The sequence below is a fragment of the Meriones unguiculatus genome, chromosome 2, assembly GCF_030254825.1.
Source record: "Meriones unguiculatus strain TT.TT164.6M chromosome 2, Bangor_MerUng_6.1, whole genome shotgun sequence".
Taxonomy (NCBI): Eukaryota; Metazoa; Chordata; class Mammalia; order Rodentia; family Muridae; genus Meriones; species Meriones unguiculatus.
Window position 1 is genome coordinate 161157124 of NC_083350.1, and position 72089 is coordinate 161229212.

Here is a 72089-nt window from a genome sequence, read left to right on the forward strand (position 1 = left end):
ACTGGCTGCTCTTGCAAAGGAACTCCCCTGGTTCACGGCAGCCACGCAGCTGCTCACAACCATCTCTAACTCCAGTTCCAGAGGATATGGCGCCCTCTTTGGCCCTCCAGGGACTCTGCAGGCATAGGATGCTCAGGCATAAATCTATTTTTTATTAACAACTGCCTCCGTGGTTCATTGGGATATCATGCAACGCAGCAAAATTTTTGCTCTGGATATACTAGTGTCCTGGTTTCTGAAACTAACCAAGGCTGATTTACTCTGATTTATTTATGCAAAGGATTTTACTCTTTTATACTCCTAATGTAATGAGACTCCAGTCTATAGCTTACATGCTGTTTTGAACTTATTTAGTGAGAAAATGTTGGTCGTTTGATCAACTTTACATATGTTAGATGAAGATATGTGCGTGGTCATTGCAGCACAACATGATAAAGACAAAACATGGGGCACTGTAGTTAGCTCCTGGGAGATACAGAAATTTGTTTATTGAATTGGATTTTGAGACCTAGCATCAACTAAAGAAGAAATAATTTACAGGTCTATTACTCAGTAGTTTAAACTGATAACAAAAGTAACACATGCTCAAAGCTCATCTTAAAAAAAACAAAAAGACATCTTTAGTTTTCTATAACATCTGCTCAGGAGTTTGGGCAGGCCCTTCGTAGGTGCAAGAGGAAGGAAGGACCACAATGGAAGATGAGCCTTTCTCACCTCCTTCCTGAAGCCTTCTCTCAGACACCACCAGCACTAACGCTGCTGGGGATTCCCAGCCCTTAGAGACTGTAATTTGCTAAGGAACAAGTGGCGTCTCCTGCCCTGCAGGGAGCCTGCAGCAGCCATTCTCGGAGCTGCTGCGCATGCGCCATAGAAGGTGTATTTCTCATACATTCTATGACCATTGTGAGCCCCAAAGCCTAACTTCCCAAATCTTCATCTTAGGGGCTGCTCACCACCATCATTTCTGGGATATAGCTTCTGCATGATCTGGGGCTTCCTGAGTACTCTGAGGTCACAGGGCCAAGTGTGGAGAATCAAGAAATACATTCTAAAATGCACATATGCCTCTAGACACAGCATTTAGAAGTCATCAGGGACCACAGATTTCAACCAAAGAAAAACTGCGAAGGGCACTGGTCATTCAGGAACCTCTTCTGTCTTTCCCAGAGCTGAAGCAGATGCCTGAGGTTACCCTTATCTTATTTATAGTGACACATGAGATACTCTTCGCCTTGGACCCTTTTTTATCTGTGATCTCATAACCAAACTTATCTTCTGTGGTCAGGGATGCCTCTCCAGGGGTTTCCCCGGCTTCTCTTCAGAGCTTTCTAGAAGCACACACAGGCCCCTGTTTGAATTGGCCTGGAATCTGGGTAATCTTTCTAAACCCTCCTGCTCATCACAGAATTAACTGGAAAAGCTGAAATCACTGTCCACTAAGCTGATTAAAATATACTGCGTTTAAATTGGCTTAGAAGAAAGAAGTCATGGCAGGAAAGCTTCTTTCTTTCTTTCTTTCTTTCTTTCTTTCTTTCTTTCTTTCTTTCTCTGTCTCTCTTTCTCTTCCATTTCTACCTCATCCCCCCAGTCTCCTCCCTTCTCCTTCCTTCCTTCACTCTGTTATTCCCTTCTCTTTCTTTCTTTCCTTCCTTCTTTCCCTCCCTCCCTCCCTCCCTCTCACCCTCTCTCCTTTTCCTTTCTACTTTCCCTCATGGTATAGGAGATTGAACCCAGAGCCTCATACATTGTAATCTCTACCACTGACCTACACCCTAGCCTTACATCTAATTTTACCAAGGAACTTTTAAAGTATTTAATATTTAAGAGCCTGTTTTGAAGTTTCAATGGGGACTTTCTCTCAGTTAGTGGACTGTGGGAATCTTTGCATGTCCTAGAAGTGTGGGAAATATGCTTTTTGTGTTCTAGGACATATCCATTACCAGTCTCTAAACAAGGTGAGAGAAATGTGGTAGTTTCTATACGTAAATTATTATCATTATCATCATCATCATCATTTCTCCTCCTTTTTTCCTTGTTATTTTACCTGGAATTCCAGGTAATTACCTGGAATTTTCAGATATTTAATTATTGAAAACCCAAGTGCTATTGTGAATGCTTCTATAATAACTTCAGTATAAAAATGATTTGAATTTTGAAAGAGAAAACAAAATTCACAATGAGCAAGGCGAAAAACAATCATGTTCTGTCTGAGTACACTATCCCCAAGGAAGAAGAGAAAAAGCAGTGGGTAAACATTAAGAGCAATTTTGCTCTTAAGAGATAAACAGTAATCCCTGTGGAATGAGCTCCGTGGGGAATTTGGCCTTATGTAGCTTTGCCGTGTTCTGAGCTAGCAAGTAAAACTGCTAGCTTTTTTTTTAAACTGTGAACATTAACATTTCTCCTTTTATTCTGTAGACAGGCTGACATCCAGAAAGAAATGCTTTTATTGGTCATGTTTGTTTCTCGGAGATCTGAGAGATACTCATCAATTTAGTTATTAAAAGTTTCCAGAGATATGTGATATAGGAGGAATTTCCTTACATGGTTTAAATTGATGAAAACAATAACAGTTCAACTACTCTACTTTGTTTTGAGCTAAGTCAGTTTGATGGATGAGAGAGGAAAAAATATCACCAATTAAACAAGATGTCCTCTCTAGGTAAATGAACAAAAGGAGAACATTGTGATAAGTATTAGGGCAATAATACATTAGCCAGACACTTTGTGGATGGCTTGGAAATGTGGAAATGCATGCCAGATACACAATTAGGAGAAAAGCAAAAGCCTTATATGTCCTGGATGTCAGAGCCATGCCTGAACAACAGGGTAGCAGGAGGGTGTGTGCTAATTCTGTTACTGGCACAGCAGACAATAGAGACACAACATCAGATACGGAATGATCCACTGTGACTCTAACAAACTGCAAATGGACTAGCCATTATCTGTTTTCTCCCACTTTCACAGATGATCTGAGACCGAGTAATGTGATGGAAAAAAATCTCCCCAGGTTCAACAGGGCAAAAAAGCCATCAATTAAGCAACTGGCAAAAGAAATCAAGAGATGGTTTTTGGAGGAAGACTAAACAAGTAACAAGCATGTAAAAGAAATTCAGAGAGTAGGTTGGTAATCAGGGAATAGGTTTGCGGACCCCAGTGAGGAGATTTGTTCAAAGAATGTATTTTCCGTTAGAGAGAGAAAAAATTCTCAAGAGAGTTGTTGTACATGAGTGTGGTTTATCACAATGAATATGTGCCCGAGACTCACTGAGAAAATAGATTGTAAGTGTTCTAATGTGGGAGAACCAATGTGTCTCTGAGATGATGCATTGATTAGCCCAGCCAGGCCACAATAGAGCACATCTATTGTGTATGGAAACATCATTCTGTGCATGGTTACTTTGTGTAGTGCCATTTGTCAGTTAAATAATGTAAGTTAAAAATAATGCCCACTTGGACTTTAGTGCAAAGTGATAAACATGGATCTATTTGCATTTTTCTCCATGTTGGCATCCAGTTAGACCAGCACTATTTGTTGACGGTGCTACCTTTTTTTTTTTTTTCCATAAAATCAAGTGTCCATCAGTGTGTGGGTTTATTTCTGGGTCTTCAGTTCTATTCCCCTGACCCATCAGTTCGTTTCTATGCCAGTACCATGCAGTTTTTATTACTTTTGCTCTATTGTACAGCTTGAGATAAGGGATGGAGATACCTCCAAAAGATCTTTTATTGTAGAGGATTGTTTTAGCTATTATGGTTTTGTTTTGTTTTGTTTTCCATATGAAGTTGAGAATTGTTCTTTCAAGGTCTGTAAAGAATTGTGTTGGTATTTTGATGGGGATTGCATTGAATCTGTAGATTGCTTTTTTGTAAGCTGGCCATTTTTACCATGCTGATTCTACAGATCCACAAGCATGGGAGATATTTCCATCATCTGATAATATCTTCTTCAACTTCTTTCTTCAGAGACTTGAAGTTCTTTTGTTTTGTTTTTGGTTTGTTTTTTTTTTTTCATACAAGTCTTTCACTTGCTTGGGTAGTGTTATACCTAGATACTTAATGTTTCTTGTGGCTATTGTGAAGGGTGTTGTTTCCCTAGTTTCTTTCTCAGACTGTTTGTGTTTTTATACAGAAGGGCTAGTGGTTCGTTGTTTTTTTTTTTTTTTTAGTTAATTTTGTATCCGGCCATTTTGCTGAAGGTGTTTATCAGCTGTAGAGTTCTGTGGTAGAATTTTTGGGGTCACATATGTATACTATCATATCATCTGTGAATAGTGATACCTCAACATAAAACCAGGCACACTAAATCTGTTAGAAGAAAAAGTGGGGAAGACCCTTGATCTCACTGGCAGAGAAGATAACTTTCTGAACAGAACACTAACAGCTCAGATTCTAAGATCAATAATTCATAAATAGAACCACATGAAACTAAAAAGCTTCTGTAAAACACTATCAACAGAAAAAAAATGACAGCCTACAGACTGGGAAAACATCTTCACCAACCCAACATTTGACAAAGGGCTAATACCCAAAATATATAAAGAACTCAAGAAATTAAACCCCAACAAACCAAATAGCCCAATTAAAAAATGGGTTACAAAATTAAACAGAATTCTCAATAAAGGAATATTGAAAGGCAGAGAAACACTTAAAGAAGTTCTCAACATCCTTAGTCATTAGGGAAATGCAAATTAAAACAACTCAGAGATTCAGTCTTATACCCATTAGAATGGCTGAGATCAAAAACTCATTTGTCACCACATGCTAGTGAGGATGTGGAGAAAGAGGGAAAACCCCTCCATTGAAGGTGTGAGTGCAAACTTGTACAGCCACTTTGGAAATCAGTCTGACACTTTCTCAAATGATTGGGAATAATTGGATATCATGACTCAGCTATACCACTCCCAGGCATATACCCAAAAGATGCTCCACCATGCAACAAGTACATTTGCTTAACTATGTTCGAAGCAGCTTTATTCATAATAGACAGAATCTGGAAACAACCCAGATGTCCCTCAATGGAAGAATGAATACAGAAACTGTGATACATTTACACAATAGAATACTGCTCAGCAATTAAAAACAAGAAAAGAAATGAAATTTGCACGCAAATAGATGGAAATAGAAAGCATCATCCTGAGTGAGGTAATCCAGAACCAGAAAGACACATGGAATATAGTCACTTATAAGCAGGTATTGGCCATATAATACAGGATAACCAAACTACAAACCACAGACCTAAAGAAGCTAAATAACAAGGAGAACTGTAGGGAGGATGCTTAATTCTCATTCAGAAGGGCAAATAGAATAGACACTGAAGCAGTTAAAGAGAGGGAACAGGATGAGAGCCTACCGTAAATGTCCTCTGACAGACTCCACTCAGCTGGAGATCAAAGCAAATGCTAAGACTCACAGCCAAACTTTGAGCAAAGCACAGGGAATTCTAGGAAAGAGTGGGGATGGGGGAGGGCGTGGAGGGACCCAGAGGGAACAGGAACTCCACAAGAAGGCCAACAAAGTCAACAAATCTGGGCTCACGGGGGGTGGGGGTGGGGTGTCCTGCAGAGACTGAGGCACCAAACAAGAACCACACATGATGGGGACCTAGACCCCCTGCTCAGATGTAGCCCATAGGCAATTCAGTCTCCAGGAGGATCTCCTAGAAAGGGGAGCAGGGGCTGTCTCTGACATGGACTCTGTTGAGGGCTCTTTGATCACTTCTCCCCGCATTGCCCGGGTTTGGTTGGGGGGAAGGGGCGTGCCTTGCTAGACCTCAGAGGAAGAGGAAGTGAACAGCAGGCTGACAAAGCTCTCTTTGAATTAAGAAGACAACATGTTTATTTGATCATGCCTTTCTGCTCTGTTTATCAAGTAACCTATAAGGCAGGCATTTACATCTCATTTGGGCGTGGAGCGCATAGTGTATAGAGATATGTAAGTAACAGGTGTATATGAGAGAGCTGGGGGAGTTTTTAAATGGATACCCAGTCGTAGCTGGTGTTTTGCTACTTTGTGTGTTCTTCTTCTCCAAACCTTTCTTCCACCCTTTCAACCCCCTAACACTAGATAGGTAAGAAAAAAATGTATAGAGGGGAAAGAGGGCAACGTTAACATTAGACTACTTCCTGCTAATTAGCAGCGTCAAGCTCCTTGGGGCAAGGTTGATCTTCACCATCAGGGTATTGAATTTCTTCTCCTTTCTTTACGCTCAGCTACTTAATGAAAGGTGACCAGCAGCATCCAACTATCAACCAGGAACCAGCATCGCTCCTATCCATGCTCTAGCATTCATATAGCCTCTGAAAAATCCCCCAGAATCCCAAATGTCACACAATTGCAGAAACTATCTACAACTGGCAAAATCATGCCTCTGCTAGGGCACGAGGCAAATTATAGTCAGCTGCTTCAAAGTAGCCCCACTTGTGGGATTAAAGTGAAAACATATTCTTGTATTATTTCTGTGCTTTTTAAGAAACCAAAATTCCAGAATTGTCACTATGTTGGATAATGTACAGTAGACACGTATGTTGTCTAGTAGTCAGGTATAATGCATAGTGGATAGGTACAGCATATAGCTTTTGGCACATTTTAATAGGAAAAGATGTAACACATTCCCCAACACTCTGAAATAAAATCTTGCTTCTTTTTACTTATAGATACTATATTCTTATAGATCTTATACTTACAGATACTATATTCTTTTAAAATTGTGTGCCACATACAGCATGTACAGGCACTTCTTTTTACGTATGTGTGGGGGGTTGTAGGTGAGAGTGTGTGTGTTTGTTGTGTACATGTGCCTATGTGTTTGCGTGAGCATACATCTACACATGTGCTTGTGCATCTGTATGCAAGTATGTGTATACGTGGGAGGTAGTACGCCCATGTGAGCAGACCACCGCAAGCATGTAGAGACTCTAAGAAAACTTTGGGATATGGGCATGCTTCTCCATGGTTTCTGGGAATCAAACTCAGGTTGCTGTGCCTACACATCAGGCACTTCCACCTGCTCAGCCATCTCACCTGCCCAGCGCTCAGAAATATTCACATCTCAACACTGAGGTGATTTGTATGAACAAGAGCATAGTAGATGAGCAGAGACTGGGGATGGTGACCTTAGGGACATCTAACAGCAAGGAAAAGTAAATGCAGGGGGCTGTGGAGATGGTTCAGCTGTTCAGAGTACTCACTGTCTGACATGAGGGCTGAAGCTCAGATTCCAGCTCCTGCACAAAGTAGGGGTCCAGCATATGCTTGGAACCCCAGCTCCCATGGGGCCAGAGATAGGAGTACTCCTGGGGTTTGCTGGCAGTCAGCCTATCTGAGAAAAAAAAAAGCCTCAAGTGCACTGAGAGACCCTGACTCAAAGGAATGGGTGGAAAATGGTAGAGGAGGGCATCCATTGCCCTCTTCTGGCCACCACAAACACACAAAGGTATACCTGTGGGCACACATAAGCAAATACTCAAATAAATTAACTGATAAACAAATCTTTTAAGAAGTGGACCAGGATCAATGAGAAAATGGTAACAGGACATTGTCAGAAGCTATGAGCAAGTGGTTTATGAGGAAAAAACTCAGATTGTCAGTAATATGAGCTCTGGGTTAAAAATTGACATTCAATATTCAGTTATTTTGTGAAATCGTGTAATTAATTAAAGTTGGCTTTCTGTTTACTGTCTAATATTTACTATCTAATTTCATATGCTAATTCAAAAATGAAACTTAATGCTATAAAGGGTTAAACCAATCCTAAGTCAAAAGTCCCTATTCTTCCCCTACTTGAACTCTAATCTCATCATTAATGATGAAAATAACTTTGATAAACGAAGAGTGTTAGATGACAATCAGCATTGCCAGCATCTAGTGTGTATCAATATTTATGTATATATTTATATATATATATATACATATATGTATATATTTAATATATGTATATTATATGTATATATAATATATGTATATATTTAATATATACATATATTTATGTATATATTTATATATACATAAATATATATATATACATATACACATATATGTACGTATGGTTTTTTTGAGGCAGGCTTGCTCTGTGTAACAGCCTTCACTGTCTGGTATTGCTTTATAGATCAGGCTGGTCTGGAACTCACAGAGATCCACCTGCTTCTGCCTCCTGAGTGCTGGAATTAAAGGCTTGTACCAACATGCCTGGCTAATTAATATAATTTTAAAAGCAATCTTTGAAGCACACTGTGTCCGAGATCAGGTGAGATTTAAAGCACAGTATTGAGATTGATGGTGCATGGTCTTAACAATGATTATTTATCTCTAATTTACAAATTATTCCTAGCTTAATCAGAACCTGAACTATTTAATCATTTGTCTCTCTGTCATTTGAATAGCACCAATGTTAGTTCAAGAACACTGAAAAATCCAGGGTCTCTGGAAGTAATCAAACATGGACGAACTTAACATGAAAGCCCTGAAAGGGTTTGGTAGGTGGATTTATTTCATGGTGCAATGCCAGCCACTTCAGAGCCAACATTCCCTCCATCTTCCAGTTTCCTAATTGTCTGGAGAAAGATGCCTAAGAGCCGATGTCCATGGGAGAGGGAATTCCAAGTCTGAAACATAGCCTGTGTCCAGGAACCTATTTAAAGACATAAGCAACTCACAGGTCACCCAGAGAAATAAGCCAGCAAGCCAAATGAAGAATATCAATAGAGCATCCAGACTCTAGATCCTGGTTGACTTGTGAGCACATGTCAGCAGCAACCAGGACCACAGGAATGTATGTGGTGACTGCTGCCTCCGGATGACGGATAGTTAAGCCTTAAATCTTCCTTCTTCCCTCTTAAAATAAAAAACACACTGTATTAAAATCGGCAAAAGAAAAAATTATGAAGAGAAGAAAGATATAAAACTTAGATTAAAATGGTTTTAATGTGTTTGATAATTCTGTAATAAAAATGGAGGAAGTCCTCCAGGGACATGCTAATCCCGAGAAAACTTCATGAGTCCTGTCCTGTGTCCTGACCTGTGTTTATACCTGTGACAGAGCCTGCCATAAAAATACTCTCAACATTTGCTTAATTGATTGATTAGTCGACTGATAAAGGAACTTGTGTGGTCAGACCAGGAGCCTCAGCCTCCTTCTGTTTTGTTTCTTATACATAAATATACTCTCAACGGTGGCTCTAAGTATTGGGATCACATGGGTGAAGGTGATGTTTTAAGTTTCATGTTCAGTCCAATTTTGGCTGATGGCTTCCACAATACTAGCTTTCATTTTTTTTCTCTGCAACATTTAAAATGTTTTCTCTTAAGTGAATGCTAGAATGATCTCTCTCTCTTGCATTCTCTCTCTTCTTTCCTCTCTCCTTTTCTCCATCCCCTCCCTCTTCCTCCTCATCAGCTAGTAATTAACCAACTCCCGCACTCTATCACTCCAGAGACAAAAAATGGTAACACATTCACACATGTTCTTGCTCGTTTGTCTAGGTGTCTGCTTCCTCATGTCAAGCTGAAAGTCCCACTGTATCAAACAGCTCGTTCACCTCCCCCACTTAGAAAAGCCTTCAAAAGCCAACACACATCTAAGAGTCTTGCCATGAAACCCAAAGCATGCAGAGGGTTTGTCAGGTGCCTCAGAAGGAACACAGACATGTGAAATGATCATCTCACCACCTATAAAGGCTCTGGCATAAACAAAAGTCACAAACCAGGATGTGCAGATAGTTTTGTAATAGTGAGTCAGATGTTCCCATTATCTCCTTAGAGGCCTTGTCAATCATGACCAATCAAGGTAGAGGTAGGTACCACACACAGGGATGCCTTTGCATAAGACAGTGAGTCCTGTTAGGCCACAGAGGAGGACTTTGCAGTCAGTCCTGAAGATACCTGATAAAACAGGATCAGATGAATGGGGAGGAGGTCCCCCCCCCATCAGTGGACTTGGAAAGGGGAAGGGTGGGATTGGGAGGGAATGAGGGAGCGGGATACAGCTGGGATACAGAGTTAATAAAATGTAACTGATAAGAAAAAAAATAAAATAAAATAAAATAAAAAGACAGGGAGTGGGTTAGCCTGGGCCTGGTAACTGGTACCTTGTACAGAGCTCTGCTCCAAGAGTAAGCGCTGTGTTTCTTCCTCCTCTCATATCCTCCTGTAAAGAAAACTCGGCATCCTCTACAGAATCACAGAATCTAAGGTCTTGGTCCTTTGTGATTTGAACTCTGACAGATGTCTCTCTCTCTCTCTCTCTCTCTCTCTCTCTCTGTCACTTCTAGTAGAAACACATAGGAAGCTGAGGCTTGCCTCATTCCCCCACAATAATACAATAATGTACCAGCCCTCTTCTGGTGGCTGTACTAAATAAACCTGTCTTATTTAACAATACTTAGATATTCTATTGATTCTTTCACTGATCTATAGAGCTAAAAATATAGCTGAATAAGTCTCCAAGCACCAATCTTGAAATGAGTATCAGACCAAAAATTATAAAAAGTCTCCAGGAAGATATTTTAACAGCATGGAAACTAGACTGTGGCTACTTGAATGACTTTAGCATTATACAATAGGACACTATGAGACTTAAAAAAATCTAGCTGATGTCTCTGTTGTTTGATCTTGATGTCTGTATACTAGATGTCTAAATCATCAAACTCCAACCCATGTTTCCCCAAGGAAAAGAGACTAGGATGTAATGTCTGCAGAAAGATTTGGAAAAGCTTAACACAAAACTAAAGTCCCAAGGGAGTAAGTTGAAAACCATGAGAAGCAGTCTTTTCCTCTTCCTACAGTCAGTGATCTTTGAGGCTGTCTGCCTATTAAGACATCACACGCCCTCAGCTTAGGTCAATGCCCTCTGAAGGCAATCACTCCCTCACAGGAGTCCTTGCCAATTCATTGTTTCTTCCTCGTTTTTGTAGAGAGAATGATTGTGTTTAAAAGTCTTCAGCAGACAGTGTCTAAAGTAGAACTTGGTCAGATTTTATATTTAACCCTTACACTTACAGTTTTGGATAAAAGTTTGCCAAATAATAAGCAGGTCTAGAGTGAGTCCCAGGTCCTGGTTTTTTTTTTTTTTTGAATGAGCTTCTGTAACCATCTCAACTATAGAATTTCATAATGTGACTGAAGAAACTATAACATGATGAAAATAAAAAATAAAATTCTTTCCAGATAAAGAATTTTGTCTATAAGAGAGTGTTACACAAAAATAATAATGCAATTGTAATAAAAAGAACTGCCTACTCCACCAAAGGCTGTGAAGAAAGTGCTCTGTGAGAGTGATGGATCCTGAGCACTAGACCACCAGGGACACAGACACAGTGCTTATGAGTGAAGTCATCAAAAACATTATTTTTTTTAAAAGGAGAGGGAGAAAGATTGGAGATTCTAAGAGAAAGTCAACAAAACTAAGAGAATAAGCAAGAGAGTTACAGGGACCCAGAGGAGAAAGAAGTTGTACCATGACAGTAGTGACAATATGGAGAAAACAAGGGTATTCAAAACAAGAGGGGAGTTTACGTAGATGATAATGTCAATTTATTGTTATTTTTACATCACGTCTTAAAGGAAAGGTTCCTTTTCACACATGGTTTCAAAGGTCAGTGGGATTTCAGTCCATCATGGAGGGGAAGGTTGGGGAACAGCAGCCATCCATATCACAGCTAATCAGGAGGCAGAAAGCTGCCGAAAATGGGTCAAGTGCTCTCTTTACAGAAGTGGGTGGATGGATGGATGGATGGATGGATGGATGGATGGATGAATAAACAATGAAACAACAAAGCAAAGAATGGAATAATAGACATATAGATGATTGATAGATAGATGATAGATAATTGATTATAGATGATTTATAGTAGAGACAGACAGACAGACAGACAGACAGACAGACAGACAGACAGACAGATAGATAGATAGATAGATAGATAGATAGATAGATAGATAGATAGATAGATAGATAGATGATAGAAGCACTAAAATGTGAGCCTCAGAGGAATGTTGCAGATTCCAACTAGAGGCATGACTTTCTCTCTTCCCTACAGGATCTTTATTTAAATTTACACCACTTTCAGTCTGGAGTCCTGTCTGAGCAGATCTGAAGTGAGGAAACATGAAGATGTCCCTATACAGTCATGGAAAGAAGGAAAGCTGATCCCAGGAGTGGAGAGCAAGTAACTGAGGGCAACAAGCTTTACTGAGGTTAAAATGTAGCTTGTTGGTCATCATAGCATCCTCTTTCCTTTAGTAAATCAACTTTCCCTTGGTAAATTAACTAAATTACATGATTTACCTATAAGCACTTAAACTTTTCGTAGGCCACACAAATCATTAAAATTCTTAAAGTACTTAGCGGTACCTTTGTTACAAAGTTGTGGTTACACTCCACGCCATACTCTATCCACTGAATCTTTAGACAGTGGGTATAGAAACATTTAGTGGCTGGGCTCATAAATGCATAATAACAAAATTATAACATTTACTAACATAGCCCCACATTGGATTAATAGTACTGTGGATGCCACATGTACTTCATTAACCCAAATCCTAGAAGTACTTTATGTCCCATAATAATACTTAAAAAAAAAAATCATCCTTGGGGCTGGAGAAAGGGCTCAGGAGTTAAGAGCAATGGCTGCTCTTGTGGAGGACTTTGGTTGGGTTCCCAAAACCCACACAGCAGCTCAGAACATTGTGTAACTCCAGTTCCAGGGGATCCAATGTACACTCTGGATTCTGCAGACACTATATATATAATATACATACATGCAGGCAAGCATTCATACACATAAAATAAAACAAAACTTTGACAATTAATGCACTTTGACAAATTGAGGCATTAACACCCACCAAGTCTATATTTTACAGTCAGCAAATGTACAGATGACATTTGTTTATTTAAAACTTTATATTTATACTTTTTGAATGGACTGTCCTCAAAATTTATATCTAGTAAATTAACTATTACTGGAAAGTTGTGACTTTAAGAAATAAGTCTATTCAGTCACTTTTATAGAATTATTATTCACATATGCTTTCTAACTATACTTACTGATAGAATTAAACTGTATTTAAGAGGCCAGGCATGGTAATCCCAGCACTCTGGAAGGCAGAGGCAGGTATATCCCTATGAATCCAAGGCCAGCCTGGTCTACAAAGCAAGTACAGGACAGCCAAGGCTACAAAAAGAAACTGCATTTCAAAAACAACAACAACAACAATTGTACTTAAGAAAATAACTTGGATTTCTTTGCACCATGATGCCACCGGAAACCATGCTGATGTGAGTGGCCTGTGCAGCCTGAGGCCATGCTGATGTCCATGCTGCTGCCAAAGGCCATGCCAGGGTCTGTGGTCCTGCTGCAGCCAGGGGCTATGTTGCTGTCTGTGGCCCATGTTACCACCGAAGGCCATGTGGATGTTGGTGGTCTTTGCTACCACCTGAGGCCATGTTGATGTCTGTGGGCTGTGCTACCACTGGGGGCTATGTTGGTGTCCATGTTCCGTGTTGCCCTGGAGGCCATATTGATGTCCATGGCCTGTGCTACTGTCAAGGGCCATGAGGGTATCCAGATGTCCAAGGTCTGAGCTGCCAGCTGATGCCGTGTAGATATCCATGGGCTGGACCATATTTAGTGGCCAGTGTTCCAGAGAGACCATGTTGATGTCCTTGGCCTGTGCTGCTGCCAAAGAACCACAACAATCTCTGTGGCCTGGAATGCAGCAAAGGTCCTCATTGATGTCCCTGAACTGTACTGTCGCCAGACGCCATGCTGAGGTTCGTGGCACTTGCTGATGTGGGCCACGTGGATGTCCGTGGCTCATGCTCCCACTCCCTGTAAAGGGCAAGGAAGCTACTTTCATGGTGGTATTGATAACGGCAGACTCAGCCGAGAAAGATAGTCAGGGAAGGCTTCTATGATGACCCCTACCTCCCCCACGCCCTCCAAAGAACTAATAGCTCAGACGGGAAGCTATCAAGAGATCTCTTAACAACTGTGATCAAGATTCTGAAGGGCAGATGACACCTAAATGAACATCAGTACAAAGTCCCAATTTATTTCTAATAACAGAGATCAGACCTCTACTCTTGCTTGATGCGTCTAAAAAAAAAAGGGGGAACTGTAGAGAGCTGCGGAATGCTATGCCTTAAAGATGGAGCTGGTTTCCGCCTTCCACCTTCCCGATGGTGAGTGCTCTCTGTCACGAACAACTCCACATTTGGCTAAGGCCGAGGATCTGGCTTGCTTCCATGTATGTGGACCTATCTGCATTGCCCCCGTGGCACGCCTGGGTTGGCTACCCAGAGGCTATTTAAGCTGTGGGCTGGCTTTCCCCGGGGTCCGAGGATTGTTCAATGTTCCTGAATAAACTGCATTGAAAAAAAAAAAAAAAAAAAAAAAGATTCTGAAGGGCAGCACTCCACAACCGATGGCTTCTGGCGGAAGTGCGGGTGGGGAAAGACTCAGTTTTCTTTAAGGAGATGGTCACTGGGAGTGGGACCGTGCTCCCATGAGAATATGGTAAACACAAATTGGATTGTGAGGTTTTTGGTTTTCTTTTTTTGTTTTTTGTTTTTTCTTTTTTCTTCTTTTTTCTTGGAGGGGATGGAGAGGTTCCAAATTACAGAGGCAGACCTGGGTGGACTGGGAAGTGAGTATGACAGGGGTAAATTATGGGAAATTCCCAAATAATCAACAAAATTTTGGTGTTGGAAAAAATTTTTAAAGAAAATGACTTGGTAAAACTTAATTGCAGGACAATGATTTCTTCAGAAATAGTTATTGTAATAATGTAAGGCTACGACAAAAACAAGGAATTCATATCATGACTCTAACCAAGTGTACATCTTAAAATGACATCTCAAGACTCAAGACTCATCACCAAGCCAGCCCGCCTCAATTAAGACAAGCCCTGCCCCTGTGGAGAGTCACAGGATGTACAGGGGACATAAAGACCCAGCAGAGCCACTAGGGCGCTGACCTGGCCTTCCTTCATTTCCTGGGGGGATGCTGCTGTGGAAGTGCCCCCTTTTCGGCATCAATTGCTTATTTATGAAGTCCCAGTGAGCCTTCTCTCACACCTACTACGGGAAAATGTAAAGTAGCCCTGGAGGACACTTGGCTTGGCAAGGGAAACAAAGAAGCCATTGTGCCTTGTTTTTCCAGGGACCAGACAGATCTAGAGACACATTCTTCATAATCACAGTCATAGAGCTTCACCACAACGAGATGGAGGAAAGGAAAATATCCACTAATAAATACATCACCCATTCGTACATTCATTTAAGGAAACTATCGGGCCGGGTGTAGCGACACAGGCCTGTGATCTCAGCCCATGTGAGGGACCAGGAGTTCAGGCTCGTCACTGGCTACATAGGAAATTCAAGGCCAATAAGAGCTACATAAATCTCTGTCTCATAAAGCCCGAGAAGTAGGAAAAGAGGTAAAAAGGAAAGGAGAGAAGGAAGGAGAAAGGGAAAGAGGGGGAAAAATATTACATCATTAAATACTATCTTATACATCTATCATTTCATGACAGGTATTTTGGATTTCCTTAATAATACCAGGTCTAAACCAAACCTATGAAAGCAGAGAACAATTAAACAGAGTATTCAACTTCCGTCAGGTGCAAAGTGCTTATCAGTGAGTGAGGAGTTATCATGAGTGGATCTGAGTTTGAAACAAATGTAAATTGTTTCATTTAAAAAAAACACATATTTTGGGGACTGGGGACTTAGCTCAGTGATAGAGCACTTGCCTAGCAAGCACTAAGGCCCTACGTTCGGTCCTCAGCTCTGGAAAAAAAAAAAAAAAAAAAAAAAAAAAACAACTATATTTTATTTTTTATAGTGAAAATTTTCTTTTATACAATATATTCTGATTATGGTTCTCCTCCCCTAACTCCTTTCAGATTATCCCCACCAACCCAAATCCATATACTTTCTTGTTCTCTCTCATTAGAAAGCAAGCAGGCATCTAAATAATAGTAATAATAATAATAATAATAATAATAATAATAATAATAATATAAAAACAAACAAACCTGAATAAGACAAAACAAATAATCAAACTGAATGACAAGGAGCCAAAAGCAGAACAAAAAGCACATGAAAAACACATTTAGACACAGAGACACACACTTTGGAAACACAGAAGTTCCATAAAAATATAAAATCAGAAACCATAAAGTATTTTTGTCTTTAAATAGCGTGGAAGAGCTACTTCATTATCAACATGCTTCCAACTTGGGAGTTTGGATGTCTGACATATCTGAGCTAGAGACTTTAAAAGAAAGAAAAAAAAATCACAAATGGGACCTTCACAAGCAGAGACAGAGCACAATTTAGGACGGAAAGACAGTACCACCTCATTTCTTCAGATTAAGACAACCAAAGGTAAGGGGACTGTGCTGAAATGCTAAGATGGCACAGGACAGTGGAATGTGAAAAGAAGGATTTAGGCACAGACTCTGAAGACAGGACCTAAGCAAGCACCCAGGCAAAGAGACTAGCTTTCTTCGAGTGTTAGCTTCGTTACATGGCAGAAAACTCAGGATTGCTCTACTTGTGATAAAAGAAAACCGTATTCCAAGAAGGGGAGCATGGAAAAGCTGGAGCTGTGTCAGCTGGCGATGGCTGGTCATGTAGTCAGGTCCCTTTTGCTTACAAATGGAAAGACGATGGAAGAAATACCCACTCAGCAGAGGAGTGAAGCCGGCTTTGGGCATTGTGGACTTAGAAGTTTGGATAGCTGCCATCTGTCTGCATGTTTGCCTTTTGGTCTCACTGGCTTTGCCAGGCTGGAGAGGACATCTGTCAAAAAGACACTTATCCCACTGTCCTTAGCTATCGGATTCCTGAAACACCAGAGCTCAAATAATTAAAATTTCCCCAGGAATCCCATGAGGGCTGAAATCCAGTGCCAGCCGGAGAAGGAAGCTGCCTCCAACAAAGAGATTTCATATGGTCAGAGCTCAGACAATGCTGGGTCAGTGATAGGCAAGTGCCACACCTTATCCAGGACTGCTCGTTATTCATAACTCTTGCTGTGTGTTTAAACCTAAAGCTCATGTCAGTGCCTTGAAGATGGCACCTCGGGATCTCTAGATTCACTTATTTGTTCCTCTTCCCAGTGTTGCCTCCCTGAATAAATGCATTTTCTCTGATTTTCATCATTGTCTCTTTAATTGGAATAGTGGGAGTGGATGGCTGAGCCTATCTTGTCAGGATTTCCAGGACCCAGCCTGTACCCTAAAAACTCTGAAAGCACTTGATACATGACAGGCAGGAGGCCCATCAAAAGCCCTGAGTTTATCTGAAGTTGCCATCACAGAGCAGCCATTTCTCCAGCCCATACAGCATGATGTTTTGAAGCACATGTATATTACAGAATGGTTAAACCTAGACAGATTAAAGTTTTTAATTATATGTAATATATAAGATTATATATATATACATACAAATGTATATATGTATATTTATATATGTATCTCAATATATATGTGTATATATGTGTGTGTATATGTGAGGTGAGGTACTCACGCTATGATGAGGCTATGGAGAGCAGTTGAAAAATTTGTGGAATCTGTTCTCTTCTCCGGTTTTTTGTGGATTCTAGGGACTAATGTCATCATTAACATTCTTTAGCCAGTATGTTATACATGTTATCTTTGAGCCATATTGGTCTGAGCAGCTGTACCAGGTGCCTGCTGTGCAGGGCCACAACTTTTGTTTTGTGTGCAACTCTGGTTCCAGAAATATGAAAAGGGGCAGAGCCCTTCTTAAGATGGCTGCTCTTTTGAAGCTTGTTTATATAAATGAAGAATGCAATACTGAAAATGATTGTCTCAGTGACTAGGAGCTGAACAACAACAACAAAAGTATCTCTTCCCAAAGCATTCAGGACATTACATTGTCAGCATCTTCTCTAGGAGAATGCCATTCACCTTGTTTTGTTTTGTTTTGTTTTGTTTTGTTTTGTTTTGTTTTTCCAGGCCCAAAGCTCAAAAATAAGCTTGTGCTTTCTCAGGCTATTCTTCCTTTCTGTCCCTTTCTCCCTCATCCTCAATCTCCGGCCACACAAGGCTCAAGATTTCAACTGATTTCCTGCTCTCCATCACATCCTCTTTGCTAGCAGACTCTTATTTCAAAGCTGATTTTTTTTTTAGGGGCTTAAAGATTTGTGGAAGTTCTCAGTTGAATGTTTCTAAAAATGACTTTCCAATTACTTGGTTTCATTGTTTCCCTGAGGGGGAAGATGCCCTCTTATTTTGAAGATGCTGGTCGAAACTTGGCATTGCACTCACTTGTTTAGGTCCAGCTTGGTGCTTCTAGAAGAGAGGCTATAAAACACAGAACCCTCACACCCCTCTGTTTTAAAATTAATGTTGTCCCATCTCCATCCCTCCCAAAATTCTTAGCCACAATTATAAAATTCTGACTAAAAGATATATAGTAATTTGATAGCAATAGAAAATACTTCTATTTTATATAATTTGCCAAGCAAACATGTCAGAGCGCACATGCACACAGTGTGAGAGAAACAGGACTGTGGTGAACGGATTCTGTCATCGCTTAAGGAAGAAGAAAATCTTAGGGGGGGTTGAAAAAATATCTTCAAAATATTTACTTAACAGATGATTAGAAATGCACCTGTGAGTATAAACAAACATGGCTCCCACCCCAGCTCTCCGCTGTAGGGATGGAGACTTTTCAGAAGAAAATGGTGCTGTTTTTCTTCAAGTGCTTAAGTGGGCTCAGTTGTTCCTATAATTCAAACAAAATAACAAGACACAACAATTTCAAAAACATCACTTTTGTACGTATTCTGCAGAGCTTCTGTACAACCATCACTGAAAAATTAGGTAGATTTCCCTCTAGTGCACCTACATAGACACACACATGAAACCTGTACCTGTAGGTGTGTGTGGAGCGAAAGGCATCTTTGTGTATTCATGAGGTCTCTTTATAGTGAATCCAAGTTTGAAGACATGCCATCTGCACGGAGATATTTGTAAAGGCCCATATAAAATTTCAAATAATTTTGTTTTTTCAGCTGCTTCCAGAGACAAGAAAAATAAATGTCCCTCTCTAAATGTTCAGAGATCTAAAAATAACACCAAGAGCCTGAAAATCCCCGAGTTGTGGTGGTGCTGTGATATAATGTACCTGTGGTGTTTTGAATAAGAATGGCCCATATAGGCTCATATAGCTGAATGCTAAGTCATCAGAGAGTGGCACTGCTTGAGAGCATTGGGAGTGTGGCCTTGGTGAAATAGGTGTGGCCTTGTTGGAGAAAGTGTCACTGAAGGTGAGCTTTAGGGTTTTAAAAGCCCAAGCCAGGATCCGTGGCCCTCTCTTCCCTCTGCCTGCAGATTTAAATAAATGTAGGACTTTCAGCTACTTCTTCAGCACCGTGCCACCCTGCATGCCACCATGCTCTCCCCCCACATGATGACAATAGACTAAATCTCTGAAACTGCAAGCCAGCTCCAGTTAAATGCCTTCTCTTGTAAGAGTTGCCATGTCTGTTGTGTCTCTTCTCAGCAACGGAATACCTACTAAAACAGAAGTCGGTGCCAGGGAGTGGGCTATTGCTGTGACAGGTGTTCTTTATTGGAAGACTGTGGGCTGTGTGGGGCTTTGGGTTAGGAAAGCAGCTGAATGCTTTAAGTGATGCTTAATGGGAAGACATGGTGCTGAGAGCAATGTAGATTACCACAGCCTGGCTCAAGTGGTTTCAGGCAGGAAGAATATTAGAAGGTGGCCTAGAGACTGTTCTTGAGATATTTTGTTGAAGAATGTGGCTGCTTTCTTTCCTTGCTCAAAAAAAAAAAAAAAAAAAAAAATCTGCCTGGGCTAAAGTGAAGAGTTTTGGGATTAATGGTATTGGTAGAGATTTCTAGACAGCTTAGCATTGATTGTATTGTTTGGTGATTACTGGCCATGTTTACCCAGATCTGTAATGAAAAGGAACAAGCTGAGCAAGGAAATGCACAAAATGTAGAGTTTGAGGATAAAAAAGATAAAAGGAACCCCAGGAAATGTAATTATGGGAGGCAAGTCCAGTGTTCAGGGCAATAAAAAGTTTAAAGAAAAGCATAAACCTAGATGGAATAAAGGAAGTGGTAACGTCAGAGCAAGACCCCATCCAGCTAAACTTCCAGCTTATAAGGAGGAATTAAAGAAAAGCTGAAGTGCCAACCTGGCTCTTTCTCAGAAAACTGGGAATAGTGCTACCTTAAGATCCAGTTATACCACTCCTGGGCATATACCCAAAAGATGCCCCACCATTCAACAAGGACATTTCCTCAACTATGTTCATAAGAGCTTTGTTCGTAATAGCCTGAATCTGGAAACAACCCAGATGTCCCTCAGTGGAGGAATGGATACAGAAAGTGTGGTACATTTACACAATGAAATACTACTCAGCAATTAAAAACAAGGAAATGGTGGGAGCTAGATAATCCTGAGAGAGGTAACCCAGACTCAGAAAGACACTCATGGTATACATTCACTTATAAGCAGATATTAGCTGTATAATATAGGATAGCCATACTAAAATCTACAGACTTAAAGAAGCTAAACAACAAGGAGGACCCTAGAGAGGATACTTAAATGTCATTCAGAATATCAAACAAGATAGACACCAGAAGTGGTGGAAGAGAAGGAACAGGATGAAAACCTACTATAGAGGGTTCTCTGAAAGGTTCCACCCAACAAGGGATTGAAGCAGATACTGAGACTCAGCCAAACTTTGGGGAGAGTGCAGGGATTCTTATGGAAGAAAGCGAGGATAGAAGGGCACAGAGGGGACAGGAGCCTTCCCAAGGATACCAACAAAGCTAAAAAACCTGAGCCCAGGGGGTCCTGCAGAGACTGATGCACCAACCAAGGGCGGTGCATGGAGAAGACCCAGACCCCCTGCTCAGATGAATCTGATTGGCAGCTCAGTCTCCATGTGGGATCCCTAGTAAAGGGAACAGAGGAATAAGAGCTTCCTGTGTTATGAACTTGGTTGTCTGTTCTTGATCACTTCCCCTGGTGATAAAGCCTTGCCAGGCCACGGAGGAAGAGGATCCAGGCAGTCCTGATGAGACTTGATAAGCTATGGGCAGATGGCAGAGGAGGAAAACACCCCCCCCCCCAGTGGCCTTAGGGGAAGGAGATGGAGGAAGAGGCAGGGACGGTGAGACTGAGAGGAATTGAGGGAGAAGGTGTCAATCTTGATATATAATGAATAAGTTGTAAAAAAACATTAAAAAGAAAAAAATCAAAACAAAAAAAGGAAGAAAAAGAAAAGCTTAAGCTATGAAGGAAACCATGGAAAACAGAAAGCTGATGCAGTTGTAATTGAACAAGGAGCCAAGTTCTAGCCCCAGAAAGCAGCAGAACTTGGCACCTTCAGCCACATGGCTCTAGGCTTTAGAGTCAAGGATTTAAGAAAGGGGTGTGGAATCTTATTCCTCAGTTCAGGGAAGCCACTGAGGCCAGGTGAGTCACAGATGTCTCACAATGGAGGACTAGAGAGGCTAGAATGTGAAACTGTGAAGATGAAGCCTGCCCTGTATTAGAGACCCCAAGATGTTGGAGATGCCAGAGCCATGGAAGATAAGCCATACGTGATCAGGAGAACCTGCCAAGGGTATAGAACAAAGCCTAAGCGAGAAAAGTGTGTTTTGCTGTCAACAAAGCTGAAAGGAGTTGGAGATCTGAAGAGCACTTTGACATCAACATGGAAATACAAAGTCTGGAGTTTGCACTGCTGGTTTTTTATCTTGTTTTGGTCCAATGTTATCTCACTATGCTCTCTTTCGTCCTTCTTGGAACGGTATTGTATGTTCTGTGCAATTGTATTGGAACATGCGATATGCTTTTTGCTTTTGATTTTATGAGGGTTACAGTTAAGAGAACATCATAAGTCTCTTTAGAGACATTGAACTTTGGACTTTTAAACAGCATTGAGACTGATAGACTATGGGGAATTTTGAAGTTATAGTGAATGCATATTTTGCATTATAATATGACTACAAGCCTCTGGGGCCCTGGGAATGGAATGTGGTGGTTTGAATAGGAATGTTCCCCAGAGGCTCATGTATTTGAATGTTAGGTCTTTAGGAAGTGACATTATTTGACAGATATTAGCAGGTTTGACCTTGTTGGAGGAAGTGTGTCAATGGGGTAGACTTTGGGATTCAAATGCTTAAGCCAGGCTCAGTGATGCTCCTCCTGCTGCCTATGCATCTGGATGTAGAACTTTCAGCTACTTCTCCAGCATCATGTCTGCTTGCAGGCTGCCATGCTCTCCAACATGATGATAATGCACCCTGAACTGTAAGCAGCCCCCAACTAAATGATTCCTTTTATAAGAGTTGCCTTGGTCATGGTGTCTCTTCATGGCAATAGCACACTGACAAAGATAGTAGCCCTCACCTAAAAACACTGCAGAAGAGAATTGCTAAAACCTGAGTCCACACAAAATAAACTGTGGTCAAATTTCAAGTGAGTCAAGTTACTAAAGTTGAAAGAAGAGAACAGGACACTTCTGTGAAATGCATGAGCTGGGTAAATAGCTCATCATTGGCCCTATCAGGTTGATCCTTCTGCAAAACATTGGGCATTCTTGCTGCCCTTGGATTCTACAGTGAAACACTTTTACTACTGTCATGATTGGCAGGTTTTTGTTTTCTCTTAATCCCAGTGTTAGGTATTGCTTCTAGTGTTCTTATGTCTTTTCTTCCATGTCTTATAATAATTCTTCAATTGGTCATAGTGTGGTCAGCGATTGCCAACAGAGAAAGTAGACTCATCCATAGGAGACCAGGTTTCCAAAGACTCACTCGTTTATTATTTTTACTCCTTCCTTCCATTTAGAGTCATAGACATTTTATCTGGATCATGTGGCCATTCACACACACACACACACACACACACACACACACACACACACTCTTTCTGTATTACTTAGAGATAGATGTGTCTTGAGGCCATGGTTTGAAACCCACCCCCCTTTTTGTCCATTTGAAAGGATTCTTCAAAATGTGTAACATTTTATCAGTTCCGTAATTAGACCACCGACCCGCTTCCCTCAAACAGTATACTATTTAATGCACTCTCAGTTTTTAACATCGCCCTTTCATTGTACAGACGTTTCCTTTGTGGAAAAAGGCTGCAGGGGCTGAGAAGAGCTGTTAAGAGCCCTGCTGCTCTTGCAGAGGACCAGGATCTGGTCCCCAGCACTCACATGGTGGCTCACAACATCCTCTAACTTCAATTTGATCATTGACAGAACCCAGTACCCTCCATGGCTTCCATTCGAACTGCACACATGTCGTACACAGACACATGTAGGTAAAACATTCAAACACGTTAGGTAAAAATAAATACATTTTTAAAGAAAATCTGCTTATCCATAGCTAAGCATATCATGTAGCCTTTAATAGATTGGCCAGATTAAACACTGAGATGTGTACATGGTAAGAACATCAACACATACTTTTCAGTAAATGACTAGAGTGTGGTTTCACTGAAAATTACAGTGTAAAAAGGAAACAAATACACAGAGACAGTAGACTCATCCATAGGAGGCCATGTTTCCACGGACTCACTCATTTACTACTTTAACCCCTTCTTAGAGTCATAGATAGTTTGTCTGGATCACATGCTCACTTACAATAAAGACTCTTTCTGTTTCCCTTAGAGATGCATGTGTCATGTGACCATTGACTGATGGTAAGTCTGAGACTCAAAGTGGAAAAGCAAAGCTTCTCATTGCCTCTTTCTCTACTCCACTTCCTGGAAAACAAATGCAGTTCGGAAACTCAGAAAAACGAGGTAAGTCTGGAAAATACCATGGCCTCTGGATAAAATGGCCCAAGGCCTAAGGCCCTGACAAACACCAGGAATTGTTCTCAAATTTGGCATGAAAACAGACAAAGCTAGGTGTTCTTTAGGTGCCTTTTGGGGCTGTTTTAAAGGGCTGTAGCAATGGCCTCATTCCTCGGTCACAGCACACATACTGAGTTCTAATAACTCTGTGATGTCATGCACTTTTTTGACCAAATCATCTGGATCTCAAAGCTAAAGGCTCTGAAATCTGGGCTTTGGTGCCACCCATTGGATCCGTGGATAGAAATGGCCTTAGGTAACCAGTCTCAGGTCACAGACATACTCCCAGAATCTATTTTTTACTAAACCTTCAAGTAAACATCTTTTCTACTTAAACTTAATCTGAGGGTTTGACTGTGACCCTCAAGTAAATCTTTGCCTGCTAATACCTCATATTTTAGGAAATGAGATGTGATGGTTATAAATTCATTCCTATTAATTCTTTTATACTACAGCTGTCCCCATCTCTTGCTAATGGAGGCCAGTATGTAACTATCAATAGTGTCCTGTTTGTTAGACCCCTGTTTGATATTTAGACTCAGGCCTCATGAGGCATTCGATAGCCTCAATGTCTTAGTATTGAAAATCCAAAGTCACACTCATGTTATCAGGGACATCATCTAAGCAAGTTAGACGCCATCACTCCAGGTGTTTGCTCTCATTGGTAAAAGGTCTAGACAAACACTGAAGGACAGTGCTGAGCCATAGATTTACTTGGAAAAGGAAATGCTTGAGAAAGTAGAAGCAAATCTCCTGGGATAGCTCAAGGGCAACTGGGGTATTGCTTTTAAGGGTTATAGATGTTGATGAGATGGACATGTTTAGTTGGGGTCATTTGGCTAGTTCCAGCTTTTATAGTAATTAAGTGTAATGGGGCTGGAGTGGTGGCTTGGAAGTAAAGAACATCAGCTGCTTTTTCGGAGGGCCTGGGTCAATCCCCTGTGCCCACATGATGGCTCACCACAGTCTGGAACTTCAGCTCTATGGGATACGACACCTTCCTCTGTCCTCTGTGAGCTGTTAGGAGGTAGTTTCCTGAGTCCAGCCATCTCAGGAAGAAGTTCCACCCTGCTGGCAGGGTCAAAACGGAATTCATTTTCGCAGGCCCAGGAATCCATCTCCTATCCTGCTTCTTCATGTCTGTCTGTTAACCAGTAAAGGAGGTAAAGAGGGAAGTTGCCATTATCCATTGTCTAAACTAAGGCGCATGCGTTGTAAATGTGCTGCCTGTCTTGACTTAAAGCTTGCCCACTCCTTTTTCCCCTTATCATCTTAAAACCCCAGGCCAAAGTGCAAGAGAGGCTATGACAGCAAAAAGCTGATACTAGGGTCCTGAAACCAGGTGACCTGGAAAGACCCAGTCACTCACGTTTACTTCCTTGCTCAACCCCTTGTGTCAAAATATGATTGGTCAATACAACAGCCCACCCCGATCTTGTTCTCATCCTTTGAAAATATTGTACAATCTCCCTTCGGGGATGCAGTTCAGATCCAGAACTGGCTGCCTCCCTGTGCGTGCAGAAAATAAAGCTTGCATTTTAAGCTTCTGTCTCTGGAGTGAGTTTTCTCAGCTACCACCCAACAATGGACAGACACACATGCAGGCAAAACACCTGTACAATAACAGAAAAATAATTAAGTGTTATAGCAAATTATATAACAAGTATAAGTGTGTGTATTGATCTGAAGCTGAAGGATATATATACACAACAGGAACAATTTTCCCTTTAATGTAGGTCAAGTACCAGCCATGGATGTCATGTACCAGTCACCTTATGTGGCTTTTAGGGAACTGCATGATTTGGAACTTTTTATTTGGGGAAGACTTTAAATGTCTGGGACAACATCTTCTAACTGGATGAAAGAGGTGGCTGGTTTGTCTCTGTGCATGTAAAAACAGAGGGAATGTAGCCTCATCACTGACCCCTGACCCCTAACCCCCTGTCTACCAACGCTTCTCAAAGACAAACAACTTTTCCAGTTACTTGCTAGGTATTTAAGCAAATTATGTAACATCTTTCAGCCTCACTTCAATAGTAAACACAAAATCCACAGTGGCATTCCTTCCTACTGTAGCTGTTTAGTGGGGGTCTAACCTTCTCTCACGACCTAATACTAAAATGTTTACATTTGAGAAGTTCAAATACCTTAGCTACGCTTTGGTTTGAAGTAAGAGTGCATGCCCTAGAGTGTTCATCCATGAGTCCTGAACTTTCCTGGAAGAAAATCTGTCCACATGATTCTGGTTCTTTAAAACAATTTGTTTCTGTTCCTCCTCAGGCTGGACATTCCCAGTGCCTCTAGCACTTCCAGATGTGATAGATTCAAGTAATTTAAAAAGATTGCTCCTCTCCTCTGTATGGTCTCCAATATTCTGTGCTCATGACATAGGACCCAAACCAAATCCACAATCCAAACCCACAAACTCAAGTGGTGGCCTAATGTCCATTGATGATGGAAATGAACTATGACATCTAGGTACATCATGAACAAATCCCTTTAGCCTCTCAAAATGAACCTGGCCCAGAGGCAAGATTTTACATGTATTTGGATGCTTTGTCTAGAAATTCTACAAAATATGGTTTTTGTTTGTTTAGAATTTTTTTGGGGGGCTACTATTGAAGTACTGTCTTACCAAGTAACTCAGACTATCCTTAAATCAGCAATTCTCTCATGTCAGCCTCCTAAGTGCAAGGATTATAGGTGTATGCCACCACACCCAAATAGCCAACTAATTTTTATTTCATATCTGAGACAGGGCACTTGTAGCCCTTGCTAGCCTACAACTTGCTTTGTAGCCAAAAATGGCCTTGAACTTCTGATCCTCCCAACCTCCCACGTGCTGGAATACAGGCACATCCCACCATGGTGAGCCATGTGTTTTCATCTCCTGATCCCTCAGATGAGTTTACTCATGACATGTGGCTGAAATGTGTGGATGTTGCTGGGATGTCACCCCAACCTTCCCTCAACTCTCCGGTCCTTGGGAATCTCCATTGAAAGAATTAAAAGGAGACCCACAGAATCTAGTGTAGAAAACAGAAATTATTGCAGAGTAAAGTGGGACACCCTCAAGGGGTTTTAGGAGACAATGAGCCAAGGGACAGTTATGCAGGAAAACATTTTCACAGGATGAAAATGAAAGAAGGTCTGAGAGACACTGTGCCAACTAAAACGCTTTGGTAAATTTTATAGTTTCTTAAGGTGTGTAGAAGAGATGGCTTTCCTGAGGGTGTTTTCCTGCCCAGGTGATTGACAGGCCCATTTGATCTAACTCTTTATGGGGAAGAGGATAGCTTATGTTTGTTCTTTGTCAGAAAGCATCCAAACAGACTGTAATCTTCTGATTTGGGGGCCATCTCAGAATGTCACGTTCCTACCCAAGACTATAGCTATCACTCAGATCCCATTGTTTTGACCAGTAATCAAGGCTGCTGGTTACAAGAAAGGGGTCTATCCTTATACACCTTTCTAAGTGCTAATATCTGGCCAGCTGCATAAATGACTAAAATACCTGTATTTGTTGCAGGTTCATTCAAATACCCACTTGGATGAACTTGGGCCATGCACTAATATCTCTAATTTTCCTGGTTTACAAAACTCCTGTGCTATCCATCCTTCAGATAAAACCGTACTGAATGAAAACAGGAATGTGGAGGCATCATCTAAATGGCATACCGTATTGTTATGTACACAGAATTGCTCTAGACTGGTGATTTACCATCTCTTTCGAGTTTCTTTGCTTATAAAATGGGAATTAAACAGTTGACTCATGGGGAGATCGGCAGAGTTAGTAAGACACATTGGTCAAATAGGTAATTATAGTGGGCTGTGGCCTCAAAATATGAGAGCCGTGCCACTTGCATGAATGCAACCCCTCCCCCCCAATCCTTTGAGATGTTTTAAAGGAAGTCAAACACTAAATGCTTGTTTATTTATAAAGGCCACTGGGAAGCTACTCAGTTTTATAACATGAGGGTTAGGATCACCAGCCTGTCTCCTAGAGACGAATGAGCAATGCAGTCCCCCTATTCTTTTAGCCACTGCTGCCCTTAAGTAAATGCGCACAAATTCATATCAGAAGCCAACTCAAATGTGACGTGTTGTGTCTAGAAAGAAATGGTGAGACACAAATTATCTAACAACAACTTAGCTCTACAAGTGAACCAATTCACTTCCTCTGTCTCAGGACTATGTCCTGTACTGACACTAAATTAACTGGTTGCTGCTGGATCTAACTGAACAACTCACCACACATCATGAGTCCCTCTAAGCACATAGAGAAGACATTGAGATTCCCACTTTGCCAAATTTAGCATCCATTGTATGTTGATGATTGTGAAGAAAAAAAATTACAGTAATGATTCATATTATTTTATTTTATTTATCTTATTTTATTTTCAATCTTCATAGAGACCTTTTTTCTGGTAAGGCAAACATATTTTTAATGAAGCTTGTAAATTTCTTTGTCCTTCCACTGCATCAGATTCAGAGCCTAAAAGAGCAAAACATTGTTGAGAAAAAAAAATCTTAAAACCAACTAAACGTAGCCCAGTCCAATTTCCAGCTCTTTCCTAACCACATGGGAAGGCTGAATTTTCTGTTGTTCTCTTGTTAAATATGATGTGGTCACATGCTGCATCTGTTCTTACCAAAGGCAAGTCTTGCCTAAAATTCCCTTCCCTGGTCCCATTCTTCTTTCCCAGCTCTGATGATCTCATAACTGCTTTAGAGAGAAAACAGGCCTGTCCCTTCAAAACAGCCTCAAACTCTCGTTTAAGAACTGTCTCCATTTGTTTAAACCTTCAACATCTCAAAGTGCAGCCCAGCCATTTCCCATCTGTCTGTTGAGTAAGAGGTGCTTTGGAATAAAACAAAACAAGTATTTCTCAATAACCTAAAGGAGTCGTGTTTATATCCAAGGTGCTACAGTCGTTGTGCGATGTCTTTGATACAGAATACAGAAACTCCTGAGTGTCATTCAGGGGGTCCCTTGTTAGGGCCACCATTGACAGAACTGAGTGCCAGGCTCACTGCTGGAAATCATGTAAAATCTGCCCGCAACTGGAGTCATCACTTGGGGAAAAAGACATGCGAAAAGAGAAGTTTCTCAAAGGAAGGAAAGACCTTGAACAGAAAGATGGAAGCAGAAAAGTTTTAAATATTGTAATTAGTATAGCTAATTCAGCTTTTCTAATTCGGGGGGTGGGATCTGAAGGAGACACATGGGAGGGCTCAAGAGAAGAGCCAGGTTTCATCTGTAATGTTGACCCCAAGTTAGACAGATTTACAATATATGTAGTGAGCCATTAATGAGTTTCCTTTAGTTGGAAGTATTGAGTGATGTGTATATGGCAGCCGCATCTAGAATAAATTGAAGTGGGAAAAGCTAGTCTTATCTTAGATATTTGCTGCCTGACCCAAATGATAGATACAAGGAATCATAAAGAAAACTGTGGGAGAAAAATAGAGCAGACACAGAAACACAGGAAATGTAGATGATGTCAGAATTGGCATCTTCCTTCACAAGAGTAAGAGCTGTACAGATTCACAGAGAGGGAGGAGAGAGATATTTAAATTCTCGATACAAGGTAGCCTTTAAAAATTTATTTCATGGATATCTCTGATATGGATTATGTCACAATCTCATTACTAAATGGAAGGAAATTTTCAGAAAAATAGCAAAGAGGAAATTGATTCAAAACTAATACATGACTGGCCATGATGATGCACACTGTAATTCTAGCAAGCAGGATGTTGAAGCATGCAGGAGTAGAGTTCAAGGGCAGCCTAGTTGCTCATTAGCATAGAATATAGTCCCTGCAAAAGGCCACTATATCTACCTAATAAACATGTGACATGTTCATGACCGCTGACAAACAAATGAATCAGCACAGATTCTGTTCTTTGAGTCTTGAGTTCAACAATGGATTCAAATATGATGTTAAGACGTGTAACCCTGAGCAAGAATGATAACAAACTTCTTTATTTGAAAGAACTAAAAAGTGATGTGGACTATTCCTTGCAAATGCTACACTTCAGAAGTGGAGAAAGAAATTAAGGGCAAGGTTGAAATACATAGGGAAGGATAAATAAAACAAACTCAAAAACCCAGAGTGCTGGAGAGGATGGCTCAGCAGTTAAGAGTACTTGCTCTCTAATCCTGGGGACCAGCTTATGGATCCTAGTACCCAAGTAACAAGCTGGACATCCCCACAAATGCCTGTAAACACAGCTCCAAGGAGATCAGACGCAGGAGGAGTATGGGGGCCTCGCTGGCTTCCAGCCTAACTGAGAAAATGTGAGTCCTGTTTTCAGGAAGAAGAACAAACACATGGGAAGGGACAGAGGACACCTGGCATCCTCTCTCTCACACACACATGTACATACACAAGAAAACATACAGGCAGAAAAATGAATACATCTTTTTATCAGAGTTCATAGTCTAGATTTGCAAACCTTCAAATACAACCTTGTATATACGTTAACATTGCTGTGCTTATGTACTTAAAGAATTGTGACTCCTGAACACCAAAACTGTGTTACAGCTGCTCCATCCCTTTGTCATGTGGACAGGAAAGTTGAAGCTGGAAAAGTCAAGATTTTTAGCTATGTTGGCCTCTTTATTCAGTTACCAAAATCATTCTAATAAGCTTCACTTCTAAAGTGAAATTCTCTCTATATGTGTGTAAGTGTATGTGTGCATACATGTGTGCGTGTTTACCTGTGTGTATATGTGTGTTTCTCTTTTCTTGAGACAGGTCTCGAGTAGCCCTGGGTGGCCTTGAACTCAGTGTGTAGAAGGATAGCCAAAGATGACCTTGAACTTCTAGTCCTCCTGCCTCTGTGCTGGGATTACAGATGTTCGCTGCCATATCCAGTTAATGTAATACTGGGATCAGCCTTACGACTTCCTGCACGTTGGGCAAGCTATGTCCCCTGTCCAAGCTCATTCCTGTTTTAACCCAACAAATTAAAACCACAAACAAGCCTTGACTAGATGTACTTAGCTGGTTTCTAGATACACTTAGCTAGTCCTCGAGATGTGAAGTTCAGTCCCCTGTGGCCACTGTCCTTTGTACGTGTCTAAACCGCTGAGATGTGCCCAATTTTTCTATCCCCTCTGCAGCTTCCATGTGCTTCCCAGCCCACCGTTTCCTGCCCCTGCTCATGTGCTGCTCATGTGCTGCTCATACGGGCCTGGAAAGCTGAGGGCTCTTCAGCCAGGGCCTTTACCACAGCTGATGAGTATGTAAGCTGTTCATTTACTACATCAAAGAACGGAAAGAGCCACAGGCCATACCCTAATGTTCTGTATGGAAAGCAAGTCCAGTAGACTCCAGTCAGATGACTCAGAGACACTGTACGCTGCAATCATCTCATTAGAGCACTGTAAGCTAACCAAACAGATGAGGTAGAGAGTTTCCTCCCACGGATAAACAAGGATTTGTTTAAGTACCCACACCTAAGACAGAAACAATGTGAGATTTGGTTTAGAAATAAATAGAAATGACATTTTTAAAAATAACCTGACGGTTTCTAGATGTCCTTACTTTTTAAAATGATGATGTCCAGAATCTGTGTCCTCCGTCATCACTGAAATTATGTGAAAACAAGTATAGATGTCAGACGGGTTTGTATGGTTGATGACACAGGACACCATTAGCAAAGGCACATTTGAGAACCGACAACCATGTGTGGCTAGGCTATCCACATGAAGCACCGCGGCGGCATGAGTTAGACTTGGCACGTGATTATTGCAAGGATCATTTTCCCCGAATTTTGCTCCCACTTAAATAACCATAGACAGACTAGAGAAAAACACATAAACTGTTTATTCTGGGGCATTTGTAGGCAATCTTTCTGAGTGCTGGCTGCACCATTTCTCATCTGTCTCATGAAATACAATAGTGAAGTCATTTGAAGAGCCAAGTCCAGCAGGCTAGCTTATGCCATTGTGCCTGTAGGTACAATTAGATCCTCTCATTTGAAATGCATGCTATTGTGAGAGTTTGTAGCATGCACTGCTGAAAGCAATCATCATTGAGTGCCTAGGAGTGGCTTATAATGAGACGCATATTGATGTCAGCTGAATATTTTTCCAGTTGAAGTCACCACCCCACTCTTCTGTTCTGCAGTTGAAAAACTGCAGCAGCCAACATGATCCTCAGCACATCCTCAGTGCGTATGACCTAAAGTGAATTGACCTGCTGTGGCACATTTGAGCACTAACTGGGTTCAAGTACTGCCTTCTCTGCTTGGTGATAATGCAATCTAAGAGTCTTAATCTTCCCCAAACTCAGTTGTTCTGCCTGTTTTTGTTTTTTGCTTTTTTTGTTTGTTTGTTTTTCTTTTAAGATAAAATACAACCAAACATGTCCTGAAAAAGATCCAGGTTCAGGTTTAAGGCAGCTGTTTAACCCATATGCCTCCTTCTTGTTCATCCAAAACCACTATCCGATTCTCTGGCTTTATTTTACTCAGGTTTCTTCCTCACCATAGACCCCAACTTGCATACCTCTAAACAGCATAATTTCCTGAGTCTGTGAAACTCTGGTAGAACCCAATTTACCTTTAGCTGTTAGTGCCAAGGGATACCAACACCACCCCCTCCTTTGACCTGAGCCAACGCAGCTATGGCTAGGACAGTGCTCACAGATAACATTGTCAGTCAACTACACTAAGCTCTCCCCTGCGCCAAGCAGAGATCTGCACCCTAGTGTGAAATGAAATTGAGTTTGTGTCGGAATCATGGCCAGTTAGGACGCAGACATACGCCAAGCTACTCCTGAGACTCTGAAGGCCCCTGTGACTATAAGCATCATGCACACCCACCTTAATATCTGCCCTAGTGAGCAAGACACCGACAATACCCACCAAAATAGTCTATTTACAGAGGGTGAGTTAAGAGAGTTCACACAGAAGTATACCTCCAAACTCAGTTAGTCTGGTGAAACCTGACACTACAAAAACCCGGTGCTGATGACAGAATCCTGCATCAGGAAGTGACATGTGGCCTCTGTGTTTTGAGCTTCTTGTCCACTTAGCTTTGCTTTATCTTTGCCTCAGGCAGCAAGTTTTCTCAGCAGGAGGCAGCCCACTGCAGTATGGATCTTGGTCCTATTCCAGAGCTTGTCTGGTCTAACATGTAGAGATTTGAACTCAAACTATGGCACATTATTGGAGTTTATGACCATGGCAGGAGTCTGAGGTGAAGATGTCCATGATGATTCTACCCAGAACAATGCCTCACTGTGGAGGAATGACTGTGAAGAGGAGTCTGGGTATGACCTATGACCCTGGTGAGGTTAGAGGTGATGTATTGCCCTTTGTTTGTATTCCCCAGACTTTCATTGTGTTATACTCCAACGTTAGTTCCAACAACTTGCCTCACCCTTTAATGCCTGTCAGTTCTTTTCCTGTACTCAGATAAAATACCATGACCAAAAAAGACTTGAGAAAGAGCTTACTTGAGCCTACATCTCCAGAGGGCTAGCTGTCCGTAAGGTCAGGGAAGGCAGGCCAGAGAGAGCAAACCAGAAGTGAGGCAGAGCTATATACCCTCACAGCCCTGCTCCCCAGTGACATGCTTTCTCTAGCAAGGGCCCCTCTCCCAGAAGTTCCATAACCTCTTTAAACAGTGTCACCGACCAGGGATCAAAGCTTCAAAATCTGAGCCTAGGGGGACATCACTCATTTGGGTCACCACAGATGCTGATACAGCATTGATCCTATGAAGAGAAGGGTCACAACAAACCCTGAGCTGGGCACAGTCTAGTATAGCTAATGTAACGACAGCCTCAGAGAGAATAAGCAGCCTGCTTAGGACTCTGGCAGGACACGTGCAAGCCAAGCCACACTGCGAGAATGGGAACCAAAACATAATCCCTCAATGCAAGAACAAGGTCACACACCAGGAATCATAAAGGACTCCAGAAGGGATGACATTCTACCTCGTGGTCAAGCTAAGGTGCTAGAACCAGTCCGTACAGAGGGTGTGACAAAACTCTCAAATGAGATTCAGGCAGCTGTCTTAAAAACGAGTCTCCTGATATAAATGACCGATCCTTTATAAACACAGAAACCATACAAAGAAAAGGAAGACACCTACAAATGACTCAGAAAAACTTGAGCTGAAAAACTACACCAAAGGTGGTTGTAAACATGGTCGAAAAACTTGGCAGAACAGGTCACCCAACAGCAACAGCATGAACCAGCAACAGGCTATTTGAAAATTCACAGGAAGAGAAGAGAATTCACAGGAATGAGGAACGCCTCCTGGAGCTATGAAGTTCAAGAAGCAGTTAAGACGTGCTGGAGAGATAGAGTGGCTAAGAGTTTTTACAGGGGACTTGGGTTCAATTCCTAGCACACACAACAATCTGTAACTCTAGTTCCAAGGCATCTGATGCCCTCTTTTGGGGAACAAACCCACAAGTTGTGCTCAGACATACATGCAGGCAAAATATCCACACACATAAAATAAAATTAAAATTAAAAAAGAAATACTTAAGCTGGGCATGGTGGCACATGCTTTTAATCCAAGAACTTGGGAGGTAGAAGCAGGGAGATCTCTGTGAGTTTGAGGCCAGCCTGGTCTACAAAGCAGGTCCAGGATAGCCAAGGCTACACAGAGAAACCCTGTTTCAAAAAAAAAAAAACAAAAAGTCGAAAACATACTCAAAAACACAGCAACAACAACATCCTCTCAAAACCTAGGAACACAAACATTCAGTTACAGGAAGGTCATAGGTCACCATTCTGATTTAACTTGATCAATTCAATCAGAAACATCTTATAACTAAACTCTCAGACGTGAAAAGTAAGGGGAAATTTTACAAACCAGCAAGAACAACGCAAACAGAAAAAGAAAAAGAAAAAAAAAAAAGACAAAGTTTCGCAAGTGTTGTAACTCACATATAGCACACACCTTTGGAGAAAGCTTTCAGGCCAAAGGGAGCGGCATGAGATTCAGTCCACCAAAGATGCATTACCAAGCAAAACCATGATTCAGAAATGACAGAAAGACAAACATTCCCGCACAAGCCAGAGTGGAGACAATATGTATCCACCAGACCTGTTCTATAAGAAAGACTAAAGACTAAAGGAGTTCTTCATGCTGAATGAAAGAGTTGTTGATGCGTTAGAGAAAAACATTAGAAGGTACAAAATTTACTGGGAAAAGTAGCCACATAGACAAATGCAGAGTGCTGTGGTATTGTGAACATGGCACACAAACCATTATATCTTCTCTATAAAAACTGAAAACAATGCAACTAAATAACAACTGCATCCATAGGCCAAGACACAAAAGGATACAAAAGGATGCAAAATGAGGCATTGAAAATTCAAACTGTTGGGAGGAGAGAGTGCAAGAGCCCATGTTGGGGAGTTTCATTAGGATGCTTTTCTGCTTCATTTTAATTTCTTTTCTTAACACTACCGTTATGAGATTTGCTATCATTTCAAAATATCTTACAAGAAAAAGATACTTTTTGAAGCCCTATGAAAACACAAAGCTAAAAACTATAATGAGACAAAAATAAAAATAAAAACAAAGAATCAATGCATACTGCTAGAATAAATCACTTTACCATGAGAAAGAAATAAAGAAACTGCAATAAAGCTCAAAAGTGTAAGCAGCTGTGGTAAGACCTTACCTAGCTATGATTACCTAGGAAATGACTTAAATCTTCACAAGCTCGGATGTGCAATCCAGATATTAATAGACAGTAACAGTTTAACTTTCACACTCCACTTTCAGCAAAGAATACATCATCAATGAAACATCTGGGCAGACAACATCCAGGAACATTCTACTTCACAGTTGGAGGGCATGCATCCTCAACAGCACATGGAAAACTCCCCAAGGTAGATTGTATGACAGGCCACAACACAAGTAGTGACAAGTTTTTTAAAAATTGCAACATATCAAGTATCTTTTCCAACCACAATGCAAGAAAGTTAGAAATCAAAAGATACAGCTCTGAGAAGTACACAGAAACATGGAGACTGCATGGCTTATTATATTTGGGTCAAGGAATAAATTGAGAAATATATTAAAACAGCTCTTGAAATAAACTCATCTACAATAAAAACACACTAAAGTCTACGGCAGGTGTATCATCAAGGATGCTGTTGGTTATCAATGCTTGCACAAAAAAGGAGAAAGGACTAAAACCCCAGCCAGGGTGACATAAAAAAACTAAGAAACAGGGGATGGGGGTGAAAACCGAAACTTTTATAATAGAAGAAATAATAAGAATCAGAGAAATCAAAACTTCTATAATAGAAGAAATAATAAAGATCAGAGAACAAATAAACAAAACAGAGGCTAAAAAAATACTCCTTCCCAAAGTCAATGCAATAAAGTCCTCTTAAAAGTGAACAAAACAGACAAGCACTAAGCTAGACTAGCTTTGTAAAGATAAAAGACCCAAACAAAAACCCTAAATGACGAAAGGGGAAATGTTAGAACAGACACAACAAAAAATACAAAGGACTATTAACTGTTATCAAATATGATACATCAACAAGTGTGGCAGCCTGGAGAGGGTCCATGAATTACAGACACCTGCACCTTCGTAAGGCTGAAGAATGAAGCAACAGAATATCTGAGCAGACCAGTAACAAACACTGAGACTGAACTGATGAGTCTCCCACAAAACAAAGTCCAGGACCAGACAACTTCCTTCCTGAGTCACACAAACAGAAAAACACATTCCAAACCAGTTAAAGAGCAGTGAATCCTTTCAAACACACATGAGAAGGCCCAGGTCATCCAGGCACAAAAAACCAGAGGAGCTGCAGGAAAGAGAGAGGAGAGAGGGAAGAAAGGATGTGATTGAGGGGGGAGGAAAGAAAGGATGTGATGGAGGGGGAAAGGGGAATGGGAATTTCCCCAGGAATTTCACACTGGGAAAAGGAAAGGGTACCAAGGAAAGCGAAGAGCAGAAAAGTCTTTTAAAATTAGATGTACACGTTGACAGACAAGATAAGACCAAGGCTCTAATAATGATGGCTCAATAGTGGGCAGCTTCCATGTGCATGCCCCTGGCCCTCTATTTAAACTGCAACTTGAGAGGGTCACTGGATTGTGTTGTCCCTCTTCACCATGTGGCCGCATTGAATACATCTCCTTTTTTTTCTGCTTCTTACATTAATTTGTTTATTTTAATTGTTTTCTCCAGGTTGGGTGGCTGAACTTGGCTTCTTGAGGTACAGACCACAATCACACACTAAACCTAATGGGTCACAAAGCAAAACAAAAGACATGAAAGTGGGTAGGAGGCATGGGCATAGGGAGGTTGACAATGGGAAAGACGAACAGAGAAAGTGGAGATGTGAGTATGATCAGAGTGTTTAAATGTATATATATATATAATGTACTGGATGTATCTATTATACATACATATAATATACATGTATATAATATATAAATACATACATATAATATGTACAGAAATATTATACGTACATTCATATGATATGTGTATAATGTATACATACAATATAAGTATAATATTACATATGTGTATATTTTATGGTATATATGGTATATATGACATATAATATATGCATATAGAATATATCCATATCATATTACATACATACATATATGCATAATATATACATAGAATACACATATAGTCTATAATACATACATATGTATACATTGTATGTATAACATTTGCATACTATATTGTATGTATTGTACTATATATATGTAATATATACACAAATCATGTATGTATATACATACATTTGACATTTTCAAAAAAGTAAATAGATAAAACTAGCTATCCAAAGGTTTTTAATTTTTTTTACATATTACATTTTATTCACTTTGTATCCCCGATAGAGCTTCCCTTCCTCATTCCCTCCCAATCCTACCCTCTCTCTCTCATCTCCTTCCATAGTCTTCCCCAAGTCAACTGTTGGGTAGGTCCTCCCCCCTTGCCTCTGACCCTAGATTATCAGGTCTCATCAGGACTGTCTTTCATAGTCTTCCTCTGTGGCCTGGTCAGGCTGCTCCCCCTTTAGGGGGAGGTGATCAAAGAGCTCTTAGACCCACATTTTTTAAACCACATTAGAAAGTGTGTACACTGTGGGATTCCTGCACTGGATGCAAGCATTAATCAATAAACATAATAAATTACATTAACAGAATGAAGGGCCAAACAAATGGTAGGCAAAAATTCAACTATTTATATTTCTTAAGTTCAACAAAGTAGAGATAATAGAAAATTTCCTCAACACAATAAGATCCACGACTGAAAAGCCCATAGATAGCATTAACTTTCTCTTAGATCTGGAGCAAGATGAAGCTGCCCCCTTTTACCACTTTTATTCAACATCCCAAGTCCTACCCAGAAAAATCAGGGAAAGAAAGATACTGAAGGGCATCAAACATCCAGATGCCAAAGAAATATATAGAAGGAAGAAAACCCCCAGACTCCACTGGAAAAAAACAAACATTAAAGCTAATACATTTACTGAAGTTGCAGAATACAAACTCACTGTACAAAGATCAGTACCATTGTACACAGCAAGGGCAAACTTTCTGAACCGGAAATCAAGAAAGCCTTATCATTTACTGTAGCTATAATAAATAAGGTATCAAATTTAAATGGGGATGAATAATTTACTTTTAAATTTATTTAATTTTTATAACTTATAGTTTATTCGCTTTGTATTCCAGCTGTAGCACCCTCCCTCATTCCCTTCCAATCCCACCCTCCCACCCTCTTTTCCTCCCATGTCTCTCCCAAAGTCCACTGATAGGGGAGGGCCTCCTCCCCTTCCCTCTGACCCCAGCCTATCAGGTCTCATCAGGACTGGCTGCATTGTCCCTCTGGGGCCTGTTAGGGCTGCTCTCCCATCAGGGGGAGGTGATCAAAGGGCCAGCCACTGAGTTCATGTCAGACACAAGCTAGGGACCCCACTTGGACATTGAGCTGCTATGGGCTACATCTATGCAGGGGTTCTAGGTTATCTCTATGCATCATCATTGGTTGGATTATCAGTCTCAGAAAAGACCCCTGTGCCCAGATTTTGGTTCTGTTGCTCTCCTTGTGGAGCTCCTGTCGCCTCCAGGTCTTTCTGTTGGGGGTGAATGATTTCTAACAATTCAAACTCTAAATATTTTTGAAAGAAAATGAATATGACACACAAAATGGGGAGACCCGCATTCCTAAAGTGGAACAGTGGATATTTTAATGTCTACACTACCCAAAAAGATCAGCTGATTCACTGTGATCCTCAGCAAAACGCCATTGGCAAGGTTGACAAAACTGGAGCACCAGCCCTGCTCACACAGGACAAAAACGCCCACTTTCCCCAGAACCCGGAAGTCTGTTCCAACAAGGGCTGTGTGGGAGACAAACTTAACAGTTAATAAATACAGAAAAAAGACAGAATCCTTACATGGAATTGTACAACCCCAATAGAGGGTCTGAACCTGTTGAGTGGATGCCGTCCAAACGGATGCTCCACACGGACCTGGTGGAAGGCCTCATTGATTATTCATGAATTTACAAAGGTAATAAACTTCTATAGGGAAAAGGGTTTAACAGTCTGATCAAATGACAACTGGAAATCTGGTTGTTATATGACACAAACAAAAGTTGCATAAGACCAGTAGAATTCTTGCCCCCAAATGTTGAACGTTAATTAGAAGGCAGAAATCACATAAACCAAGGTTATGAAGAATTCTGAAAATTCATATAAACTCCTCAAGAAGTCAATATCAGAAAAAACAATAAACAAACAAACAAAAAAACAAGCAGGCAGGACCAGTCTCTATAGAAGGAAGTGGAGTTGTGAAAAGTTTTATTTATGTATATGATTGGTGTCTAGAAAAAGTAATAAACTTTAAAAGAAAATTTAAAAAAAATAGTGAATGTATGATGTCCTAAGTGTAAGATTCAGTAATTGTGCATATTATATATACATTTTTATAATGAATAAATAAATATTATTTATTTTCTGATGTGTATCAAGACTATAATAGGACTTCCTAGAAACTGCTTTTCTGATTGTGTCTGTGTCCTGCAAACACTGTCAAGCTCCTAAACAGTTAAGCTGTATGTTGTATGTTTAGAATTTGTCCCTATAGCAAAGCCAAGCAAACAAATGATCAAAGAACAGGAAGGACTAAGGAAACTCCAGCACACTGTATTAAGTCCTCAGTAGCCCAGATCTAGCCTGGTTCCCTTCCGTGCCAAGGGAAAAGAATGACACACACACACATCTTCCCCAGCCTGCCAATCTAGACCATGAGATGAGGAAAAGCAATCCCACCTTGGAGAGAGGATGGGAACAGAGTCAGAGAAGTTTGGTTAAGGAAATGCTGGACCTTGCAGTCAGTGTTTCAGTGATAAAATGGACCATGTTCAATACAGTCTTTGTTTTGTACATCTCCTTCTTCACAGGGAAAAAAAAATGCCCTTAGTGATAACACATGAATGACAAAGTGTTTTAGACTGTGTAGTTTAATGGCTTTGAGACAGTCCTGTTTAGACACATCATACTGCAAAGTCACACAAAAAATTAAACATTATTTTCTTCTGTCCCTCTTTTACTGTGTGTGAAGCAATGCTGGACTTCTTTTTTAGCAAGCTACCTCACTCATCTGGGAAAAGCATGATAATGAATAGTAATTTTCCATCATTATGCCCAGACCTGACTTCATAGGCCAAATCCTTCCCTTCAGGACAACATAGTAAGAGCCCAGGCATCTCCTGATGGGTCTCATACAGGTATCAGTCCCACATGCTGGAAATCTGATGGGTCTGGTACAGGTATCTCTCCCACATTAGCATTTAATGCAATATAAAGTTGTACCCAAAAGAGTCAATCTTTGGGCTGATGTAAAGACTGCCTGGTGTGCCCCCACCTTTTCGGTGTTTATGTCACTGTGGTGGCTTTCTTATTCTGTTCAAAAGTCACATGCAGAGTGGGGGATGATGGAGCCTACCTGTAATCCCAGCCTTTGAGAGGCGGAGGTGGGGGTGAAGACCCTGAGGCCACCCTGAGCTACACAGAAAGACCCTGCCTAAAGAATCTGAAAACAGATCTGTTTTATGTAGCTGAAGACACATCTAGAGAGTAGATGTCGCAAGGTCAGCACGTAGCAATGGAGAAAAGAAAGAAAGAAAGAAACAAGGGTAAGCAGACAGAACACAGCAGATAGAACACGCACACAAAAACTCTCAAAGCAAAACAGCAACGAAAATCCCTCTTGTGGAAAACAAAACAGAGTGCATCAAAGCTGTGGAGCACATGGAAGTGTCATGCTGTGGTAACAGAAATCATGCCTAGAGAATTACTGGCAAGTGGTTGGTACGATCTTGCAGAAACAAACAAACAAACAAAAAACATGAGCCCAGAGGTTCCTTCTAATACTTGGCTTATTTTAATAATAGCATTAATAAGATAAAATTATCTGAAGGGCCATAATTATTAGTTGAACATATCTACCCAAAATCATTCCAATGCTCCAACTCATTTACAAAAATAAACTGAGAAAAAAATCTTCTTTAAGTAAATACCACTGTATCTTTGAAGATAGGAAAGATGAGATCCTGTATTTAAAATTGTTATTATATGTGTAGGAGTGTTTGTCTGTATTTCAATGCACCAGTTTTGTACCTTGTTCAGAGAATCCAGGTGGTAGATCCTCTAGAACAGGAGTTACTGAGGGTTGTGAGCCACCGCATAGATGCTGGGAATGGAACTCAAGTCCTCTGCAAGAACAAGTGCTCTTAGCCACTGAGTCATCTTTCCAGCCCTGAGGTTACATGTTTTAGAGCAGAGAATGGTACATTTCACTGATAGCTCTCTAGAGCAAACAGAAGAAATTAGCACTAGGTGTCTGGATCAATGAAGAAGCATTGCCAGTCTTCATAAAGGATATGAAAATCATCCTGATTTTAAAATAGTATATACCTAAAGCATACATTCATGACATCAATTGCTCTGGATGGGACTGGACTGTAAGACCTGGGGTCTTACACCTCAAGAGTTCCCAGAAACAAGCCTTTCCCAGAAACTTCCACAGACCACTACTTGTTGCAAAAGCAAGAGGTTTATTAACCATTGCGCAATGGGGTCACCCCTGCCGGTCAGCAAAGAGTGGCACCGGGAGACAAAGACCTTAGGTTTTTTTAAAGAAAAATTGGGGGAAATTTGAAGTTGCAGTTTTGGCAATTTAGGATTGGATGAGGAAGCTAAAAAGTAAGATAATTGGTTAGTCTTAGGTGCTCAAGCTTGGCCAGTCCTGCCAAGTGTGGATGCAGCTGCAATTGAAGGTGGGGGTGGTTAGCTTATCCTTGAAGATTAGGGCTGCGGGCTCTTAGCTGGAGGTCAGGAGCTACTCAGAAGAAGAATTGGGGCCGTCTACGTTGGTTGCTAAGAAACATTATCTCGAAGACAAGGGTCTAGTCGTTCTTTTTGCTGAGTGAAGGTCATTGCTTGCTTACTTTTTAAATATCTGTCCTCACAGATAGGGTCACATTTCTCCATTCTCTGGAAAGGTACTAAAAGGATTTAGCTTAACCTGGACCTAAAACTCAAAACTATAGGCTTTAGGAGACATACAGGTTACAAAGTTAGTCTAACCCTTTCAGGACATTTACTAATCTGGTTTGTTGTTGTTTCATTTTGGTTTTTTTTGTTTTGTTTTGTTTGTTTTTGTTGTTGTTGTTTTGTTTTGTTTTTTTGTTTTTGAGACAGGGTTTTCTCTGTGTAGCCTTGGCTGTCCTGAATCATTTTGCAGACTAGGCTGGCCTTGAACTTATATAGATTTGCCTGCCTCTGCCTCCCCGAGTGCTGGGATTAAAGATGCCACTGCACCTGACTGATATTTATCTAATGACCACATTTGAGGGGCAGGAAGTTATAATGAAGAAATATTGTGGGTGTTTGTTTGTTTTTTGGTTTTGGTTGGTTCTTTGGTTGTTTGGATGTTTGTTGAGTTGTTTGGTTGGCTGGTTGGCTGCCTGGCTGCCTGGCTGATTGGTTAGTTGACTGGCTGGCTAATTGGCTAACTGGCAGGTTAGTTGGTTGGTTGAGTTGTTGGGCAATTAGTTGGTTGGTTGCTGGGTTGGTGGGTGGGTGGGTGGTTGTTTGTTTGTTTGTTTGTTTTATTTCCATGAGGAATTCTGGATTGTTGGCTTCAGAAGTTCTGAAAGACAGTCTTTTGGAGTATGTATACAGAGTCCAGGAAGATCTGAACATAAAATTCTTCTTCATGGAGTCTCTCTGAAGAGATTCTGAAATTTCAAAAAAAATAAAAATGGGAAAAGTTTTCTTAGAATACAGGAGATCTGCAATGGCCTGTAAACTTTGGAGCTGGGGAAGGTAGTTAGCTACAGATAGCATAGCAGAGTTCTGAAAGTCATGTGTCTTAAAAAGTACAAATGCATTACCTGCTCATACAGGAGGCCACAAGTCTGAAATGGGCGGCATCTATAGAGCCATGGTATGAAGGCAAGGCTTTCCTGGTCCTTCTGGAAGTCCTTTGGTTTCTAGCCACAGAAGTCTAACCATTCTAGAGCACTCTCACTGTGGACCTGTCTCCAGATTTTTTGAAATGTGGGCATATAAATGGCCCACACTTCTCAAGTATAATGTCATCTTTATTAAACTTCTGTGGCAATCCCACTTCAAAATAAGATCACCTCCTAAGACGGCAGTGACCAACTCCAATAAATGAAACAGAAGGGCCAGCATCACAATCTAATCCTTGCCATGAAATAAGAGAGTGCAACAGGTCAGCCTGGGTGAGCTGTGATGTGATAAGTTGAAGAATGAGTCATTGATGACAGGTCCCTGATGATAGCCAGAATCCTGAATTTGCAAGTAAATGACCCCTTCATATAAGTTAGAGGGGACATTCCTGTAGAATGTTGTTTTCACTTTTTATACTTTGGGAGATCTTCCTGGAACCATGGTGGATGGAGTTTCAATAGTGACTCAAATCCAGTTGCCCTCACTTGTAGAGAAGACCTTGCCCCATCTGTGACTGGCTGTGTATGCATGTTCATAAAACCTCGGCCAGCTCTGACTAGCAACTTGTTCTAGAGTATAAAGGTGAGGTTGAGACCCTCCCAAAGACAGCTGATCCTGGAAGCAAGCTGGTAAGCACCATTCTTCCATGGTGCCTGCTTCAAGCTCCTCCCCGGAGTTTCTACCTTGATGTCTTTCCATGATAGACCTTCTGGCTTGCTTCCCACTACTGGGTTACTTTCCACTCAAGGCAACATGGGGGATGGAGACTTTATTTGGCTCACTCTTCCATATCACCCCAGTCCATCACTGAGGAAAGACAGGACAGAACTAAAGAACTAAAACAGTGGCCATAGGACATACTACGTATTGGCTTGCTCTCATAGTTTCCCTGGTTTGCTTTCTTATACAACCCAGACCACCTACTCAAAGGTGGCACTGCCCGCAGTGGACTGGTACTCCCGTATTAATTAGCAATTTTAAAAAGTGCCCTACGGTCAAGACAGTCTGACGAAAGCAAGTTCTACTTGAGGTTCCCCCTTTCCAGGTGTATCGAGCTGACAACTGATGTTAAATGTAAGACAGCGGGCTATACCCTGCAAGATGAAATGCACCCTTTCTTCTCCCAAGTTGTTTTTTTGGTCAGTGTTTTATCACAGCAACAGAAGCCAAACTAGGACAAAGGTCATCACTCATCTCTCTATTCTTCTAAAGTCACTGAAGTATTCATTGTGTTGTGTCTAAAACATTTTTAAGTAATGTTTAAGGGGTGAAATTGACAGCTGGTATAAAAATCAGTCTTCTTTTCTCTATCTCCCTTTTTACCTTCCTCCACTTCCTCCTTCCTTCCTTTTCTCCTTCCCTCCCATGTGCACATTAGGTATACTAAAGACTTGTGTGTATCAAACTCAGCAACAGGAGACCTGAACTGAGTGCTCACAGCCATACTCCTGTCTCCAATCGCAAAGCCACATCATTCCTAATGTAATCACAGCATTAGTGCAACCAAAACCTGACAAAAAAATTATGATACCAAGAGACACATACAGATGCAAGATCTCAAATAGAGTCTTGGTGTGAAGTTCTTGGTGAGAGAGAAACAAGTTGGAGATGAACCTAATTCTTAGAATCACCTGCAGCTCTGTAGTGTGAAAGCTAAAGACATGGGCGAAGGCCACAGGCAGAGCTGAGGTAGAACATAACTTCCGTGTTTGATAACTGTCAAAACTGGGAAAGGAAAGTGAGAAACCTCCTTAAAAGGGGGATTCCCCCCACGTTAATAAGTGTTGAGAGTGTTAAATGCATTCTGTTCAAATTTTCTTATGTGTAAATATCTCAGATTTTCTGCATCTTTGGTCAATTTTTAATGCACGTATCAACAACTGAAAGAAATATTTGCACTTGAAGAATTAATTTTAGTCTTTGGCCTGACTGACACCCAGGTGACGTAAGTGGAATGTCCGGCCCATTGGTTCATTTTGCTGTTGTTGTTATTGTTTGCAATCCATGGTCATTAATTGTTCACACTACTTGCACGTGAACCATCACATCCAAGAAGAGCAGTTTTATCAAATGATTAAGGCATGGGTCGAGGAGGGAAGTGTGCCCTTAAAGATATCTCTACTGACCTTGAAAAGTGAGAGAAATGAGAGCAGAAAATCCACCATAAAGGTGTTTGCGCTGCAAGGTAAAAAAAAATCACGCTTTTCAAAACTGCTGCATTGTGGACAAAACCTTTCACCTTCTGTGAAACAGTGAGAAGACCCAGCCCCGAGAGAGGCGGCGGCAGCCACACAGTGCCTGCACCTGTGCGGCTGGCTGGATTCTGGCTGGCCCACCCACCACACCTCCGTGCAGGAACACGGCCTGACATGAATTGCTGTGGCGGAGAATGTCAGCACTGTTCTGGGAATATCAAAGCTCAGCTAGCCAGAGATTCCCTTGAATCAGGCTTTTTCTTAAAGCAAGGGGCATGCCTCCAAGATCCTGAGGACACACAAAGGCCCTGTGGAAGAAATCGCATGCAGAGATGTGTCCCCATCCAGTTTCCAATCCTTGCCATTGCCATCTCTAATTTTGTGGAAGTCTTTCTTGCCTCTCTCTGCACTTCTCTTCCCACAGCGTCCACAACCCTCAACCCTCCTCCTTCCCCACCCAAGCCACTGCTGGCAGAGCCCGTGGTTAGACTGAGAGCACACTCACATGCTGACTTTCCATTGCCCGCCACAGATGTGATCCTGTTTGCATCTCCTTTTTTTTTTTTTTTTTTTTCTTTTAAAGATAATATGCCTCTACGGGAGGGAAATGTTTCTTTATGGAATAAAAAATCAGAACCTGAGATGCCCAGGACCATGAGTTATTTCTTCCTCTGAACGCTCTGGAAATCCAGTCAGTTGTCACTAGCTAGTCAGAATCGTTGCTCTGAGTTGGAGTTCAAAGCACATTTCTCAGAGGTCTGAACTGTGTTTTCCTTATGAGTACATAACCAAAGTTGAAGCTGCAGCATTGATGTGGAAAGGAAATTCCATTTTAACTTGAACGAGCAGTAAAGTCGTCTCTATGAACCCCACTTATGTACTGTCAGATGTTTTTCAACATATATGTGTGCATATGTGTAGGTATGCAATGCCTGTAGGTGCCAGAAGAGGGCATCATATTCCCTGGAGCCGGGGTTGCAGGTGGTTATGTGTGCTAGAAATAGGACCAGCCAGGACCCTCTGTAAAAGCAGCCAGTGTTCTTAACCACTGAGCCATCTTTCAACCTCCTGACATATTTTGAAGCTGTCTGTTGTTTGTTTGTTTGTTTGCTGTTTTTAAATCTACGAATGACAGAACTAAGCAATCACTCCATGAGAAGCCAAGCCAAGACTGACTCCATGACAGCCTCCTGCTGTCGCTGCAGAAGTCGATTCCATACTTAACTTCAGGGCCTAGTAGCACAAACTGTTTGGATATTTATTTTTCAGCTAATCCACAAAATTGGTTTTGTGTTATCAGAAAGGAATTCAGTATTCAAGTTTGCAGTCAATTATTTTCTTTTCCCTTAAAATATTTAAAGTTATGAGTGTAAACAGACTATGTTCTTCCCCTCCTCCCAGACTAATACATAAAATATTACACTATCTTTAGAAGGAAATATATTTCCTGGGAACAAGTAGCTGTGTTCACTGCCAAAACAAAATTGAATGTTTGACGTGTCCTCTTAAAAGTAGCTGTGGCTGTCCTGTGATAACCATGTACGTTTATCAGAAAATTTAAATGGCTGGATTCAGTTCCTTCTGTTATCTTTAGCCTTTAGCTCGCTTTATCTATGCTGGGAAATTCATCCAGAATATTCCCTTTTCAGTTTAGATACAATACTACATTCAGCATATGGCTTGACTGTAAGACAGGAAGAACTCTCACCAGCAGCTACAGTTTATCCATGGTCCCTTGGGAAAGGACATGTGATCCAGCAGCTGTAACAAAATCATAGGCTTGGAATGATCTTGCTCCCAACACAGCAAAATCTGGGTAAAATGTGCACATTTACAGTCCTGAGAACATGATTGGGTCATGATCGTCTGTCAGGGTACAGGGCAGCAAGACCAGCGATGATGAGATGTGAGTTATCAAACTGACAAATCCTCAGCAGGATCTTGGAAGATGGGAAGAATGCAGAGGAAAGGAAGGAAGGAAGGAAGGAAGGAAGGAAGGAAGGAAGGAAGGAAGGAATTAAGGAAGGAAGGAAGGAAGGAAGGAAGGAAGGAAGGAAGGAATTAAGGAAGGAAGGAAGGAAGGAATTAAGGAAGGAAGGAAGGAAGGAATTAAGGAAGGAAGGAAGGAAGGAAGAAGGAAGGAAGGAAGGAAGGAAGGAAGGAAGGAAGGAAGGAAGGAAGGAAGACCTTAGCTCTGTCTAAAGCCTGTCTTCTAAAACTTAGCTCACCTTCTGAGTGTGGTGCACCTCTCCCACCCAGGCACTTGGAAGCACTAGACGATGCGCTTTCCATCCTGGTGACCTTCATATCAGAATTGTGTCCTGCAGTTTTGACTGCATCAGGCAATGGGAAGCCCCGTGAGGTACAAGCACAGCTCTTACCAGTAATACACACCCTCCCAGACTATTCTATACTGCCGTCATCAGAGCAAAGATGAGAAGACCAGCTTCCCTCTAGAACACTAGCATATGCCCTGGATACAACAGAAGGAGGATGATGACAAAGTTGTCAAAGAGATACCAGACCATGCTTCATGTCAGAGAGAGAAGTTCCTCATTTGTGTATCAAGATACGGAAGAAAGAAGGGTGTTTAAAAGAAGGGGCCTGCCCTCAGGGAGATGAAACCCTACTAGGAATAGCTCCAGTGTTATCTAGAGGTTACGTGGTGTGGAGGGGAGGGCCAGTCATGTGCAGACTGTGGGAACATTTGTAGGAGTTGCTGGAAGCTCGCACCGGGGAGATGAGCTATGTTCTGGAACAAAGTTCGTGTTTCTCCCAGGGGCCCACATATTGATTGTGTTAAAGGTTTTATATACTCCAAATGGAATGCAACCATGATCCATAAAACGTCACAGAAAAGGGAGAAAGTTAGAAAATCATGTAAGGCACAGAAAATATCCAGATCCCTTCAGGAAGATAACAGTGGCATTTAGAATTGTTGTAGCTAACTGTGGTGTCCCTGAGGGACCACAGGAGTCCCTCTGGATTAGGGGAGAGGTCATGGAAGGATGTGTAAGAAGCCTCTGCTAGAAGGAAAGATCTCGTGAAGTTATGCTTCTGTTCTCCAAAACCCAAGAGCACCCACTCCTGAAGCACATTCTGCAGACACGCGACTACCAACTCTGCCCAACCCCCGGCCACAGTGCTGTGAAAATTTGTGATTTCTAAGTTATAAAACCAGTAGTAATCAAGCTAGGCTTGGTGGTATATACCTGTAATCTTGGCACTTGGGTGGGGAGGCAAGAGGGTCAGAAGTTCAACCTTAGTTCCGATAGCAAGTTTGAGATAAGCCTGAGCTACTTGAGACCCTGTCTCAAAAAAAAAAAAAAAAAAAAGAAAGAAAGAAAGAAAGAAAGAAAGAAAGAAAGAAAGAAAGAAAGAAAGAAAGAAAAGAAAAAGAAAAAAACAGAACAAAGCAGTAATAACATTACCATGACAAGTCACTCTGTCTTTCATGGTTGTTGCCTACTTTTCTTCCAAGAGAGCAATTGTGTGTTCCCCTTTTCCTGATCCTATGCTTGAATAGGCCCCAACTCCAGTATGTGAAACATTTGAGCAAAAGACGAGCTCTAGTTGGTTTTGTAATAAGCACATGATCTAGACCTAATGAGACACATTAAATTCTTCTTTTTGATGGTGGAAAATTGATGTCTGCCTTTTCAGATTCACCACAAATGAGCCATAAGACTAGAGCTGCCTCATCACCCTGAGACCATGAAGACAGCCTGTGTGGATGAATGACACTGGCATTTATAAATCTGTGTTTCCATGGCAACTTTACATCTTTGTGGTATAATTTTCTAATCTCTAATGCATAGTTGATAAATGGTCCTTAACATTTTCTATCTACAGAGGGGGAAAAATTAATGCTTAGCCTCAGGGAGATGGGTGCTGAGAATCAAAACTGCCTGTCATGGGTAGGAATCTTATTCGAGTTTTATGCTTATTCTAAAAGGGCTCTTTTTAATTTTCATGTTTATTTTTACTATAAAAGTTATCTTCAAGTAGAAATGGATGTTCCAGGGAAGCTTATCCAGTTCCAGACACAGTGCTCTTACCCTGAGGTGTGCAGGGACAGTAGAGAATCAATCTGTGAAGAAAAGCTCACCATAACAGTCTCGCCATGAGCACTTCTGAATCCCCACCTGTAAAGATTCACCCTCGACAATGTATGAGTAAAGAATTAAACTCATTAATAAAATATTTTCAAACACATTGACCATAACTACCATAATACTAATGTAAATGTTGCCCCTCCTCAGAAGAAATAACAAAAATTGAGGATTTTTTTTAAGGCAATTGCCTTAAGATTGCACAATTATTTATACAGTATTCTGCCTGCATGTGTGCCTGTAGGGCAGAAGAGGGCATGATATCTCATTATAGATGGTTATGAGCCACCATGTAGTTGCTGGAAATTCAACCCAGGACCTTTGGAAGAGCAGCCAGTGCTCTTAACCTCTGAGCCATCTCTCCAGCCCTTCCAAGTGGGTTCCCTGGTAAGAGGAACAGGGACTTTTTCTGGAATGAACTCAGTGACAGGCTCTCTGATCACCTCCCCCTGGGGTGTATAGCCTTGCCAGTTTGTGCAGGAAGGCAATGCAACCAGTCCTGATGAGATATGATAGGCTAGGGTTGGATGGAAGGGGAGGAGGACCTCCCCTATCAGTGGACTAGGGGAGGAGCATAGGGGAAGAAGAGGGAGGGTGGAATTGGGAGGAGATGAGGGAGTGGACCACAGCGGGGATACAAATTTAATTGATTGTAATAAATGATTATAAAAAAGGGAAAAAAATCTCACAATTAACACAGTTTTATCTACTTCATCTGAAGCAAAAGAGGTTAAATATGGGGGGGGGGGGAGTTGGAGAGCTGTCTCAGCAGTTAGGAGATCTGATTGCTCTTGCAGAGGATCCAGGGTTCAGTTCCCACACCTACTTGGTGGTTCACAACCATTTGTAACCCCAGCTTTAGGGGACTGGATTCTATATTCAGGCCTCTTTGGATACTACATGCATGTGGTCCACATACATACACACAGGCACTCAGAAACATAAAATAAATCATTAAAATTTGTAGTGAGCATAAGGGAATGTACAGGAAATTGGTGGCTGCCTGAGCATCTGATTTCAAAGCATCTAGCCCTGAGGACACAGTGACTCCTACCGGGTTCCAGGCAAAGTTTGTAGTCCCACCCTGAATGCAGAGGACACTCTGCTAGCTTGAGGTACGACTGCGGAACAGCATGTTGCAGAGACACTGAAAACTAATCCTGGATTTTCCAGTGTGATGTGCATTTGCTGGAACACTCAACTCTCCCAGGCAGAAGTCAAGAATGTTTACAGCCCTCAGCCCTCACTGATTGCAAATGGAACTCTGAGCTCAGAGCTCATAATCACTGATTAAGCTGCTGAGCTTTTGTATCCAACATCAGGAAAGGGGAAAAAAAAACCTACTTAGGGGGTTGTCTCATACCAAACCACAAACACATGTTCTGTTGCATGTAATATATTCCCTAGCATTGCATTTCTTTTGAAAGGGAAGAATCTTTTGAGCTAAAAGCTAACCGTAACCCTAACCCTAAGTACGGTAGTATTTGCCTTTCTTATGTTAGCATCATAGAAGACGAACGCTGGCAGAACATAGAGACTACATCATCTGAACCCACCTTCACAAAAAGAAAACTGAAAACTAAAGAACCAATGGGATTTGTTGAAAATGGGTAGCATGAAAATAGATAATGAAAGCCTTAATTCCAAACCCAATTAGAGGAAAACATAGAGAATATTCTTTAAGCTATACACAGGAGGTTTCTAACGGAGTCCCATTCACTCAGAAACCAGCCCGAAGCACTGACAAACGGTCAAATGGTAGTGCAGGAAATTTGTAAGTTTCTGCACAGCCAAAGAAACTGCCAGCAAAGCAGACAGCCAACAGAACTGTCACAGGGAGAAAATCATTGCCAGCTACACTTCAGAGGTGGCTAATATCCGGAATCATAAAGAACTACAAGCTCTCTCTCTCTCTCTCTCTCTCTCTCTCTCTCTCTCTCTCTCTCTCTCTGTCTGTCTCTCTCAATCAATCAAAAGTGAGCTGACTACAAATAGACACTTCTTAAAAGAAACAAATGCTAGAAGGATGGAACAGAAAGAGAAGGAGGTGAGGACAGCAAGATGGGTTAGCCTGGAGACAACACCACATGGGCCAATGAAGGACTTCAATGATGCCAAGAAAAAGCTCAAATGAAGAATATAAGCAAGTCTATGGGATTATGGATGAAAGGACAAGGTAGTCTACAGAATGAGCAGCAACGCATCCTGGCTGCATGGAGAGACCTATTTTCTAAACAATCAGACAAGCAAATTTTACTCTGAATGAAAGTGCTGGCTAATGTCCATTTATAAGAGGGCTACTGATTTTTTTTTGAGTTAATTTCTTATCCAGCCACTTTGCTGAAGAACTCAAGAAATTAAACACCAACAAACCAAATAATCCAATTAATAAATGGAATACAGAGTTGAGCAGAGAATTCTCAACAGAGGAATATCGAATGGCAGAGAAACATTTAAAGAAATGCTCAACATCCTTAGTCATCAGGGAAATGCAAATCAAAACAACTCTGAGATTCCATCTTACACCTGTCAGAATGGCTAAGATAAAAAACTCAAGTGGCAAGACATGCTGGAGAGAATGTGGAGAAAGGGAACCCTCCTCCAATGCTGGTGGGAGTGCAAACTTGTACAACCACTTTGGAAATCAATCTGGTACTTCCCCAGAAAACTGGGAATAACATTACCTCAAGATCCAGCTATACCACTCCTGGGCATTTACACAAAAGATGCCCCACCATTCAACAAGGACATTTGCTCAACTCTGTTCATAGTAGCTTTATTTGTAATAGCCAGAATCTGGAAACAACCTAGATACCCCTCAATCAAACAATGGATACACAATGGAATACTACTCAACTATCAAAAACAAGGAAATCATGAAATTTTCAAGCAAATGGTGGGAACTAGAAAAGATCATCTTGAGTGAGATAACCCAGAAACAGAAAGACAGCATGGTATATACACTCATTTATAAGTAGATATTTGCCTTATAATACAGGGGTTCTAAGTTATCTCCATGCATGATTTTTATTTGCAAATGTCAGTCTCAGAAAAGACCCCTGTGCCAGATTTTTTTGTTCTGTTGCTCCCCTTTCGAAGCTCCTGTTCCCTCCAGGTGTATCTCCCTCTTCTTTCATAGGATTTCCTGCACTCTACCCAAAGTATGGCTATGCATCTCAGCATATGTAATAGCCAGAAGCTGGAAACAACCCAGATGCCCCTCAGTTGAGGAATAGATACGGAAATTGTGGTACGTGTATGTTTACACAATGGAATACTACTCGGCAATTAAAAACAAGGAAATCAGGAAATTTTCAGATGGTGGGATTTGGAAAAGATCAGCCTGAGTGAGGTATCCCAGAAGCAGAAAGACACACACGGTATGGTATATACTCACTTATAAGTGGATTTTAGACATATAATATAGGATAATCATACTAAAAACTGTACACTTAAAGAAGCTAAGCAAGGAGGAGGACCCTGGGAAAGATGCTCAATCTTCATTCGGAAAGACAAATGAGATGGACATCAGAATAGGGAGAAAACAGGGAACAGGACAGGAGTCTGTCACAGAGGGCCTCTGAAAGACTCCACCCAGCAGGGTATCAAAACATATGCTGAGATGCATAGCCAAACTTTGGACAGAGTCCAGGGAATCCTACGAAAGAAAAAGGAGATAGAAAAAGAAAGTATTTTCAAAGTATTCAACATCTGCAGCTGTTGGGGAAACAACTTTGCCCTGCTCAGAATGGCTATCATCAAGAAATCAGACAAGAAATGCCAGAAGGCAGAATAGAGACCCTTATTCACCACTGGTGAGACTTCAAGCTGGTACAGCCATTGTGGAAACCAGTTTAGAGTTGTCTCAAGAAATTAAAAAAAAAAAAAGAACTACTTTATTATGCAGCTACATCACTCCTGGGTATGTACCCAAAGGACCCCTATCCTCCACAGAGACACTTTCACATCCATGTTTATTGCTGCTCTATTCTCAACAGCAAAGAAATGGAACCAGCAAGGATATCCATTAGCAGATATTAGTGAAAATGCGGTATATCTATACACAAGAAATTTTTTTTTTCAGCTCCAAGTAAAAATCAAACTATGAAGTGTGAAAAAATGGATGGATCTGGAAATTATTATACTAAGAGAGGCATCCCAGGTCCAGAAAGATAAACACCACATATTCTGTCTCATATATGGATCCCAGCTTGGAAAATGTACATCTGTGTGTATTGATGGGTGTTAAGTGCAGGTTAATGCTAAAAAACTAGAAAAAAAAGTTGAATGATATTCTGAGAAAGAAAGCAGAAAGACAATAGGACACATAAGACATGAAAGTAAAGGCTGTTGGGAGATTACAAGGGGCAAGCATGTAGAGGGTTTGGAAAGATGGGGGGGTCTACTTAAAAATGTTTTTCAAACTACCATAATGATAACTAATACTCTATGCCATTTGTTCATACAAAACCATCCTGCTGAGGGTCCACACCCAAGCACCTCATACAACAGTCTCTTCTACTCCAGGCTACAAACCATTGATGCCAATCACCCTGAGACAGGCAGCTAACCACTAAGGATAAACAAGGCCTGAAGCACACTAAGCTTACCCAGGCTGGCCAATGCTAGGCCTGCCACTGTGCAGAAATCATGATGAATGTTGTTCCCTACCCTTTCCACGCTTTCTTCCTCCAAACTGACTGGGGCTTCTGGTTAATGGCTGTCATGAGTCAGTTGGCACTGTTCCCAATGTTTTCCTGAAACAATGGGACTATTTTTTCAATGATAACCTAAGCTGTTGGCCTCAACACACACAGAGAATAATAAAGCCTTCATGTGCAACATGGAGGATAGAACCCAAGAAAGCAAAGCATACCCAAATCAGAGACGAGCTTGAAGCAGCCAAGAGCAAAAACAACAGGTGAGTCACCAGTGGTGATACAATGGCAAAGGCCTTTCCCCAGCAGGCTAGGCGACAGAGCTTTGACTGTCATCTGCTTTGATGCCTCTTATGCATACCTGAAGGCTGTCCAAAAGTAGCACATGGACAGTTTCCTCCTGAACACACTACTTAATAATGCACTTTCACATTCCTAGACACAGACTCACCGTGGAGTCTTCCGATGACCAAATGCCCTACTCTAGTCTGAAACAAAATGTTAAAATAGTCTCTTAGTCATCTCCCTGATTTTTTGTCTCCTTTTAATCATTTTTCCAACTGTTCTAAGTCACAGCTTGTATAGCCATAAAAATCTTCCATGGCCTCACGTTAAATATTGATCTCACTAGAACACTGAGAGCACTCCAGCGTGCCCAGCACAGCTGCCAGGGCTGACTTGCAGTGTTCCGCTACATGCTCTGAGAGCTGACCAAATTAAACTGTCCTCAGTTCCCAGCACGCTGTCCTCGTGCGCTGAAGCACTCTATTGCCAGAACAACTATAAAGCGTGTTTTTATGAATATTACTTTTGGATAACCCACCTGGCAGTGATCTCTTAGCTCCTAATGAGAATGTGCTGTGAGGCTAAGATCCTGTGTCCCCTTCACCTCCCGACAAAGGGGGATAAATAACATACACATCAATGGATTATTCAGCAGGTTATGAGGATTTCAGCACAATTCGGGGAGTGCAGGTTTGAGGGTCCATTAATACCAGGTATACCTATAACTCACATTAGAGCAGAGTGCTGGAGTGTTTCCAGTGTTTCCAGTATGTTTTATCACTTGACCCTTACGAAACCTGACATGTATTATAATTGTTGGCACCAAACTTTAAAAAAAAATCATAATCAAGAGTAATGAGTTACTTAAGACTACATAATCAGGTAAGAATTACAAATGTCATAAAAACTTTTTTCTTGAAATGTCTTTATTAATTTGTTGAAAATTTCATTATTATTTGATCATATTTACCCCTCCTTCTCCAGCTTCTCCCAGATCCACTCCTGCTTCTCTACCTACCCAACATTCTGTCCTCTTCCTTCTTAACTCATCAAATACAACTTGTGTTCCTCAAAGACTCTAGGATGTGGGGTTCCCTTGGAGTATTGTTAACATTCCAGGAGGTCACATCATTAAGGAAATCCTATTTTCCCTCTCCCAGCAACTATCAATGGCCAATGGTTCCTCAACTAGGGATGGGACCGTGTATCTACCTGTGCCCTCCATGCTAAGATTCTATCTGGCTTGAGCCTGTACAGGTCTTTTGCATACTGTCGCAACCACTGCAACTGTGCTGCTGTGTCCAGAGGACACTGTTTTCTTGTAAGTCATCTACACCTCTGGCTCTTAAACTCTTTGCAGCCTCTCATCCATGATGATCCTTGAGCCCTGGGAAGCTGAGCATTCTGTGGTCTTGTCATCTGCACCATGACCAGATGAGGCTCTCTGTTAATCACTACCTACTGCAAGAAGAAGCTTCTCTACGAGGGTTGAGAGATGCAGTGATCAATGCTTACAGTGATAAGCCATTAGGAGTTACTTTAATGCTCTATCCACTTAGCAGAATAATAGTAGTAATTTCTCCCCTAATGTGTTTATGACCAATATATATTCACTCTTTTCTTCTCTCCAGCGCAACGGCCATGGTTCCACATTTACAGAAATGTCTATGACCCATTTATCTCTGATTTTCATGATTCTAGGAGTTAAAAAGAAACAGCCAACTTTATTGTTTGTAATATGCTCAATGCTACATTAGTTTTTTTCATAAGTTAATGCTATTTAAATATATCAACATATCTGTAAGTTGTGTGTTATTACGAGCAATTTATGGTAAAACAAGGAATAATAATAAAGACTAGGTTGCTAACATCACACAAGTGACAGAACAATGTTTACCCATCTAAAGCAAGGGTTGAGCCATCTGTTCATTAGGTTCAGCTATAATTCAAAATGGGTGGAGCTCATTTCCCTTGAATCAAGTTTCAATTGACACCGAAAATGCCATTCCTTTACTCTAAAAATGAACTTCTGGATAACATGTGTTTGTGGGTAAATGGGGGTGGAGGTAATGTCCGAGCATGCTTCAGGAAGAACTCTGATTTCTTTTTTTCTGCAGTAGTGCCTTGTCAGTAGGGAGAGATACAAAGGCATTCTCCCTACAGCCTCTTTACAATCACCTGTGACTGTGGCAATGCCTACCCAAACCATACACATAACCCAACTGGTGAGCTGTTAGAGAAGAGGTTACTATCTTAGATCATGTACCTTGAATATCTTAGATCATGTACCTTGAAGTAAAAGGTAAGTGTGAGCTCTCTCTCTCTCTCTCCACCTAGAACATATTTGTGGAGGCTAGAGGTACAATATCACAGATATCAGAAGAGTGAAAAGCATTCCCCATGGATCACATTGTAGAACTCGCAAAGCAGCCTGAGTCCCAGACTACTGAGCTCTTGCATGAGACCTGAGCACCCATTTTTCACATGAACAATAATAGTCTATGTAAACTATTGTTGTTATACATACAACAGGTAAATTGTAATCATTCTTATTTTGTGATTATTTTTGTTGGGTAAGGGAGAAGTGGGAAGGAAGGGAATCAGGAAAGGAGGGGAAAAAGAAGGAAGGAAGGAAAAATTGAAATATACTTTGAGTGTCTTTTAGCTTAAGTATCAAGCCACAGAATTATGGAATCTCAGGACTGTAGTGACATCTACCCGCAGGGGCAACCCTCGAATCCACTTTCCAAAATTAGCAAAGTTAGGCCACAGGCAAGCTATAAACAGAGGAAATTAGATACATATGAAAGAGAGCATGGGGTTTTGATAACTGCCAGAGTTATGCCTATGTCACCACATTCTCGTTACGCACAGAGCACTGGTACATGTCAAGCCTGTGCCCGGTCTCTATGAAGTGACACAAAAGGAACACAAAAGGAACAAAATTGCAGAAGTTATCATGGTGGTCCAGAAGGAAGTATTAATTTTAAAAAAAAGATCTAATTTGGAATATGTTGTCTCAAATCCTAAATGGTGAAGAAATATTTTTATCCACACATTTTGCAGGCACACATCCTCAGAAATGACTCCAAGAAAACAGCCCAGCTTACACAAGACTCAGTCTGTAAGGACCGTGTCTGCTTGGTGACACAGGCGCATTGGAAGTGAAGTCCTTGCTACTGTACAGGGTGAAATTGTGGTTCATTTTGTGGTTATGCCAACTTACCAAAAGGTAATCAGAGAAATCAAAGATGCCGATGTTGATGCTGCTTTATGCTGTGGAAAGCCCAGTGCCAACTGCCTAAGTAATTGGTATACTGTATCTGTCTGGAGGCCTAAGGCAGTGCGATGGTGGACACGAGAGAGATGTGTGAAGAATAGCAAGCCGCATTTGTTTCTTAAAGGGTTGGGCTTTATATGAGGGTAAAAGTGAGATCTCCCATGAGCAGCTGGGGACGTCCTGAAAGACTACTGAGTTAACTCAGAACCTTGCTTAGACACAGACACGCATTCTTCTGCCTTCATGAAAATAATTTTTAAAACAGATGAAAAATAAGCTGTTAAGTGTAGGCGTAGTTTTTAAAAGTCTATTCTATTGGGGTTCTTATGCCTCTTCCTCCCTTCCAACCTCCCAACACCAGGTAGGGAAGAAAGAAGCTTAGCAGGGAGACGGGGTGCAGTTCTCCTTAACTATTTCCTGATGGTTAGGGTCTTTGGGTTCCTTGGGGCAAGTCCATTCTTCATTTCAGGATATCTCCCACGTCTTCTCGTGACACTGCATCAGCAGCAGAGAGCAGCAGCAGGGAGCACCAGCATTCTTCTTTCTCAGAGCATCGCACCCCTGGGATCTTGCATTTATTTCATCTCCAGAGTCCTCAGAATTGCACTATCTGCAGCTGGCAAAGATCACCATCTTCTCAGAGCCCACACGAGGCAAATAGTCTACTGCTATGGATAATCTGGAACAGTCCCATAGCTCACACCTGGGATTAAAACAAAAACATGTTTACATAGCATAACTGGGTTTTAATTTTTTATAAGACACCAAAACTTCCACTAGAGTTAAGTTTGTGGAGAATCCAGTTTCTCGTCAGCACATAACATACAAGTGACCAAAGTATATGAAACAATGGGCAACATCAGCAAAATGTCAAAGTCCACACTCAGGGTCCAGGAGATGACAAAGTAGGTAAAGGCACCTGCCACCAAGCCTGGTGGCCCGTCAGTCCCTAGGGAGAGAAGCTAACTCCTACAAATTGTCTCCTGTCCTGCACATACATAGTGGGGAGATGGTTCAGCCATTAAGAGTCTGGCTGCTCTCGCAAAGCACCTGGGTTTGGTTCCAGAACCCACAACCATCTGTAATTCCAGTTCCAGGGAATCTGACACCTTCTTCTGTCTCTCAGGACACTGAACTCATGTGGTGTATAGCCACCTATGAGGCCAACACTCACACACATAAAATAAAATTTTTTTTTAAAATCTTTAAGAAATAATAAAATATTATTAGTTAAATTTCCTAAAATTCTTCTAAACATTGTTTCAAATGAGCATATGTTTTTGTTGTTTGTTTGGCTATTTGATTTTATTTTTTTAACAAATTTGTAGTACACTTAGATAAGAAGTCTAGAAGAAGATAGGTTAATAAATGCTCTTCTTCCTACAAGAAATTGAACATTTTATACAGCTACATTGGTTTTAAAAAGAACAACAGGAACCGGGAACAGTGGCACACACCTTTAATCCCAGCACTCCTAAGGCAAAGGCAAGTGGATCTCTGTGAGATCAAGGCCAGTCTGATCTACATAACAATTTCCAGGACAATCAAAGCTACATTATTGTTGTATAATAATAATAACCATTATAACAAGACATTAGGTAGCTGCCCTCCCCCCCAGACCTTAGCACAACTGACTCTGATGGAAGTACCATTCAGGCCATAAAACTCGGCACACAGACAGCCCCACTTGCCAAGAAATGAGAACAAAGACCTAGTTAATCAACATCTGTAGTTCTGGGAAAGTCTCTAAATGTACTAACCTTGCTCTTTGGCTTCCACAGTTCTGCTTCTGGCTAACCGTTCTTGTGCTTAAAGGCTCACTCTGAGAAAGGCTCAGTACCACACTGAGATCCTGAACACCCAGTGAAGTCGCTGGCTGGCTAAAAAGGACACTTAAACACATGTCTTAGACATATTTAAACACATGTCTAAGCAGTGGATGCCCCACAACAAACATCAGGAATTTAAAAAAAATGCCACTTGAATTAAAGAAATAGAATTAAAGAAAACCATCAAATCCCATTTGGTCCCTGCATTCAAATCCTGACAAAATTACACAGATCATCTCAGGATATGTAGAGTGAATTTTGCTTTTAAATAAATTTAGCAGGAGGAATTCCATGTCATATTTCCTAACAAATCCTAGCTTTAAGGGAAAAAAAATACTAGGAATAGATTAGTAAATCAAAGCTCATTATGATAAAAAAAAAAATGTTTGGCGATGGTGCTGTCTCCATTCATTAAGTTCTGATGATCACATAGCCCAGGAAAAGAGAAATCTAAGACAGGCATGGCCTAAGGAATTGACAGAACCGGAGTTTGGCCCAAGAAATCTGACTCCCAGTGTCTCCACCCATAATTTTCTGTGATATAATTAACAATTCTTTATGGACATTTTATAGCATAACTAATCAATATCTCTGTATTTAATAAGCAGTTGTATACTTTCAGTTAATCTTTTAAAGTCAGGTCTCCTCTTTTAAAGGAAGTAAAGCAGGAATATATTGTAATCTTGCTCCATCCTTTTTTCTTTCTTGTCCCTGTCCAGTCTTCATGAATAGGCAGAATAATCCTCAGCTAATGTCAGAAAATAGATCTGGAAAGTTCCACATCAAAATCTCATCTCTGTCTAGCTTCCTGCTCTAGTTTCTTGCCAGCAACCTCCAGTTCAAATTACTTCAGCAAGTTTCTGGGAACATCTGACCTAAATATCTAATCATTGTAGCAACCATGTATTTCTGAGCCTGATTGCTGTTGAAGCAGATATCCATAAAGCCACAGAACTGGAACATGCCATGACTGAACTGGCCTATGCCTTCTCCTTTTATGTAAGCTTTCTCCAATTGTAAAAATGTTACCAAGCCCATTGTTCATTTTGCCCCTTTAGGAAAATATTTGCATGGCGTGTACCCACTCATGTGGAGGTCATATTAAAGACACATAGTTCACGAATGGCGGACCTCCCTTCATGTGGCTACTGAGAGATGTATGAGATTCCAGCTTTTAGACTGAAACTTTGAGTTAAATTTTTGAGATCAGCCGCTTTAGCTCCTCACCATTTTCACTGTAATTTTTAACAGCTTTTCATCTATTACATAATTTTACATGATTTTTATGTTACCAAAAGTACAAACTGCCCCTGCAATTTCCACGTGCTGAGTCAAGAGACTGGCCACTTCAATCTTGAGTCTCAAATAGCTGTTCAGCATCTATGGTAAGGTTGCCTGTACCCACGGAGAGACTTTCTCAGTAGTCCATGGTACTCATATGTTGTAGCGAACCCTGCTAAGAGTCATATTTCAGATCGCAGCACCCACGTGGAATGCGGGGGAGCAAGCCTCACACCCGTGACCCCAAGGCTGGAGAGCCAGGACAGCAGCATACCTAGAGCTTGCTGGCCAGTCAAGCTGGCAAATTTGGTAAGTTCCTGGTCGGGGAGAAACCTTGCCTGTAATTGAATAAATAAGGGGGTGGTGACATAGGAAGTCACTCACTGTTGACCTTTAGCCTCCACGTGAATGTCAACACGTGCAAATAATATGAATATATACACACACACAAACTACCCATACTCATTTTTCTTTAGAAAAAATAATTTCAGACAGTTGAAGAGCAGAGCTTTGCAGTAAATAAATGGGGTTCAATGGAAATTTGGGGGTGATGTCTCTGAGGTTGTGATAGTTGATGAGAACCAAAGCCTAAGACCAAGGCATGATAAGCCAGCTAAGCACAGAACAGGCTGTAGGAAAATGCTGTAGGAGAAAGCTTCTCCACACTGTAGGTTGAAGACTGTCACGCTGTAGGATGAGGCTCTCACGCTGTAGGATAAAGACTTTCACACTGAAAAATAAAGGCTGTCACACTATAGGATGGGGCTGTTTCACACATCCATGGTAGACTGAATGCAAATTATGTGCGCTGGGATCACACAGTAGAGTCAGGAACCGCTGTGGCATAGAGGGGAAGATGATGGGTTAAAGTACACAGGACCTTGAATACCACTGAAATCTAGGATACTTTATGAATAATAATAAACCTGTGAAAGTGTCCTTTCTGTAGCTAGTCAGAGAACTGAGTCTGAGAAGCCAATACTAAAATTAGGAGACAGCTTGACACCATGTACATAAAACAGTTGCTTTTCCTGGCTCTCTCCTATTTCACAAAGGTCGTGTGACCAGCTATAGTCACCATCCAAGACAAAACTCTTGGCTAAGGATCCAGGATGAAGTGCTCAATTGCCAGCATGTGGCCTACCAATGTTCTTACATGTGTTTTCCTTTACTACAATAACTGGCAAGGCTTGAGGTGATGACTGGTCCAGTAGATGTACCCCAGCCCACTAAGACGTTCTTAGTGGAACAGAAATATTTATTGTTGCCAACTACTGAGACTTGAGGGTCCCTCTTAAGGGACAGGTAAAGCATCCTGGCAGACTAAATAAGCCATCCTAATTTAGTTTGATTTTCTGTTGCTATGATAAACACCACAACCAAAAGAACTAGATGGAAGGAGGATTTATCTGGATTACACTTCTAGGTCACAGTCCTTCACTGAGGGAAGTCAGGTTGGAAACTCAAGGCAGGAACCGTGGAGGAAGACTGCTGACTGGCTCACTCTGGCTTCTTCCCAGTTTCTAGATGAATCTATTATGTCAAGCTGACAACCAAAGCTAAGTAGGGCACATTGCAACAGTTTAGTTGAAATATGGTTTATTCTAGAGCAAGATGTTAGCAGTGAAGTAGAGAGAAACTGACAAAACGAGCCTATGGCACTGGCTCAGTTTTGCTGCAGATTTAAATCAAATACCCTTCCATCACAAAAGAAGGAAGTCCTTCCATTTACAAAGGTGTGGTTGAGCCTGTGAGACACTTTGTAAAACAAAATAAACTAGACACAGAAAAATACTTCTGAGAATCTGAATTGGTTCTTGTTTTCCCTGATCTCATAGAATTGGAGAGAAGTCTGATGGTTACCAGGGACAGTGTGGTGAGAAGGGCAACTGGAATGCCCCAGAAAGGACTCACACACAGACCAAGACACCTAGTATCCAGCACAGAGTACAAGTATACATACAGTTCAGCATAGACTACAAATTTCACGTACAGCTATCAGATTAGCAGCAGAGTGTACCATCTGGACCTGAGATCAAAAGTGATAATTCCATTTCTGATAGTTTGGAGATGTTAAAATATAATGATAATCAAAAGTGGAGATGATGCGTTCATCCCAAAGCAGATGAAGGAGACTCCAAGAGCCAAACTCAAATAGAGCAGAGCAGAGTGGTCTCAGAGGCTAGGAAGGGTGGGAGGGAGGGAGTGCGAGAAAGAGGGAAGTAGGGGACTGCAGCTACACAGGAGGAAAAACTTCTGACAGTTTGTGGGAAATTAGGTTCAAAAGCAATTAATTGCACATTTTAAAAGAGCCAGCAGGAGGGATTTAAATGTCCCAACAAAAAAAGGAATGATAGATATTTAAAGCACTGGATATGACAATTAATAGTTTCATCTCATTACATCTTATATACACTAATGAAATAGCTCATGATTAAAATAACCATAAATATGCATAATTATTATGACCATATTAAAGGTTTTAGAAAAATGTCTTTGGGAAAAGAAAAATACTCTCTGAATAAATTATTTCTGTACATGGTTATTTGTCTTATCCAAAAGTATGCTTACTAAATTTTTATTTTTAAAACTATCCTCATATTTCCCACCAGGAATGCAGCAGAGTAATACTTTCTGAATTAGCCTGAATAGGGTTTGTTTTAGTAAATAGTTGGGAAATAAATCATTTTTTTCTTGCTTTAACATTTCATTTTTGTAGGAAAATCTCAAGAATGTACACTTAAAAAAACTGATCAATTTTTTTTTTGTAAAAAGACATTGCTTATATTGTCTGAAACTCCCATATCTAGGTTCCCTGCCAAAAGTCATTATTTCCTAGTCTCAATTCTTCAATTTCATTTAATTTTGCTTTTTTTTTTCAATTGGAGAGGTGCCCATGTAGTTTGCCAACATACACAAAGATGTACTGCTATATAAAATATGACATGAATATCATAGGAACTTTTCTGTTATGGTGGAGATGTGGGGCTCTTACTAATGAAGAGTTAGGAATGGCATGCTTCTGACAGGAAGGAGAAGGCACTATCTCTACCTCAAATTAGGAACTTAATTGCCCAGTAAAAACTTAGGACTAAGAACAATACAATGAGGAGTTGCTTAGTAAATATTAACACATAAGTGAGACTGTGTATTTAGAGAACTAGAGGTTACCACCATAATTCTCAAAGACACATAGTATCCCTACATAGGCCTTGATGTGTGTTTGAAGACATTTTCCCCTGACTCTGATCCTGCCAACAGCTCGATGCATTCAAAGAAAATGGCCTCAAGTGCTGGGTCTGTTCCCAGATCTTCTGACAGCTCCCTGTGTACCTTCCAAATACTTGACCTGTCTGGACTTTAGATTTCCTGTGCATATTACCCAGGACATGGTTGAAAAGCGTTTATTGAAAGATTAAGTAGGTACCTCACAGAATCCAAAGAACTGAGCTGCTGTGTGACCTGAGGAATTGAAGCCAGGGTATACACTGTGGTGAAACACTTACTTTTCACTTCTCTTTCTCAGAACCCAGCCAAATATCTCGGTGTCTTCTCAACCCTGCTCTTGTATAGTCTCTCTTTCCTTTTTGCTCTAAAACATTTTAATTATATTTGGTATTATGTGATATATAGCACATTGTATGTGATACTAAATTTCATAAGAAGACTTTCATAAAAGTATAATCTCATAAGAACACTTTTCACACTGTATTTTGGGCGTATGTCTCCAGACTCAATTCTCCTGTTCACTCCCAAAACTCACCTTCATTCCTCTAGAAAAATTTGCTTCTGATTTCAAGTACTATACACATGTGATGTATCTGCATAGAGTCCACAGAAGAGAAAACATGATTTTTATATTTCTCAATTCAATTAACTGTCTAATTACATCCATTTTCTTTCAAACAACGTAATTCAATTTCTCTTTACGGCTGAGAAAATTTCCATTGTGCATATGTGTCTCATTTCTTTATTCATTGCCCCAATGCTAAACACCTACACTGACTCCATAGCTTACATATTATGGCCATTCCTACGATAAACCCTGATGTGCAAGCATCTTCATGAAATGTTGGCTTAACGCCCTTTAGGCAAATTTTAGTGCTATATCTGGGATAAATGTTGGGTTATTTGTAGTTTTTATTTTTTATTTTTTTAAGAAAAATCCATACTGATTTCTATAGTGGTTGCACTACTTTACATTCTCACCAGTAATGGATAAAGATATTTTTCACTGCGTCCTTAGAGGGAGTTGTTATTTATTTTATTGATGAACATCATTCTCACTGGGGTGAAGTTGAAGTTCAATATAGTTTTAATTTACTTGACACATGGCAGCTTTTTCCTTTGTCATATATCCCCTATGCAATATAGCAGAGTGACTTTTGGCATAGCATTCTGTTGCATTTGGTTTTTGTTGTTGTTGATTTCAATGTTCTTCATAAAACTCTAACATATGTTTTTTTTCCATTTATTCATTTATTTAATCACTTTACCGCCTGATCACAGTCCCCTCCCCCCTCTCCTTTAGTCTTACCCTCACTTCTCCTCCCTTTCTTTGCAGGGAAGGGGAGGCCCCCATGGGAACCAACCCACCTTGGTACATCAACTTGTTGCAGGACTAATCCCATCCCCTCCCACTAAGGCCAGACAAGGCAGCCCAACTAGGGGAGAGACACCCAAAGGCAGGCAGAGTTAGAGACAGCCCCTTTTCTCATTGTTAGAAGACCCACCTGATGGCCAAGCTGCACATCTGCTACATATATGTAGGGTGCTTAGGTCCAGCCCATGCTGGATGGTGGTGGTTGGTGCTCTATGGTTGGTGGTTCAGTCTCTGTGAGCCCGCACGGGCCCTGATTAGTTTACTCTGTAGGTCTTCTTACAGTGTCCTTGACCCCTCCAGATCCCTCAACCCTTCCTTCCACTCTTCCACAAAACTCTGCGTATTGTTTGGCTGTGGATCTCCGCATCTGTTTTCATCAGCTTCTGGATGAAGCCTCTCAGAAGACAGTTACACTCGCTAGGCTCCTTTCTGCAAGCATAACAGAGTATTATTAATAGTGTCAGGAGTTGGCTCTCTCCCATAGGATGGGTCTCAAGTTAGGCCAGTCATTGGTTAGCCATTCCCTCAATCTCTGCTCCATCTTCATCCTTATACTTCTTTCAAGCAAGACAAATTTGGGGTCAAAGGTTTTATGGAAGGGTTGATGTCCCCTCTCTTCACTGGAAGTCCCACCTGGCTATAGAAGGCAATCTTGTTAGTATGGAATTGTCTAGCATGTTAAAGGAATAAAAACTTACATCCCCTAACTTCAATGATGACATTAATTAAGATGAGTCAATCAATAAAATGTGCATTGTAATAAAATAAAAGAAAGTGTGATGGCCAAAATCCATCACAAATATGTAAATCTTCTATTGGGCAATTATAGTATGAAGTGGCCAAAAAGTTTCTTTATGAATTTAAAGGCATATAAAGGCATGCATTATATACCAGATGCATGTAAGCATACAGTATATAAATTCATATTCATCAGTTGAAATCCTGATTCCTCAGGTGATGGTAACTTCTACTGTGAGGCCTTAGTATGTAACTAGTTCATGAAAGTAGAGCCCACATGAATGAGATTAGAGCCTTTGTTACAAATATTTAGAAATCTCTCCTATTCTTGCTTTATTAGGTAAAAACATAGCAAAAGGCCTCCATTTTGTAAAGTAGAAGGGCCTGTACCATGCTGGCACTCCGCTGTTGGACTTCAATTGCCCAGAGTATGTTTCTAAGTCATCCATTCTCCTGCATACCGTCTCTGTCCAAAATGATGAAGAGTAATTCAAGAACATCCCTTACTCGCAGGTACCCTACGGATTGAATAATGAACCTCTCAGTGTTCTAAGAGGGTAAGATTTTACCACATCAGCCTGGAAAGAAAAGAATTAAGACTATGTGAGTCCTACGGTAACCAAAGTGATAGGTTCACTTCTTGGTGAATGCAAAGTGAAAGGCATGCACAACCGAAAAACGAAAAGAACAGAGAGAAGCAGTGCCCTTCTAGAACACAGGGAATGCATCAAGAGGATCTTAGTCAGGGAGCCTGTACACGCTTGAGCAGGCAAATCCCGGAGCAGACTTTTAGAAGTCATAGTTTCAGAAGGTATAATTTGGTAGGTATAATTTGGGGCATACTTAGCCCAAGGTTGATGAGAATATGGTTGATAGGTTAATATGGCAAACAGGAAACATGCTCAGCTTACATCGTAAAGATGGCAGATGGCACATCTCTAGGCACATCCAACTTTTGTCATAAAGTTATAGCTGTATGAAAAGAAAGGTGTCTTAATAGAGGGGTTTGTACCCAAAGGCACATGTCTCACTCAGAGATTAATGCTACATTGTAGCCGTTTTGCAGAATAAGCAGGTAATTACAAAATGATGATCGTGAGGTGCCGCTACGGCAAAAGAAAATGGAAGGAAATGGAGCCACAAGTCAGCCAGGGTACTGGTGTATTCAGCATACAAGCCCTATCTTCTCAGAGCCTGTGTGTTTTCTAGAAATTTTTTCCTCAGATTCCAGAAACCAGTCTTCCACTTGTAATGTTACACTCTTAACAGTGTGAAGTCAATGGCCTCATTGGCAACGCTGAGGGCCATTAGGTTTTCTTTGTGTGTTCTTGAATTCAGTGTAATTAATCATCTGTGTAACCATTGTGTGCCAGTCTCAGAGCGGACAGAAGATGTCATGAGGACATATCACATCCCTCTATACCCATCCTTCTACAGGCAATGCTCAGCAACAGGAGAGATTGGTTAATTAAAGTTACTTAGGAGGTACTCCATAAAGGTTTGTCCTCTAAAGATGGAATGCAGTGGGGAGATGCTGTAGATATCATAGCGTGTGCCTTCTAGGCTTGACTACAAGTTGTGACCATTATTCTGGCAGAATGTGATAAAAAGGTCCAAGCTCTGTCTCCACCAGCCCATACCACAGTAGCATCTGGTCTCCTCTGCCCATCTGGCACTTAAGTAAACACCCAAGGAGGAATGGAAAGCATCCTAGCCACTCAGCGCCACGAGTATTTGTGGAGGGTGTTGCATCCCTCTCCTCTCTGAAATGGCTGGTTACCTGGACGGCCGTTAACAGGGTACACAGTACATAGTACACAGTTCACAGTTCACATGCTGTAGCTGGGATCGGCTGCGGTGCTTCTGACCTCTCTGACTTCAGTGGATTCCAGTTTAGTACATGTCTGAGAATGGCCAGGACATCTGTCCAATTTCTCTTTCCAGTAATGTCAGAAGTCTTGAAATGAAAACACAAGGATGTTTCACTGAACTGGAATGGATGGTGGCCTCTCTGGGCCAGGAAAAAAAAAAGGGTCTGGCTGGGGAGACACTGGCCTCCAGCTTGGCTAGCTCCTGGGCAACAGCTGGGAGGGAGAAGAAAGGCAAAGGCCTGGGGTCAGTCTCAGCCAGACCAGCACAGGTTTCAGGACCACATGCAAACTGTCCTAAAGTCCTTTCACAACTACACCTTCACACTGCCGGAACCTAATGACTTTTAGAAAGTCAGGGTTATTTGACCCAGAGGGCTTACTTAAACTCACCTCCTCTCGTGAGGCATGAAGACATGTTTTATAAATGGTATGGAAAAATGCACCTAACTTACTCTCAGTCATTCTTGGCCTGTGTTACCATAAATTGTTCTATTTTTTCCCTGAATTTTATTTCAATTAATACGACTAGCCAAGGATTTCAAACTCAGCACTCTGTGTTCAGACACCAAAAGACATATGTTCTATTTTCCAATATTTAAATATACCAAGATTACTTCTGAAGAAAAAAGCCTCCTCCCAGATTTAAATTTAAATTTTCAAAATATGATTTATATTAAAAACTACATCTATTATATAATCAAAGCATTATACCCCTAATTCATGTAAATCTTGCAAAATGATATTTATGACTATTTTTAAGATTGACAACAAGAAACATGAATTATAAGTATAAATACATATTAAAACTGGTCTCTTTGGGCCAGGTGTGGTTGAACAAACTTGTAATCTCAATCCTTGGGAGGATGAAATAGGAAGATTGACATGAGTCTGAGGCCAGCCTGGGATACCCCTCAAAGCACATAAACAAGGGACTGGAGAGATGGCTTCGTGCTTAACAGCACTGGCTGCTCTTCCAGAGGACCGGGGTTCAGTTCCCATCACCCAAATGGCTGCTCACACACCTGTACCCTGGTTCCAGAAGTTATGACCTCCTTGGGTACCAGGCTCACACATGATACACAGACACAATGCAGGCAAAATACCACACACATAACAAATTCATAAATCATAAAAGGAAAAGTACCTAGTCATTGGTGACATCATGGTCTTGGTGTCTGGGATACTGTGGGTGGCTCTGAACTGTGAGAGCAAGTGCTCCCCTGCTGTTCCTCATCCTTTTATTTAGTTAGACTTATTTTTTTCATCGTGACAAAGTATTTGCACAGCTCTGTAGGTACAGAATGGTGAGTCAATGCATGCAAGCTATATGAAAGAATTCAGTAACGAGAGTGTCTCTTCGATCACTTATCATTTCCACATGTCAGAAGAATCTCCCATCTTCATTTCCAGTCACTTGAACTTCATCAGACACTTAAGTAGTCACTGTACTTAAGACTGTACTAAAGACCCAAACCGACCTCCTCTCCCAACTGTATGTAGGCACCTTTATTGATCTTCTAAGCCCACCACTTCCCTTCCCAGTGCCTAAGATTGCTGTGTCATTCAATTGTTCCACAGGACCAAGTATTCCCACCATGACGACATGTGGCACTTGTTTATTTCTTTAGGTCACTTTAATAAAATGTAACATATAATTTCAATACATAGATACATAAACTCTGTAGTCATGAATCCTTTCATTTAGAACAATACTGGGTAGAATTCTGCAAACTGAATAGCACTCTTCTCCCGCATGGCTATCTTATGCTTATATTTGGTGTAAGAAGCTACTAGATTTTTAAAAAAATCTTTTAAATGAAGCATCAATTGGTTCCTTAATAAGTCCAATGAGGTGGCAGCTAGAGGTCTGCAAGTTCATGGATGACTGTCTGCAGACCCAACTTCAATCTTGGGGAGTTCAGCTGTACCTCCTTGTAAAAGATCATCCCAGCTGGGCTTTCTTACTCTTTATTCTCCCTCTTAGAGGGATGGAGAGGGTCACAAGGCACCTGAGTATCTAGCCTCCCTACCACCAATTGTACACAACTCTTCCTTGATCTCATGTGGCCCCAGGGAGAAGCTATAGACTAGGAAAGACTAAGGGAAGAGTCTCCGTCCATGCAGCTATGGAGAAGCCCTTGTCCCTGCTGAGTAAAGGCTTTTCAGGAGCAACCTGTTGTGGGAGGAGCACCCATGCTCACAAAAGTAACCCCTCATCTATGCTCTATAAGGAAGACCAATAAACTCATTTGTTTCCTAGAGTGAACCTTAGCACAATCAGCCTCAGTTTGTCATTGCTGCATCTCCCCATGAGAATCTTAGCAACAAGGTCTTGCAAGCTTAAGTCAAGAACCAATGCTGCTTGTGCTCATAGCTTGCCATTAAAATCTCTCTAAATCTTAGTTCCAAAAACTCAACTCCCTTCTATGCCAGATACATGCTTTCTAAGAAATACACAGCATCGGCCTTAGATCTGGGCAGGTTTACAACGGGTTAATGACTTTTTGAAGGAAGTCTGAGTTATTATTATTATTTACAATTTATTTGCTTTGTATTCCAGCTGTAGCCCCCTCCCTCATCTCCTCCCCATCTCATGCTCCTTCCCTTTTTCTCCCCTATACCTCTTCCCTAGTCCACTGATAGGGGAGTCCCTCCTTCCCTACTGACCAACTCTAGCCTATCAGGTCCCATCAGGACTGCCTAGATCCTCTTCCTCAGTGGGCTGGCTATGTCACTCCATCAGGGAGAAGTGATCGAGGAGCAGGCAACCAACTTCATGTCAAAGAATGTCCCTTCCATCCTTACTAGGGAACCCACATGAAGACTGTCTATGGGCTACATCTGAGCAGGGGGTCCAGGTCCTCTCTATGCATGGTCTTTGGTTGTTGCATCAGTCTCTGCAGTCCCCTCCCCTGGACCCTGCTTTTTTTTTGGTGTTGTTGGTCTCCTTGTGTGGCTCTTGTCCCCTCTGGGTCCTTTAATATCACTCTCTTATGTAAGACTCTGTGCTCTGACCAGAGTTTGGCTGTGAGTGTCTGTATCTGCTTTGATCCCTTGCTGGTTGGAGTCTTTAAAGGACATCTGTGGTAGGCTTCAGTCATATTCCCTCTCTTCTACCACTTCCAGTGTCAACTCTGTTTTCCCTTCTTAATGAGAATTAAGCAACCTTTCTGTGGTCCACCTTGTTGTTTAACTTCTTTAGATCTGTAGATTTTAGTATGTTTATCCTATATTATCTGTCCACTTATAAGTGCATGTCTTTCTGCTTCTGGGATACCTCACTCAGGATGATCTTTTCTAGTCCCATCCATTTGCCTGCAAATTTCATGAGTTCCTTGTTTTTAGTAGCTGAGTAGTGTTCCATTGCATAAATGTACCACAATTTCTGAATCCATTCTTTGATTCTTTGTTTGAAAGACATCTAGTTTGTTTCCAGGTGCTGGCTATTATGAATAGAGCTGGAAGTCTGAGCTTTATGAATCTGGTTTGTAATGTCTTCCTGACCGTGGCTGAGGAAAGTTTTTGTTTTTGTTGTTGTTGTTGTTGTTTTCCCCATGGAAAATATCCTGCCTTGACAAAAAGTTACAGAAATCTCTAGTTTCTTTATGTGGCCTGCTCTGAAGTTCATCCTCCACTCACTGCAATCAGCTCAGCATATTCCAAATGGGTTATTTATAGCATTCACTTAAAACAAGCATCATATTAAAAAAGACAACTTTCAAAGCTGCCATATCCTGTTTCTAAGGTATATGTGAGTACCTAGGGTCTTAACAGACATTTTCCTTATGTTCTCATGCTCTCTCAGAAAGATGTTATAAATATTACCATCTTTTAAAGTACAAGGAGCCTC